Source organism: Xiphophorus maculatus, chromosome 6 (assembly GCF_002775205.1).
Source record: "Xiphophorus maculatus strain JP 163 A chromosome 6, X_maculatus-5.0-male, whole genome shotgun sequence".
Classification (NCBI taxonomy): domain Eukaryota; kingdom Metazoa; phylum Chordata; class Actinopteri; order Cyprinodontiformes; family Poeciliidae; genus Xiphophorus; species Xiphophorus maculatus.
In genome coordinates, this window is record NC_036448.1 from 2588392 (window position 1) to 2655592 (window position 67201).

The following is a 67201-nucleotide window of genomic DNA, read 5'->3' on the forward strand; positions in this document are numbered from 1 at the left end:
AACAAACAAACAAAAAAAACTTTTTGCTAGGAAAGAGATGTTACTGATGGTTTCTAATAACCAGCCAAATCAGAAATCAGCTATGTTTTATTTCTCAGGTCCACTGAACTGCAATTCTTGAGGAGATGGAAAATGTGCATCTCTTTTAATCTTATTTAAAAAGTTAGATTGTGCCTTTACCTTTGATTCTCTGTCCCTTAAAAAAGAAACATGGTGACTAAATTCATACGCTGTAATTTCTAAATTCTTTCTGATATTGATCTTTCTTCCATTGTCTAAATTTGAAGTAAAGGTCACTGCAATTTGATTTGGTTCATCAATCCTTCAAAAACAAAGTGGCCATCAAAGGCGCGCTTAAGGAGGATTTGTTATGAAGCAGTTGAGACCCGCTGTGTGTCTCTGGGGGCTTTTCATCTTGATCACCTCAATCCATCCTAATTTACTCGCCTCCCTTGTCTTTCCATGGCTTTCCCTTTTCTCAAAAGATCTAATTGCCGGAGACATTCCACAGTGTTACTAAAGCATGGCTTTCTTATGAACAAGGCTCAGTGTCACAGTGTGGATTTGCGTGTTCTGTTATTAACAAGATGAGTCATGAGCTACACGGCTCCCATTCTCAAATAATGAGACATTTTTCTGATGGAAAAACTCTTATGAGGTTTTATAACTAAGAGCTGAGTTCCATCAGCACACATCATCTCCACTTTACATAAAAATAGAATCTCAATGTCCAGGGGTGTTTTGAATTGTTTTTGAGGTTTGATTATTGTGTGTTCCTTATAGTCTCTTTCTTTGATTAGATCAGTTTTGTTTCTGTTTTACTTTAGTTCACTCCTTAGTTTATTATGTTTATTTATTATCTCTAGTTATTCCGTGTTACCATAATTTAATTATGTTTAGTAGATCCAGTTATTCTTTCCTAGTCTCTTGTGAGCTCTCCCTCACCTCCGGTGATATTTTCTCTCTCTCTTTCTCTTCAGTCGCCCCTCAAACCTGCAACCTGTTAGCTCATCAGCCCAGATCTTTTGTTCCAGCATTCACCCTCACAGTATTTAACTTCACAGGGAGCCATAGCAGGCCAAAAACCATAAATCCAAGTAAAAAGCCACCAGGGATCACAGAGAAGAAACAGGGAGAGTAGCAAGGTATAACAGGAGGAATCAGCAAGCAGTGTGAGTAAGAGAGGCGTTTACACATTCTTGCATCTGTCTAAACATAAAGTCTGAGCTACAGTGGTTTAGATCAAACATTAGACTGGCCTAGTCCAGGGGTTCAAAGTTATCTTCTGTCAAACCCTCGCTAGGGATTATAAAGTGTTTCATGGACATTTTGCATTCACAGTAAACTCAGAGGGTAATGTAGGGTTTGTCGTATTTCCTGTTTTCTTTCTGTGAGCAATAGTCACTGACTTACAATGATTAGGGCCAAATGAAGTGAGGGTATTTTATTACAAGACTATAGTCATAATACCAGAAAGTTTTATTACCAGAATAATATTGTAATTTTATAAGAACTACTACACAAAACTGTTAAAATGAGGAATATTGAGCATTATAAGTTGTATGTCACATCAGTTTTTTAAACAGGAATTTTTTAACACATCAGCATTAAATTATCAGTAGCAGGAGTTTGAAACTATTTTGCAAATGACTGAATCAATTTCAAAGATCATATTGCTCATATCGTGACTTTTCTTGTAATATTATGATTTTTTTTTTTTTACTAAAACTGAAAGTCTGTTAGTCTTGCTCTAATTCAATCAATAACATACTGTATATGCTATTTTATTCTTTGCTATTCTCTCATTACTTGCCTCTGCAGCCATTTTTCTTTTCACTGTCACAAACTTCTTCAGTTCTCCTCCGACAGCGGTGTATTCTTCCTCCCAGTGTAATACTTGTTCTACTAGATTTAACAGGCAGACTGTTCACTGCTGCCACCTAGTGACTGGAGAATTGTTTATGGTCAAGCATAAAAAGACAAAAAAGTCCACCTGCCTCTTGTGTACTTCACTGACACCTCACTACTGTACTAGGTAAGTACTGTACTGCAAGTACTGCCCAAGTCCGAACCTAATTTGAGATTTTTTTAGTGAGAAGAAGAATTTCTCTATATGTGTAAGACAAACCTCAAGACTAGCAGCTGGAATTGCAACAGAAAAGGGGAGCTGGGGGTCACAAATGTTTACCACACTGAAAACCATAAATCATGTTCTTTTCACTTTCATAATGATGTGTGATGCTTCAGTGTTGTACCAACATGTAAAATCCTAATAAAATCTATTAAAACTGGTAGTCATGTTACAAGGTAAAACTTCTACAAGACGCTGCATACAGTATGTGTCTATGATGTAGAACAAAGCAGTGGTTGATCATACATGACATGTCAGGTTTGTACTCTGGACTATTTGTAGTGTTTTCTTTGTATTGTTTTTTTTTATTGTTCTTTATTCTATTTTCTCACTGTATATCTGTTTTAATAATTTATCACAAAAAAATCCAGTGAACATTCCAATGTCAAAATATAGCCGATCTGTCTAATTGCTCCGCCTCTTTAAACGGACAGATCATTGACACAGTAAACGATGAATGTGTTCTCCACCTGAGATGCTCATTAATCATTAGGTGTATGTGATGGAGGGTGGATAAGAAAACCACTGAGTAGATTACAAATTGTTTGTGTTGTTCTGCCGGATTATTGCAAAGGTTACATGTTTACGAAGAGACTAATTTAGCTCTGTCACAGCATCATTACATTATTTACCTTGTGTTTTTATATTCAAAACACAAGGTAAATTGCTGCTTGTTAAATTACCTAATAGGATTACCTATCACTGTAAGAATTAACTATTGGTCTGCCAGAAATAAAATTCAAATTCAGCTAATCCAACACCAGTGTCTTGTTTGGCTGTTTTAAAAGCTGCACTTCCTTCATAAACAGTAAAGTGTCATGCTTCACCCTCTGGCCATCTCCTCCTCTCCAACAGGTTTCATAAATAATGACTACATGGATGATGCATAATCCTGCAGAAAAACAGGATGGAAAAACAAAAGAAATGACTACACGATGTCTAGGTCTTGCCTGGGGGAGAGATTATGTCTGCAGAACAATATATGCTTTTTACAATGCTCCATATAAAAAGACATGTTTATCTTGTGAGGCATTTTTATTTGGCTCCTAATGTGAGATCCAAATCTTTTCCATAAATCTGCGTTACGGGGATTGATGAGATACGCCGATTTTCATCAGTTGGTGGGTGTTAAAGGGCAGGCTGAAATTGCAAACAACGTTCTTTCATCTCTTATGAAAACTAGTCATAGCCGCAACATCCACCTTTAATGAAAATGGGCTTTAATGCGTCTAGCGCTGTTGAATAAAAGTTGTTCTGTGAGCTCCAAACGCACCTAAAAAGAACATGGTGAATGTATTACTTAAAGCTCTCAAATGAGCATATTTAATGCATATTAAACACATCACAGTTCCATCTGCTGCTTTAAAAGCAAGCAATGTTGCAGTTTGCTCAGCATTAAAACACAGAAAGCCATGTGATGTGTAGTAGCACAACACACTGTACTGTCTGTGGCTGGATCAGAGGCCAGGGTTTACTATAAATGTACCATCAGTACATCCAGCTCAAAAACTTCCACTCATCAGAGCCCCCACATCATTAAATGATAATGTTGACAAGGTCTGGTGCAGAACGGGTTAAATTTCATGGCCATCCTCATGAATAATCTAATAGAATAATGGATTTATCTGCATGCATAAAAAGCCACTCTTGTTCCAGTGAGCACATTCTGGATGCCCAAGAAATTTCACCGTTAAGACTTAAGATGTAAAATGAAATCCACTAATTAACATTTAGCCTGCGGTAAGGTCACAGCGGCTACATTTCAATTCATAGCAGACCGCTTGAGAATCGATCAACGGCTCTTCGGCTCAGGAGGTGCAGCAGGTGAGTCATTAGTGGATCAGTCTCTGACTTATGCAGGACCAGACTGTACGTCAAACTCTTAACTAATGCGTCGGTCACTTCCATGTAAATTTGGCAAAAATAAGACAACCATGTTGGATCAGGTTGTTTGTAGAAAACTGTGAATGAACACCTCAACAATTCAGAGATTATGAAGCAGGACTTTCCCTCCAACATCACAACATCTTAGATGTCTCTGGAGAACCATGTTTATTCATTCACGGTCTGTAATGGTGGCAGCATGTTGGAGTTGCTCTGTTACTTTCATTCTGATTTATTCTCTTTTAAAATTTGTATTTCTCCTCTTCTGGCTTAAAAATTTATCTTATTTGAGAATTACTCCCTCTGGTTTTCGATGCTGTGCAATTTTTGATTATACTTTTTGACTTACTGCAGAGAGAGAGTGAGAGAGAGACTTCAAAACGTACTTTATTTCGAACAAAGAATATTACAATTAAAGAGCTTGAACACAACACAAAAAGTCCTGCAACTTTTAGATGTGCCTCTGCTGCACCACCTGAATAGAATAATTAGGTCATTAAGACTCTGGAGAACTGATCTACACAAGGAGGAGGTCATTAAGCCATTTCATTCCAGTGTTTTGTACCTGTGGCACATCTAAAAACTGTAGGTCTGTGGCCCTCGAGGACTGGAGTTTGAGACCCCTGCATGTTACTCTTGATCACCATCTGGGCCTCCAAATAATTAGTCCAGGTCCCACTAGTCTGCCATTTATCAGGTTAGAGTGTAGTGGAAACTTTTATAATGTGCTCCTCACCCCTTTTGTCCTTTAGATTGTGTCTGATGATGAGATCATGTGTCTGCATGATCTTACCATGAGATTGATCAAGCTGCTCTCCTATAGTCTTCCACAGTGCCATATAACAGGAGATGTCCTTGATCCTGGAGACTATCTAGTGTTTCTTCCCCAACCCAGGACTTATCTGCCCCCTTTAGCATCAAAGAACAATCCCCTATCCTTAACAATAGACAAATGGCCAGACCATCTGTATTGGACTCCACAGAATTCCTGGTACATCACAATCAGGGATTCACACCTATTGTCCAATCAAGTCTCTCTTCTCTGACCAGAACCTATAAAAGGAAGCCAGATCCACTGTTAGAAGGGGCAGACTCCTTTGACTCTGTATTTCTGAAGCAGAGTTTTAATACATTTCTTAATTCTTCTCATCCAGACTCTTGCTAAAGTAATTTCTTTCATGACAAGAATGAATGTTTCAGACGGTTATATTTGCACAGAGGGACCCATTCATATTACCATTACTCAAGAGTCTTGCAATTTACAAAGTAAAATGAAAAAGTAAAACGAAAGTGAAATGAAGTCATACACAAATAAGTAAAATAAAAATAATAATAAGCATCTTTTTTTAGTTCCATACAAAATATTTTTGTCTTAAATGTACTGCCGTGCAGGATTACATTCAAGTAGATGTTACAAAGCAGCTCCACCGTTACAGCTAAAAAAATAAAATAAAACCAAAAGACGTTCTTTATTATTTTTTTGTTATTTTGCTGGTTGTTGTTGTTGTTGTTGTTCTTCTTCTTCTTCTTCTTCTTATTATTATTATTATTATTATTATTATTATTATTATTATTATTATTATTATTATTATTATTATTATATTTTATTTTTATATATTTTTTATTTATTATTTCCGGGTTCCCATTTCCGTTTAACAAAGAAAAATATTTGGTCTGTTATACACTTAATGAATGCTAATTGTTGCATGTTAAACTACAGACAATTCTGTGCAAAATATCAATTCTTTCCCCCAACAGCTGAATTTACTAGATTATATAATGCTTTGCCAAAACAATTTATTAATCAGATTAAAAATATAACAACATATCATCCGATGACCCCACAATTACGCAATTTATCTATTAATGGAATAACATTCACTGACCAAAAATTCAATGACCACACAATTAGAGGCTGTCTAAATGAAACTTTATTCATTTACAAAGAATACATAAAAATAGCATTCTTTGCAAATTTGAAAAAAGAAAATATTGAAAGGTTAAGAACTCTTTATTTAAAACTCCCCTTTTGGGGAGTTTTAAAGTTTTAAATGCAATTTACCCCTCAAAAGAGCTACTAAGAAATCGCTTTAATATTGATGACAATAAATGCTCATTCTGTGAAAGCGATATAGAAATGATAAATCATGTCTTCTACAAATGCAATCAAACCAAAATATTTTGGAATTGCTTAGAAAGGTGGATCAAATCGACAATTGCACTTCCTGAATTTATTTCTAGAGATATGGTAACCTTTGAAGTGTTATTGAAAAACAAACCATTGGAACTCTGTTGTAACCTAATATTTTATTTGGCAAAATTCTTTATTCATAAACAAGGAGTGCTGAGAAAATCCCCAGTATTTTAACATTTTATCTGAATTCCAGTTATATTTGAAATCTCTGAAATGTATTGAATCATATGAACACCTGACTGAATTATTAATGGAATTGCCCACCGATGTATGTTAGTCCTAACATATAAATCCCCTTGTTGCTATTTTAGTTATTATTTTATTATTTATTTTTTCTTTATCAATATTACTTTGTATTTTCATTTCTAAATCTGCTTCTACTATGCCCTCTACAGAGTTGTACTGTTGTAATTGCCTTACTTGTTTGTACGTACTTTGTTTAAATAAAGGTTTTTTGTTTTTTTTTAAATCCGTCTAACAAACGTCACTGCTCACACAGCCAGTAATTGGTCGTTTCTGCAATAGGGGGCGTGTCATCTCGTCTCTCATTGGTTGGAGTTTTAAACCTCCCTGACATGGTTGGTCGGAGAGGTCGGCGTGTGATTGGTTGATTTCACTGCCTTCAATTTCAAAAATGTGTTGCTGCTGATCGCTGGTCTGAACAGCTGCTCCACCGTGGCAGAAACACAAAGGTCAGAAGATCTTTTTTAAACCAAAGAGAAGAGCTCACTTAAAGCGCTTTCACTTCATCGTCTAATCACGTTTAGGTTTTAGGAAATATAACTTGATTTTACGGAATTCTGCTACGCTGCAGTGAAGTTTCACTGTGCAAGATCTCAGTTTCGCTCACTTCAGCAGCGCCGCCTTGTTCAAGACCCATCAGGAGCTAATGTGAGCTGGTTTTTGTCAGCCTGTTTCTGCGATGCTAGCCGGAGAGGATGGCGCTCAGCTGCAGTGCTGTGTAGCGGTGGAGAAGCTGAACAGCTGCGGCCAGGCCACCCGGAGACAGCTCATCCGCAAAGCCTCCGTTATCCTGGGCCGCAACGAGTTCCAGGAGCTCATCCTGCGTGTGCACGACGGGAAACTATCCCACAGTTACCTCCTGAAAGAGTTCAGGCTCTTCACCAAGTTCGCCAGCGATGGGAAATGCACCGTGAAACTGCTCCCCGAAAACACCCAGGTGCTTCTCTCCAACTGCCCTCCCGACCGCCTGAAGCTGTTCCTGAAAACACTCGGAGTCAAGCACCAGGTCTGGCAGAGCGGCAAGCCTCTGACCGACCGAGAAAAGCTGCAGGCCGGCCTGCCCCGCAGCTTCGAGGCCATCAGCCCTCTGCAGCAGAAAGACATCCAGAAGGTGAATGAGCTGCGGAGCAGAGCGGCTCCCTCCGGCCTGACAGACCGCATCAACAAGGGGCCAGCTGCGGGTACAGGTCAGCAGGTCAAACGGTCCCGAAGTGATGCCAGCTGCAGCCCGGTGAGTCACTGGACACCACGCGCTGGTAAACTTATCCAAAATGTACTTTAATGTACTTTAAAATGTACATTACTGGAATATCCTTTTATAAAAGTAGAAGTTAATAGTTTTCCATTAAATGACTGTAGTAAAGGTAGAAAGGCAACTGAAGTGTTGTTTGACCATCATAACACCTGACTGAATTTATGAAAAAGGAAAAAAAACTAAAACTATGTGCCAATTCTGGTATTTTAAAGAAAAAAAAAGGGTTAGTAATATAAATTAAAATGTACAAATTCAGAAAGAAATCCTATTAGAGATTGGCAAACTCTTGAATGGGATGTAGATCACTCTCCAGCAGCACATTAACATATAAGAGTTAAAATGAAGTGTAGCTTGACACCGGGCTGCAGTGTGACATTTTAACAGGTTTTTATCCACCTGTTTAAATGGCCCAGTCAAAGTCCAGAACTAAATCCATACTAGAGTCTGTGGAAAGACTTGAATTTCTTGACAGAAGCTTTCTGCCCCGTTTGATTTGGGACTAAAATCTTCAGAACAATTCAGCATTTATTAATGAAAAGCCCATTTATTACAGGAACCTTTTTAGTTTTTAAAACATACTACACACCGATAGATGCCTGAAAGCTGTTATGTATGTAAATTATGGTTTTCTGCTTGTAGTTAATGAAATCGTGACATTTAAAATTTGAATATTACATCAGATCAATAAAAAAACATGTTTTAATACAAAAATGTAGCCTTAATGAAAATTGTTTAACACTTGCTTGAAGGCTGTCAATTTTCAAAAGCTCCATTTTAATCTGACAAATTAACCTCATTGGAAGGCATATTTAGTGAATAACTGCACTTTTATTTCAGAAACTTTTCTTTTCTCCCTGCTGATCACATTAAATCCTAATTAAATACATAAGTTTGTAGCTGACAAACTGTCATAAATTCAGACTATAAATTCTTTTTTATTATTATTTTTATTTCCCTTCAGGGAAGAATTAGCAAAAGCTCTTGCATTATTAAAGTTCACTTACTCTGCTTCTTAAGTCGATCTCCAGATGGTTTCTGTAAAGCCATCTGGGCTTCAGAAACTCATCAGATGTTTTGGTGGCGGTTACAGGTGAAGGGAAACCCCAGTAAGAGATCCATCTTGTCTCTCCCGATACGGAAGCTCAGCAAAGAGCAGGCTGCTGTTCTCAATGCGGTGCTGAGCGGCAAGAACGTCTTCTTCACTGGAAGTGCTGGTAAAATGTACAATCTTCCCTGAATGTCTTCTCCATCGCTCTGCTGAATCGCTCTTTGACACCTTAAGATCTATGTTTGAGGTATTGGGTTTTCTCTCCAGGTACGGGGAAATCCTTCCTGCTGAAGAGAATCCTGGGATCTCTCCCACCGAAGAGCACCTTTGCTACGGCCAGCACAGGAGTGGCTGCGTGTCACATTGGAGGAACAACACTGCACAGCTTCGCTGGTCAGAGGAAGCAATTTTCATCTTTAAATGAAATTATGGCTAACGGCTCGGGCTGTGCACACATTTTGTTACAACGATGCATTCAGGATCTTGTTGGAAAGTGATAGTAATAGAACAATTTTCACATTTTTAGTAGAGACACTGCTCTGTTAAAATGAGATTTCTCCATGATTTCTCTTCTTTTTGGTCTAACAAACTGTCAGAATGCATCCTCTTCCTGCCTAATTCTAACTGGGTTTTGTCACTTCAGAGTGTCCATGCTGACATTTACTCTGACCCAGTAGAAGAAGTAATCTGGGTTTCACCTAAGACCCACTTTATTTATCATTAACTGATCTTTGCTCATCTGCTTGCTTTATTCCAGGTATTGGCTCAGGCTCCGCCCCCTTGGAGCAGTGTGTGGAGCTGGCCCAGCGGCCCGCTGTGCTGCAGCACTGGACCAGCTGTCGCCACCTCATCATTGATGAGGTCTCCATGGTGGAGGCCCAGTTCTTTGACAAGCTGGAGTCCATAGCCAGGTGGGATCAGGAATGTGACAATATCATTACATTTTTAGAGTAATATTGAATTTGATCTGGGAATGTCATTTATGTTGATGCAACTCCCAAGCCAATTCCTCATTAAAATGATAGAAATCAATGCTGTGTAAATAGCATTGTAGATTAAAGTGCTGTGTTACATGGTCTAAACAAAGTCTAAGTGCTACATCAAGTTCTTGGCCAAACTTGGTGTGCTTTGTTTAAATGGGCTAGTTTTTTGTTTAAAATATATTTTTAGTAGTTTATTAGTCTAGAGCCATTTTGCCTTCAGCCCAACTATTGATTTACAGGCCTTTTTTTCCCTTCTTCAGACATTAGGAAAGGGTTAGGATTATGACCCACTAAGTAATTTTTCTTTCCCAGAATAGCACACACTTTTTGATGAATATTAGTCTCATTTTGCTTAAAATGTATTCAACAGACTTTGTTTAAAGTGACACTGGTGAATGTAGGGTTTTGTTGGACCTTTAGTAGCTTTTGACACCTTTTGGTCTTAACTAGCAGACAAGTGTTCATATAAACCTCAGCGTGCCAGATCCTACTGAGCTAATATGTGGAGTACTCTTTACGTATTGGATCAAAAGTATTCAAAGCAAAGAGTTTTTTAACACAGTTTTTAGCTACATATTTTTCACACACTTGGACAGAGCATTAGTACATTTCATAATATCTTTGCCATTTCTTCCACATTTTCTGAATCAAATGCTTTATTCTTCTAATATCTAACTGGTGAAGACAATAATACCTCACTTTTATGCAGACGATGTACTGTACAGCTGTGCTGTTTAAGAATTAGGAGTTCTCCGAACAGTCTAAATTACTGCACAGTCACAAACAAAGTTTCCTGGATTCAAATCCCATTAGGTTTAGGATAGGTGTGTGTACTGCAAACGGTACATGGAGAACCTAAAGTAAATTTACTGGTTTAAAATATAACTTTTATTTATTTTTTTTAACCAAACTCTGAGAAAGTCCATGTTTAATTATTGACCCAGAGAGCATGGTTCCTCTGACCAGGCAACAAATTGGACTTTTGAACTCAGCTGTCAAGTCAAATTTAAGGAATTTGTGGTATGTTTTTGACTAACCAGTGGAATCTTTTTATTTTATCACTATAAGCTGTGCTTTGTGGCTCAATAGAAGGACAGGCAAAGCACATGCTGAGGTTACTGTCCTCAATGCTGCTGTTCTGGGTTTGTTTTTTCTACCCTACTTCCTGTCCAGCTACTCTTTAATACAGGCCAGTAACAGAAACCTTTTCAAAGTTTACGTACTCCAAGCCAAGCCCAAATGGGATTTGAATCCAAAATCTACTTGCACCCAGAAGCAGGTGTGAACAATATTTACTAAAGAGGAAGGCTAGCACCACAGCATGCTAATGCGTTAGTTTGTTTTCATTTCTCTTGTGTCATGTTTTAGAGATGTTTAGGAAGCAGGAAGTAGAAAAAAAATATCTATTTTTTTATCAGAATTTATGACTTCTTTGACAGTTTTAAAACTGAACTGTTAGTGTTTCAGCTAGTCTCTGCAGCTCTGCTCCCACACAGTTTTCTGAAATTGGTGTACAGGGAAAGTCTCATGACGGGTAGAGCTGCAGCAACCTGTACAGTCCTGCTTGTGGGGGAAACCTGAATGAATTAAACTTAGTGGAGAACTCAGTTTTAAAAGACATCTTTTTTTTCCTTCAATAGTTTAACTGATGTCCTTGAAATTAACTTCAACTGTTATCAAAACCTGAATGGTGAAGCTTGAAATTACAACGGAACAATCACTCCTCCTGAGTGATGGGGGTGCCTTTCTGTAATCACATGATTTATTATTCTCATGTCAGATTAGTTAAGGTAGTGAGAGACTGGGTCTGACCCAGTACTGTAGAACTGAACCTCGCTGTGTCTCTTGTCAGGTCGGTGAGAAGATCCACACAGCCGTTTGGAGGCATCCAGCTCATCGTTTGTGGGGATTTCCTCCAGCTACCTCCAGTTCCTAAAGGAAAGGAAAAGGCCAGCTTCTGCTTCCAGGTTGGCCTTCTGCAGCATTTCTTTAGTGAACTGCTGAAGCTCTGCAGTAGTGCTGCAGCCCTACGCTGGATCTTATTTTCGTTACTGGAGATAAAACTACTTGTTAAATAGATTAGGACCCTCAGTATTGGTTTTTCCTGGTATACGGATGCATATGCTAAGGCTGGTCTGAGTGCACGTGAGTCACTGCTGCTGTCTGTGTTTATTCATAATACAAACAATGTTCTTTAATGAGCATCTTCCTTCTCCCTGCACATTTTCTGGGAATCATTATGGAAATTCATGGAAAACCTTCTGATATGTGAACTTTCAGGCCAGGAGTTGGAGGAAGGTCATCCAGGTCAACATGGAGCTAACAGAAGTGAGGAGGCAAACCGACCAGAACTTCATCTCCCTCCTGCAGGCAGTGAGGGTGGGCAGGTAAAGCAACCCAATGGTTGATTGTGATGCTGCTGCTTTACATAATGCATGTTAATACTACTCCGATTGCACCTGCAATAAACCATCCATGATCTGAGTCCCACTGAAACAAGGTTCTCTGTGTGAAGAGCTTCAAATGATCACACGTTTGATTTAACTGTACCGATTGCTTTGACTGCTCTCACTGGGACTAGAAATCCTTGAGGTGTGTGAACCTCAATGAGCTGAGGCGATGTAGGAAAAAGTGAGCCAAATTTTCTCCACATCATTCAGGGCTAGTCATCTTAAACTTGTGTATCTAAAATTAAGGCCTTAAAGTGTCTTGAATTTATTTTAAAGTGGCAGTGTTATGCAAAATTGACCTTTTTGACCAGGAGTGTTGCTTTGATTCTTTCATGGCTTTTTGAGAAATTCTTTAATCTCCCATGGCAACCATTCAGCTGTGAACAATGCCTGGTGGGACTTAGCCCCGCCTTTGAGGCGCAGCTCCTCCTCTGAGCTGCAGTTTCCAAGCTTCCACCTCACAGGAGTTTTTAAAAGAGACAGAGGCCCAATTTCAAGTCAAATTTCATTTGTCATGTTTGTGATAGTGGTGTTTTATCCATCCATCCATCTATGTGCCTAGAAAATACATAGTACTGCCCCTTTAAAGTCTTAAATTTGCATATCTAAAATTAAGATCTTAAAAAGGCTTGAATTCTTTTTTTCTTAAGTAAGTTGGCCTTAAATACTTTAATCAAAGTTCTTAAATTCTACATGTGTTTTTTTTTTTTTGTTTCTCATGGGAATTTTTACTTCAGGCAACTCTTTGAATCGTGTTCAAACATGTTCATTGCGTTCTGTGACTCTAAGCAGTTGAGGCTATTAGTAATTAGCTGCTAATATACCCTTGCTAACTAGTTTTGGGGTTGTTTTTTTTGCTTGTTTTTTTTTTTTTTTGCACCAATCATGGCAAATTCATCTGCAGTTGGCTGGAGGATGTTTGTCTTTGCCATGGGTGCATTTCTGTTGCCAACCCATAAGAGGCTTTTTCTGTTCCAAAAAACTTGACACTTTGGGGGTTAAGGCTGTAGAGAGCATGACATAATATGCAATTTACTTCTGTAAATTTCTGTATTGGTACAGGTCTTAAATTTCCTTTATACATTTAAGTTGGTGAAATGTGCAGAAGCCTTGTCAATGAGTGACAAAGTCCCACAGTTTTTGTTGCCAAATGGAGATTGAAAAGCTGTGACAGGATGAGGTGTGATATGTCTCTTAGCTTTGGATGTCATGTTCCCTTTAACCGGTAACGACTGGAATGTTTTCTTCATTTCTTGTACGTTTCATGTTGGATTTATACAGTTTCAAAATGTGAGGCAGCACAGATCTCGCTTCTCCTGTTAGAATTAGAAAGGGTGAATGTATTTTAGTTTCTTCTTTTTTTTTCCTCCCCTCCAAGTTATAAATGTTACACCCAGAGCAGCTCCATCTCCGGTATGAGTTTGAGCTTTTCCTGAAGGAAATGTTCTGCGTCACAATAACTCAGGGTGTCGGAGGAAGTCACAGCCACGCTGCTGAAGAGCGCCTACCATCAGATAGAGCGGGACGGGATTCTGGCCACCAGGCTGTGTACGCACAAGGACGACGTGGAGCTCACCAATCAGAACAAACTCCAGCAGCTGCCAGGTCTGAATGCTAACGGCCCGCTCCTCTATTAACACCTTAAACAACGTCTTGCCCAGCGTTGCACTGAGAAATGGCTCTGATGTGCCGTTCCTCCAGGTGTTTGCTAATTGGTGGGGAACAAATCCGATAATTATTGGAAATTTTCTCCACTGTTTGTGCCACGAGAGTATCAATCAGAAAATTAAAAAAAACATAATTAAATGCAGTTGCTATGTGCTATGATGCAAATCACTTCTTGAAGCAGCATCCTGAAGAGGCCCATTTCAAATGATAATCTTTTGCAATAACAGTATTTGTGCTTATGACGCTATGAATGCTGTGCAGTCACAGCCATGTGATTAGCTAAAATAGTGATATGGGGTGTTGTAACCCATATTACTACCACAGAATAATGTGATACAAATTTAAGATTGTATCCCCCACTCCCAGTTCTGGAGTCTTTTTAATTTTGTAAGACGATTTCATCAAAAACCCTTTTAATAAGATAGCAGGGGCAGAGGGTGGTTTCAGGTTTGGGTTTTTTTGTTGTTTTTTTTCTGTCAGTGACCTACACTGAAGCGTTTCTCCTCCTAACTGAAGCGTTTCTCCTCGTCCTGCAGGGTCGTCGCGGGCGTTTGAAGCTCTAGACAGCGACCCAGAGATGGTGAGGACCATAGATGCTCACAGCCCAGTCAGCAGGCTGATCCAGCTAAAAGTGGGAGCCCAGGTAGACGTCAACTCAGTGTCTCCTGCTGAGCTCGACTCTGTTTGAATAAAGTCACTTTTTAAAACCTTTTTGCATCCCAAAAGGTCATGCTGACCAAAAACCTGGATGTAGCTCGAGGTCTGGTGAACGGCGCCAGGGGAGTGGTGGTCTCATTCGACTCAGGAAAACAAGGTTTGGATCACTTTTCTTTTTTTATTTTTCTTCTGTTGGCACAATACTTGAACAGGAACACAATGTTTGATTAAAAGTCAAGTTTGTTATGTTTTTTTTTTCCCACTTGTCAGGGTGTGACAGAAAAGCTCCTCATATTTTAATTGAATTAAAACCAAATGAAAATGAGGTTTTGTTCTTTCAGTGGGAGAACAAAAGTGTGCAGAATGCCACAGTGAGTAGGCGCATCACTACGTGACAGTAGTGGCTCCATTCAACAGCTTTTCAGCTCCAGGTGATCAGCTGAACCTGCTTAATTTAGAACCAAATAAACTTCAGATTTTACATTTCTTGCCAGCTTTTATAATTGTGCTGACCTTTTGTTTCTTCAGACAGGAGAGGCAGAGATTTCAATTTAATTATTAAACCAATTATCTTTATTCTTGTTCCTAAACTTTGTACCCGACTATTAAAAACAGAATCCATGTTGTGAGATTTGGAAATGGAGGGACATGTAGAGTTGTTGTTGTTTTTCTACCAAACACATTTTCTTGTGCGCCATCAAACTCATATTGATTATTGCTGTTGCAGTTGTCTCACTCAACAATAGAGCTGTGTCCTAAGCGGGAGCAGAAAACCACAAGCCTGTTTCTATGCGGATTTATGGAACAGTTCTGGGTAAACTGCCACAGACACATTTAAACAATTTTCATTTTTATGTGGAAATAAATGAAGCTGTGCTGGCAGTACCTGGTCCCAGGAATACTGTCGGGTTAAAAACCTAAATAATGGATCAAAAGTGGTTTGACGGTGTGAAAAAAGTGAAGATTCTGACTGAGATGGTTTTTACTTTAATGAACATGAAAAATAATTCTACATCAGTTCATCAGTTTTTTTCGTTTGCCTTCTGTTCTTTCTTCTCGAGCCTCCAGTTGGTCGTTACTGTCGGCAGCTCATACTGAGTCTGGTTCTGGTTCTGCTGGAGGATTCTTCCTGTTAAAAGGGGAGTTTTTCCTCCCCACTGTTGCTTCATGCATGCTCTGTATGAGGGATTGTGGTAAAAATCTGTACAAGAAGCAAACAGCTGCCTGTCAACAACTCCATGTTGTGCCAATAGAGAAGACTTTTTCCTGATCCACTGATCTACTCCCTCGTCTGTTGTCAGGATTCCCATGCGTGCGCTTCCTGTGTGGGATCACGGAGGTGCTGAAGCCGGAGCGCTGGGTGTTTAAATCCGCCGGTGGGATCCATTTGAGCCGACAGCAGCTGCCGCTGAAACTGGCCTGGGCCATTTCCATCCACAAGAGCCAGGTGAGTCCAAGATCTGCACTGCAAAAACACAAGTCTGACCAAGTAGTTATCTAGTTCTACTGCATATATCTTAGTTTTGTCTTCACTTCCGGTAAGTAACTTTTCATCAATCTATAAGAGCTTTTTATTTTTAAGTAAATAATTCTTTAATATTGATAAAGTACTAGTTCCACTGGCTGATTATTTTCACTTATGGGAAAAATGTCTTGTAATACAATCTGCAAGTTGGACTAGTACTTTTTAAAAATCAATATAAAGGAATTGACTTAAAACAAGCTCCTGTAGCTTGATTAAATGTTACCTGTAAGTTAGTTTTCAGTGTACTGAGTGGAAAATGAACAAAACGTTCATGGTAAAATTTTGTTTTTGTAGTGACAGATGGGCCGTGACTTCCACACTGATGCTGGAGTGCAACTTTCTCTAGGAGTGCAGGGAATTTGGATTTGACTTGAATTCAGTGATATTTTTTGATCTGTAGTTCAGCAGGAGACTCAACATCTGACAGAGAGAGAATAAGTTTTTCTTAGAACTCGACAGGTGAGCTTATAACTGCTTCCTCTTTGTTCCCATCTTCATCAACAGAGAAGGACGACTGAAAATAATTCTCTGAATCTTTTGACTCTTGTGGATGGAGGGCATGTTTATCACACCACTCTACCCCAGCTCAATGCTGTGTCTTTACTCCAGCTATTGTTAACTAGTTTCAGGGGATGCAGGTTGGTTCCTGACTGGTTTCCATTAAACCACCTTTTTGATTTTTCAGAGCACACTACTGGAGACATGACCATGTTCCTTTTTCTCTTGATTTCCTGTTGCTCTTCAGTAAATGCAACCCAACTGTGCTCCTGCCAAGTGTTTCTATATCCTGTTGCTGGTTGGGAGAAGGGGATGAGATTAGTGGCAACAAATCTATTTGGAAAGGAAATGACTGTTTCACCCTGCAGCCGCTTTTGCTACTACATCCTGACCCCAGACTCAGTAATTGGCTGGAGAATGGAGGAAGAGGCCCTCTGGATAATTGGGATCACTGGTTGGGAGCACTGGGAGCAGGGGAGGTCTACAGTGCAGGTGTCTGCAGATATAACACAATTCGTTAGCAGAATTTAAATGACCTTTTTTGTTTTCTACTCTGTATTTAAGATGGGTTCTAGAGTAGAAATCCAATAGTTGCAGTGAAACTGAGCATGAGGGGAGAGTGATGGCAGCTTCTGCACCAGGAGACTTGGCCTGTATTCCAGTTGTAGCCGGAACAGGGAAATTCTAATTTCGCAATCAGAAAAATCTGATTTCCTACAGGGAACAACTCCAACTACCCCCAGTTAGGTAGTAAGGACGACTTTAGGTCTCAATAAGCTGCTCCTCACATCAACAGTAGCCTGTGGTGGAAATGTATTTATTGGCACTGCTTCCATGTTGGCCTTCTGCACTTTTGTGAGACACACATGTGTGTCTGTTAACTGTAAACTGAACAAATTAAGTGGTGTTAGCTTATGGAATGTAGTGCTTAAAGGGGCAGTGTTATGTAAAACCGACCTTTTGAGCTTTACATCATGTTATTTTATTCTGTCAATGGGGGAAAAAAAACCTGGAGTGTTGCTTTGATTCTTTCATGCATGTTTGAGAAACCCTTTAATCTCCATGGCAACTATTCAACTGTACAAAATGCCTGGTTGGACTCAACCCAGTGCAAATTAGAGGAAAGCTGGAGAAAACCTTGTTAAAGAGTAAATAGAGGAGATGACATCCTGAAGGTGGAGTTTCAGAAAACGTTTTAAAATTTCAAGCTGTTAAGTTATAAAGTAAAAGTTCTTTTGTCCTATTTGACGTAGCATTTTTGTAACAACTGACGTGAACATACTTACTTGATAGTCCAATAAAATGGAACTATATCCCTTGAAAATATGTAATACTGCCCCTTTAATCTCCTAGCATCCTGCTGTGTTATGGAAAAACTGGTCATGGCTTATTAATTACAAGTTCACAAATGATGCTTCAGTTGCAATCATTTAATCGAGGAATTTAGAGTAACTGTGCCGCTAGGTTGTTATATTAAAACAACCTAGCGACGTCTTAACCTGCTGAGTAACGGCACCAGTCAAATGCTGGATTGTTTTTTTTTTCTTTTAGTCTGATATGCTGCTGCTCGAGTTGCAAACCTTCACTGGAAATGTGGCTGGTAGTTTACATAAAAAAGTGTGGAGTGCTAGTTGATGCCTGTGAATTTTGAATGTCTCATCATCTTCTGATGCATTTTCAAAATGGGGAAGTTGTGGAGACAAAGCATAATAATCCACTTTGATAAAAACTTGTTGTTTTTTTTGTTTTTTAATCCTGATTTGAATCTCAACTAGAAACTGCTTCAGATTCATCAGATATCGAAGTGCTGCTCTCTCTGAGTGTGTTGCTCATGTTGAACAGCCAGTTTACCCCTGGTCTGTGTTTCTTGTAAAGGGAATGACTCTGGACTGCGTGGAGATCTCCCTGGCTCGGGTGTTTGAGAGCGGCCAGGCCTACGTGGCTCTGTCTCGAGCTCGAAGCCTTGAGGGCCTCAGGGTCATGGACTTTGACCCCCACGTTGTCCGGGCGGATCCAGAAGTTCTCCTCTTCTACAAGAAGCTGAGGAAGGAGCGGCTGCTCATGCAGGTGAGTGTGGAGCTCTCCCCGTCTCCCAAGGTTTGGTCTTGACTAAAAGATTTCATCTTCAGTGTCACCAAGTCACAAAGTGAGAATTGTGATGTTTTTGCGTTCAGAACTGATTGAGTGGGTTTTCCCTGCAGGCCTCCATGGATGATTTCTACAATAAAGAAAATGCTTGACGAGCATCTGCATCTCCTGAGCCACTATGCACCATGTGCATGACTTATGCTTTTAATACAATCTGAATTTTACTTAACTCACTGGCTGAGTTCCACTGCCACCTGCAGTTCATTTCTGCAACTTGCAGTTTTTGTTGTTTTTTTTAATCATGGCATGATTTGTAATTTATTGTGGTTTGTATTGAAATAAACTTTTAGCCTTACTATCCAAGTCTTATCGTCATGTAGTTTGTATGATCAAGAAATAATTGAGTATGCAAGAGTTTATGAAAATGCTGAGTCATCTGTATGGCAGCAAAAATAACTGGATTTACCACTTTGGCTTATGGTGATTATTTGAGTAACCAATAAGCTTAAAATTTCAACTAAAGCAACTCAACAGCTTCAGAGGCTTTACATCAAAAATCTAAGGCAATTCGGGAAAAGTAAAAGTTCAACAATTCTGGGGGGGGGGGGGAACTTTATGAATCAAAGATGATGTGAACAGCAAATTCACTGAATCCAGTGTCACTTTTGCCACATTTGGTTAGCCTTTTACCACACAACGGCTGACATTTTCTCTGAAGACAATTTTTATATTGACAAAAATTGTAAACAAGTCTTCAGACTTTGCCATGAAGTGTATCATGTTTCCACTAATCGTCTTTAACATTTCTGCAGCTTGGTTGGGTTGACCTTTCAGTAAATTCAGTTGATTGGCAGGACTGCCTCAGACACACACCTCTGAAAACGTTCCATGTGTTTGGATTGATTGGTGACACCATAACCAGCCGGCCTTTTATCAAGGGCTGGCCAACCTGGAGTTAGCCAAAAGATAAATATACTTTTAATATGTAGAAGCATATAAGTAACTTCATGTTGCATAGAGAAAAATTAAGGTGTAAAGGTAATTTTATTTATATAGCACATTTTCAGCAACAAGGCAATACGAAGTGCTTAGACCACATGTAACAGAAAATCTGGAAAAATGAATAAATTCTTATGAGTTTGGGCCTTTCATCCACATGAAAACTGTTTAATATCACTAAAAATAATTAGAAAAACTAACCAAAGTGGAGTCTTGCGCATTATAGGCACCAATATATCCAGATACTTTCTTTGACAACTGACATTGTCTTGTTTTATTAACTTTGTATTATAATACTCTAAAAGTATGTCTACACAAATGAACCTCCTGGCATCATATTTAATTCCTAACAGGAAGTTGTGGTTGTTTTGAAGCAAGTTGATTGGTTCATAGGTTTTAGCTTTGTGCTACACTGCCCCCTATGGGTTTAGTATGTTTGAGATCACTCCAACGGGCGGATTTGTTCGAGTTAATGTGGAAGAACTTCTCTGAAACTGATCCAAAACGATGTGATGCAGATGTTGGTTTTTGCATGTTGGCCTCAGACTCTTATGACTTAACATGAAGCATGATCTGTAGCGTGATTAGGCTGTTTTCCCTTTGCAAAAATCCTCAAATTGGAATTAAATATTTAAGGGGGTTGATTTCTAGCATCATTAGAAGTTCTTTGAAATGAAAAATCTAATTTCTTATGAACTTATTCATTGCCAGGAATAACAAAGAATGACACATTCAGACAGACTGACGAGGAACCAGGAATAAGAGCAAAATATTTATTTCTACAGTGATTCCAAGGCCAAACCCTGAGGTAAACGTTTCATTCCTGGAGCGCCATCTTAACTCTGGACTGATTTCTAACACTGCTGCACCAGGGATGGGAGCAGCAGTGTTGATGAATAACAATGGTATTAAGAGCACATGATTACAGAGGACATGCATTAAGTCTAACATGATTATGGGAAGCAGGCATCATGGCAGCTGCTTGTTAGTCGATCAGGATCCTACAGCTACACTGGGTGGGGGACGGGACGGTCATTTCACATTGTGGAACAGCTTGTGTGCAACCTGAAAGCAGAGAAACAAAATTAGATTCTTTACTGAAACACAATCAATCAAAATCAGCTTCAGCATCTACAGCATGTTCAGAGAGGATTAGAGACCAGAGCGTCGGCTTCTGTTCTCAACCAATAAACGCATTGAAGGACTTCAAGTTTGTTTTTTTTGTTTTGTTTGCTTTGTGTTGTTTTTTTTCCTGGCTGCTGGTGAGCTAGAAAAAAAAAGAATCTGTTTTTCAGCTGCTGAATCCTTACTGTGAGTTTTACATGCAGACTTTATAATTATATTTTCTTCCTCCTGTTTTATTTGTGTGTATAATGTGAGTTTAATTTTAACCAAAGTTATTTAATTCTACTCAAACATTCGTCTGTTCATAGTCCCATCTAGCAGTGTTTGCCTTTAACTAAAAGGAGGAATAGAAATAATGTTCCTTTGGACTTGAACTCTGGCTGAACTGAGATCAGTTTTATTTAGTTTCCAATTCAAAAGTAGAAGTAAGAGCTTTATTTTTGTTATGTGGCACTTTACTCTGCATTAATAAAGTGAACTTTTGCTCACACTCTGGTGTCTCAAAAGTTCATATTTCAATTTGTTGAATGTAAAAATTAAAACCGTAAAAAAGTAGAATAAAATATTATTTTCTATTGATGGATTTGAACAATAAACAGATGTGAGTATTAGCTCTGCTAGTAAAGCTCAGTCTCTCCAAACTTCTCTGTAGTTCAAACTGCTGTAACACTTACACAGTGGTCCCGTGCGTGCAGGAAGTCGAAGAGCTCTTCTGTGCACTCCTCTGTAGTGCTGGACCTGGAGCTGACCCTGGTTTCACACACCTCCAGACGCTCCTTCAGGTGCACACAGTGCTCAGTCTGCTCACATTTGGATCGTATCGTTTCCAAGGGGTCCTGGAAGGCACCAGAGACGGAATGGCAGCAGCAAATCAGAATAATTTCCCCTCTGACAGTGCCTCATTACAGCTGCACTAAGCGATTATTTTAGTTATCGATTACTCAGATTTAAGCCTTTATTATAAAATATTTGAAATGCATTAAAAGATGCAAATAAATATAATTAAATTGCTTTTTTAAAATAACAGCATTCCTTTAGCATTCTTTAAAATTTGTAGCAAAGGATGCATCTGCATTTGCGTTTGTGTGGTGATATAAAATATTATGTAATTTTAGGCTGAACATGTGTTTAGCTTTTAGGCAGCTGAACACACGTGGAATCCTCTATAAACTAGAGAATTGTGATAAGGAACAAAGAGTTTCTAGAAAATGTGAATGTAATGAATTGAAGAGAACAAATGTTGAAGTTTAGCGTGAAAGCATACATGAATGGAAAAACACTCCATCTCCCTGCTGCTTGTGTGTTTCTGTCCCTGTTCTTGAGCAGCCACTCATCTGCTTCATTCTCTAGCTTTACATTTGCTTCCGTCCAAATGAGACGGGCAGAATTTAAAGCCACTTACCACCATTTCTTCCTCCTCTTCTTCCTCCTCTTCTTCCTCAGCAGGAGCATCCTCCTATTCAACGGCAAGAACAATTCCAGTCAGCTTAAACTGAAATAAAAGCCTATTCAAGAACTCAAGGTGAACTTACACCGACATTTAAAAACTCAATGGTAGCCATCTTTTATTAATTATTCATGGATAAATCTCTAATATCTAAATTCGGATATCTTCGCCCTGACTTCGCTTAACCACAGTCGATATTAACATGCCTTTCTATGTTATAGTGGTCCCAGTTTAAGGGCTGACCCTTCGCTCATACGGTCCACCGCTGAGCTATTAGGTTACACAATCCGGTACACTATTTTCATTTGGCTCCTGTTTACATATACTTGTCTATTTACTCTACCTCTTCATCGGGGTCTCCGGACGTGAGCATTTTTCTCTCGAAAACCATTTCAGCGAGTTAGAAACTAGCCAACAAGTCAGCTACCTGAAGTGAAAGCCTGAACTGATGTCCCTGTTCGAGGACGCGAGGTCGGTCACACGCCGGAAACGAGTAGAACGCTCTCTCCGTCTACAGTTTCCTATTGGCTGAAATGTTTTATCGACGTCTATTTTGTCTAATCACATACAGAGTTTTCCTAAGTCCCGCCTTAGTGAAAACAGGAAGCGCGGAACTGTTTTAGAAGGGTGCAAAGGATCCGTCGGATGAAAAACGTTGTAGCACATCGTGATGGGGCTGTTCCTGGATACTTCCAGAGTGATACTGAGCAGAGTGAAAGACCTGAGACCCCTGACTTCTAAGCGACACCGAGTGAAAGGAAAATGGGTAGGTCACCAAAAGACAGGCAAACAAAATAGCTTTTTGTGTCTGAGAACATTTTTATTTTTAAGGGGTTCGAGTCAGTGGGTTTGCAAAAATTATCACCCGGCGACGCGGTGTTAAGGGTGGGCGGAGTTTGGACAGCGAGAAGTCCTCCGTTCCGATCCACCAGTTCTAACATGTGACTGGCATAATAACCATAACAGATTTTTGGAGAAAAGATAATAACATTTCTTGAATAGTATGTACAAAATGTGTGTATTAAAACAAATCAGGTGATTTTTTAAATTTTTATTATTTTGTCAGCTATTGTGCCAGTTGACAGCGCTCGAGATAGTGCGGGTGGATCAGTATACGAAAATTCATATTTAACATATTTGAAAGAAGCTACTGGAAATGATTTAGTTTTTAATACTTTACCACAAAGCATAGAGTTCTCTTCTGACTGTTATAATGCGCCAAGTTCAGTTTGTCTGAAAAAAATTCAAGACAGCCTTTTATATTTCAATAAAAATTATGAAATTATCATATTATCATGTTTTTACGAAATTATCAAGTCACATTAGAACCTCATATATCTATGAACTTGTCTTTTTGTAATTCAAAAAGATCTGTCAGTTGATAAGTAATGAAGAAAATTATATTTTCCTATTTAAAACCATTTCAATTTACAAATATTTTTTGCTTCTATTTTGTATTTTTGCTTTTATTTTGTATCTCTGTGTGTATTGCAGCAGCACATCGTTGTCATCTATTTATGGAGTAATTTTACTTAATATTGATGAGGAAATATGAGAACCACAAACATTTTTCAGTTGGTCATGAAGTTAACTTAGAATTATTGCTAAATGTGTTTCTTATTTTCTCTCCTATAAGGCTGCCACACATCCCAAGCAGCCTCCCACCAGAATGGCTCTGCAGCACTTCGATGCCACCTACAGCGCCCAGCTGGGGGCGCTCTGGCCCTCAATCCGAGTAGCCCTGCTGTCAGAGAGGAAGTACGGAGCCCTGCTCAATCATTTCTCCCATAATCTAGATGTGGAAGAACTCCAAGCTCAGGGATGCAAAGACTTCATCAGCAATGGAGAGGGTAAGTGTACATTTCAGTCCAGTGTTCACTGCGACATCCGATGATGTAGTACACACAGCTTCAAAACGCAAGCTCCATGATAATCTCCTACTGAGAAGTGTTGTAGAGAACCATGCAGGCTCTGGTACAGAGCTTACTCCAGCACTGGCAGCAGGTGACTGTGGGAACATCTTCATGCACAGTGAAAACAGCCATGTGGCATGAAGTGAAGAAGACACTTCTGTCCAAGAAAACATGGAGGACAGAGTTTAATTCAACATTAAGTGTGACTTTTGTTCTCCAATGAATTCTCCTTCTGATTGTTGTGGAAATCTGTGCTGCGTTATCAGGTGTGATAAAAGCCTTTAAAGTGTTTCTGACACAGAACCTAACAGGAGTGTCTCTGTTAGATCTTTTGGTCGTCTTGTCTACAGCTAATTCCCCTTTTTGTGTTTCCTGCAGCCTTCATGTTTCCGGCCTCTGCCGATCACCGCTCTGAGTTTAGACCTGAAGAAGACTCCAGCAGTGTGTCTACAGTGACTCACGGTGGTGGTAGTCGGCAGCCTTCTCTACGGCTCAGTCCCAATATCAGGTGCTTGGTTTTTCCGAGAGGAGACATCACACGGTTCAGGCCTGCAAGGTGAGCGAAGCTCTCGTACAGTCCGATTTATCGGCACGCAAATAAAATCAGGTCGACCTCTAAAAGTTGTTCCAATGAAGTGTTGTTTGAATCTCACTTCTTTCCTGTTATCTAAAGACCTGACAAGTTTGGTTTGTTGAGTTACTACCTGCTGGATGCGGCGTCCATATTGCCTTGTCTGGCGCTGGATGTTCAGGAGAGTCACACAGTTCTGGATCTGTGCGCTGCTCCAGGTGGAAAGGCCCTGGCTTTACTTCAGACACAGTCTGTCAGTGAGTGTCCTGCTCTTAGCCGGTCTTCATCAAACTCTATCCAGTCTGGCTAGTCTCTTGGCTCCTCCGACAATTATCCATCGTGTCGTTTTTATGCCCCAGGGTTTTTATGTGCCAACGACTTGTCCGTGTCTCGAACGTCTCGATTGAAACGGGTTCTGCAGAGCTATGTTCCGAAAGCGCTGCTGACCGACGACAAACTGCGCATCACATCGTTTGACGGCACCATTTGGGGGGAGATCGAAAGGAACTCCTTCGACAGAGTAAGCTCAGGTCATCCAATCATCTTCATCCTGTTGCTCTGGCGACACACTGATCTGATACAAGCTTTGCTTCAGGTCCTTGTTGACGTCCCCTGCACCACAGACAGACATTCCCTCATGGAGGACGACAACAATATATTCAGCAGGAGCAGAGTCGGAGAAAGACGCTGCCTACCACAGCTGCAGGCGGAGCTTCTGCTGTAAGAATGGTGGAAATACAGAAACAGACCAAACATTTAATCATCAACCACTGATGATTAAATGCCAATATTGTCACATGTCCCAGTGATTCCTTAACCCCGTTAGCTTCACATGGTAATAATCATCAGGAACGCTTCTGCAGCTGTCTTGTCACAGTGTCTACCTGGACAGTGATCAAACTCACTGTAATGTAATCATATCGTCTGGTAAAGAAGTGTAACCATGTTTGTATAAAAAAAGAAAAAAAATCAACCTATTAATGAATTGATTAGTTGATCATACACATACAGTTCATTTGGTCATCAGAACTATAGGACTACTGTTAGTCAGGTGCAACTGTAATCTAAGTGTGTACTTCCTGTGTAGAGCGGGAATCCTAGCTGCTTGTCCTGGAGGCGATGTTCTGTATTCCACCTGCACCCTCTCTGCCAACCAGAACCAGGCTGTGGTGCAACAAGCTGTCCAGCTGGCTGAGGAGCAGCATGGCATCCAGCTTCAGGTCCGTGGAACAACCACACAAGCAGAGGAAATGATGGAAGACTGCCGCATAGACTGATTAAATACACTAAATATTAAGGCACTAATGTTTGTTTTTGTCTCCCTTTCCCCTCTCAGGTCATCAGTCTCTGCCCTCTGGCTCAGATGTTTAGCAACACATTTCACTTTGCTCCTAACCTCCACCTGGGTGAGATGGTCATCCCGCACTTAGCTGCTAACTTTGGACCCATTTACCTGTGCAAGCTGAGGAGACTCACCTAAACTCTGCTTTGTGGACACAAAACACAACAAACATCTTCCCACTATCATCCCAGATGCTTTTCATCTGGGATTCACCTGCAGTGTTATTTTTCTCCTGTAGATGTCCACAGTAGCTAAGCAGTAAAGGTGCTTGATGTACACTGCGGCCACCAGGGGGCGGTAAACTGTCCACCCGGGTGTGCAGCTCTTCTGCAGCACTGTTCTGTGGTTATTCATCAGGTTTGATGGCTTTGCCTCATAATGCTGCGTGTTTCTCCACAGAAGCAGAAGATAATGAAAAGGCAGCTCAGAACTTCTTTGACCATTTGGCTTCTCACATCTGAATCTGTGCAACTTCCATTACTGTAGCAGGGCTGATTCCATTTGGCATCAGCATCAGTCAGAGGTGAGGCGCTTCCTCTCATCACCGCCTAATGGGAGGCGTTCGGGGGCCGTCTGCCATCACACCGCCGATGACCCTGTGTGCTGTCCTGGGTAGGCAATGTAGCGTAAAAAAAGGTGTGCGCGTGTGAGAGAATATATATATCTAGTACTGTATATTTGATGAGATCAGATGAATCCACATCCCATCGTCATTAAGCAGCTCGGCGCTGCGGGGACGGGACGCCAGCCATGCGGCTCCCAGATGAACATTAAAGAGGCAGCAGAGAGCTAAAATGGGCCGGCTCGCCCTCTCTCCTGCCCCGCCGCTGTTTTATTCCACAGATGAGTGCAGATAATTTCCTGTGCGATTGTGAGTGATTACTGTATTACTGTGGCAAAAAGGGGGGATGTATCTGGGAATGCAGAGGGAATTAATGACACATAAAAACTATATATATATTTTTTGTACCGGCTGCGTTGGTCCCTCGGATGGCTCTTGTGATTACCTAAACGTATTGTAAATATGTGTTTCCGATGGGCTCCTCCATAAATTTCCATGTTTTAGCACTCAGGAGATGGCAGACGGTTAGAGATGACTTACTCTCTGCAGACTCCACCGGCTGCCTGCTTTATTATTGAATTAGCCAATGAGGCGCTGTGCACTTGTGTCCGTGTGTGTAAGCCTGCGTTATGCTGTGTATTAAAAAGATGAATATTATGGATTTAACTACGCAGCCTTGCTTCTGTTGTGTTTTCAAATATAATGCTTTTAATAAACATGTAAAGCGCTCTAATAGTCTTCAACACGCGCCGCTGTGTGACAGACACACAGCCATAAAAATCACACATTATGACCTAACTTTATACGCAGTATAACTGTGCTCCCAGTGCAGTCTGATGAACACTTTAATGATTTGAATCCGTCAGTGTGATCAGGGAGGAGGTGTTACGTGTGTGTGTGGAGTTTCACGCCTGCAGGTGAAGCGCTGGCAGCTGGAGAGAGGATTCCAGCTGCTGGGGGTTAACAGTTACCGTCGCTGCGCCCAGCAGGAACTACGGTCATGGCAAACTAAACCATAACAATGCTGCAAAAACAAAATGGAGAAAAATTCACCGTTCTACCCTGTATGACAGCTACCTAATTAACCAGTCATCAGAAAGTGGGACCACCAATACAGAAGCAGTAGCCTAGCATTACCTTATGCAATTCTGCTCAATTCTCATCTCCCTTCATGCTCTGTGTGGGATTTCTCACGTTGGAGTCAGTTTCTCTGGTTGGATTTAAACTGGGAGATGAGAATGGCCTGGAAGGCATTACTCAGACTAGGTTCCATCTGTTTGGTTTTCTCCAAACATGGAGCGGCTCATTAGGAGATGAGAAAGTGAAAACCTAATACAGCAATACTGAACAGCTGAGGTTTTTTCAGATGTAACTTTGTAAACTCAAATCATGTTAAGAGGAAATAATCTTTCTCCTACGACCCTTTTAAACAACTCATACTAGTCTGATCTTTAATATGCTGAGCTACAGTATTTAGCATGCTGGAGAATCAAGGCCTTTAAAAATGGCCTGAATGTTTTCCTCTTTAAAATAATTATCAGAATATCTAGAAATAGTCTTTTAACCCTTCCCAGATTAATGAGGAGCAACAATTCCTGAAAAGGAAGATGGGTTCCTTCCATGAGCTTCAAAAGGAAAAATGTGCTTTAAGTTTTCCTTATGACTAAAAATGATTTTCTTTATAGCTGTAGGAGTTCAAAGACTTCTCCTGTTAAGATCTTCCTAAAAAAAACTTCTCTAAACACATACCTGATGTTGGGAAGATGCTGTGCTTTGTAAGATATATTCTCTTACCATACTGTGGCAACTCACAATGCTTCCAATTAGACATAAAACCTCAAGCTAACTAGAACTGAACAGTCTTACTATTGACCAGCAACGCCGTTGTTGCGCTCCGTTTTGGTTCTGATCAGGCCCACTTTGGGATCGCCACATTAGCTTCAAGCTGCCACCAGATTAAGAAGAGAGAAAATTTTGTGTGTGTTTTTTTTTTTTATCCTCTCTTAAGAAGATTACCCAGGGAGGGGTGAGATGGCAGTCAGGGTGTTAGAGAGAAGACAAGAGGAGAATGGAAGATGAAGCGGAACTAAAGGAGGGCGGCCCTGGATGCACAGTTTGCCACCTGTTGTCACTCGTCTTCTTCTACTGTCCCTGTGCTTTCGAACACAGTACAGAGTGGTGGTTTCCTGCCACAGTAACACTTTTTAAAATATACAGCAAAAAAAATAAACTGAGTGGAGTGTTTAGTCATGAGTAAACCCTCCACTTCATTAGCGTGTGTGTGTGCAGCTGTGAGGCTGATGGTGCTCGTGCTTCCCTCTCCTCTGAGTTTCCTGCTGGTGGTTTCCAGGAGAGCTTTGATGTGTATCTGAGCAATGCGCTATTAGAGGGATTTCCCCGGGCCTGACAGCTCAGAGAATATGCTGTGAAATGGCAATGCTGCCGGGCTAAAAGAATGCTGGAAACAGGATTAGGATCATATTCTGGCAGACCCTGTCACTTCCTCAATGGGCCGAGGTTTCCAACGCTGGCACTTTTCCATTCTCGCTCTGGTTAAAACCTTTAAGAGAACCATGGAGAGGAGGGAGGAAAAGCACTGATTGAATGGTACACTGTGATTTTTGTGTGGAGCTCTTGATCCGAAAGATGTGTGTGTGTGTCTGAGTATTTGAGGAAGAGAAAGTCAAATGCAGCAAGAACATGGCAACCTGTTGGTCATGTGCAAAACACTCTAGCTTACTGCTTACTCTGCTGCGCAAAAATATTTATACATACTTTGCTTTGTGAAAGTATGAAAGAGTTTGACTGCCAGAACCTGGAAATAAATTCAGGCGCAGCGCCTCTTTTAAAGAGAAAAGTTTATTTTTATAACGAGATGCAAAAGCCCTAAAAATGAAATAAAAATTAAAAACCTCATAATGAGATTTATATCTCATTAAAACCAAAATATTTTCTCTTTTATAATAAAGTCTAAAACAGTAAAGCAGCAACACTTCCTGGATTTTTAGGTGTCAAGAAACTTTATCACTTTAACAAAATAAACTCAACTCTCTAAAAGAGCATTTTACATTAAGACGAGAAAGTTTTTTGCTATAACAAGACATAAAACTTGTCTTTGTACCGTGAAACTTTCTGGGCTTAGCGAGTTTTGGATTCCAGGTTTTCTCAATTTAATGAGAAACCTTCTCATTTTCATGAGAAATCGATTCATTTTTAAGCTCTAGAGTTAAACACTCCCATACGAAAGTATTCACAATCCTGAAACATTTTCACATTTTGTGAAGTCACAACCACAAACCTTATTGTGCTTTATTAGGATTTAATGTAATAAATTCACAAAGTAGTGCAATCATTTGGACTGATGGCATTTCAAGATTTTTGCAAAAATCTTGCAGCCAATTGCATTCAGAACTTCTCCAACGTACCTGAATCAAATGACTGAATAACCTCATCAGCTTGTTACCATGTTCTGCAGAGATCTGGTAATGATGCATTCATTAGACTCAGGTGAGTTGCAATAGGGATGCATCTAATACAGTCGTTGGAGGAAACTGAAAACTGAAGTTGGAAAAATCTTGAGACTGTTGGATAGAGGTTCGCTTTCCTTCAGGACCAAACCATCCATCCAGAGCTACAGTGGAACTTTAGGGAAAGCTATGTTTGTGTGCGAATGGCACAGTCAAAGTCCAGACTTAAATAAAATATATATTTTGTCAGAAGACTTTAACAGCAGATTCACAAACAGTTTCCATGCATTCTGACCAAGATTGGGCAAAGAAGAAAAGGTAAAAGAAAACAGGTGAGTCTGTAGATATGTGAAACTTTAGAAGACTTGTTTTGCAAACTGTTTCTACAAAGTACTAACTTTAGAAGGTTGAATGCAAATGCACAAGTTTTATAGGTTTTTATTAGGAGACCATTTAACACATAGGAATTTAGACTGGCAATCCAACCGTGTACAAACAAATTAGTTCAGGGGATAGTAAACATTTTTGCAATACAGTTGCTGCATTTCTATTGACCATATAGTTGCACTATTTGACATTTTGAAAATAAATTTGCTTAATGAAAGCCCAGCAATTTCAGAAAAAAAGTGCTATGATGAAAACGTTTTGACGAAGGGTTTATAGTCGTATTTAAATTGGTTTATTTTGCAAAACTGGAAACTTTGTTTTCACATCACACGAGTCACATGATCAACAACCGGATGTTAATTCCAGTGCAAACCATGAAGAACACAGGAAGTAGTTTCAGGATGATGCTTTTTACTGACTTTTTCTTTTTTTGCATGAACAAGCTTATTTGCAAGGGATTTAAATTGTATTTCTTATTGAATGGAAACACCACAATTGCAAAATTGTGTTTTTTTTTTTTTTGTCATAATCAGAATATTAACATTTTGCACATATTTGTAACGGAAACACATCTACTGTAATGCTCTTGTCTGTCTAGGTTTTACCAGCATGCAAACCAGTTTATGTCCTCTTCATATTTCTTTCCCCAGTATTTAGTGTCACTGGATCAAAGTAGATGGAGATGCATGTGCTTCTGTACACACTGTACATGGTGGAGATGATGGAGGTTCATTCAGAGGCCTGAGTATTAGAGACTGAAGCACCTGATCCAGCAGTGAGGCTCAACACACTTGACCCTGCAGCGGTACAATCAAGCAATCCCTGTTCAACCCCTGGGGTGTGTGTGGGTGTGTGTGTGTGCGTGTTTGGGGGATGGGTGTTAAGAATAGAGGGAACATTGTTATGTTCTCTGCTCCAGACCCCCATGGGAGAAAATCCTGCCATGTACCTGAACAGATTCCTCCTCTGGATAACAAGGACACACGCTTCAGATATATATCCACACTGCGGTCCTATCAGTCACACAATCCGGACGCCCTTGGCTGAGGACACACACACCCGCACACCTGCTTGTGGTGTAATAAAACACAACAAGGTGAGGGTGAGATGTTACACCAATGTTAATGCTGCTAATCTGGTGAGATCATTATCCTCTTCTATCCGATCTTTTTGGGAAGGACTCGTTCATAACCGTCGCTAGAAGTAACCCAGCTCAGCCGCAGAGGTAAATTACTCATTTACACACACACTGAAGGGAAGCAATGTGCTTAAGGCTGATTAAATTAGCAGCACAACAATGTCCCACTGCTGCAATAAGGCGCTAATATGGAAAGTTTACTGTCAGAGGAGCAAGGTTACAGTTTTAGGTGCTGTAAGGTGCATAGTTGGGTGGGCATGTGTGTGTGTGTGTGTGTATGTGATGTGGTGGGCGGTGGTCTGTTTTGACAAACCATGCTGTTAAAGATATAATAGCAGCATAATCACCGCCCCAGGCTGTCATTCTTCAGGATAATGGCCTTCCTATTCATTGGGGACGCATTACATCTCAACCCCCACTTTTTTTTTTTTTTTTTTACATTTTCAAATATTTTAAATCTGAATCCTATTTCTTTTTTGCACATGCTGTGTTTTGCTGAAAATGTTTCATATCATTTTCTGCTCTTTCTTACAAAATTTTTTCAGGCAATTAACAGTCTGTGGTTCTGTTAGTTTGCTTTGACCTGCTGATATATATTTAAAAACATTCAGAAATATTTTCAGGCTTTGCTGCCTTAGAGGTTTAATTATTTAAGAAAAGTCAAAATGATCATGAAACTGACCTGTAAAGCTGAATGTTACATTTCTTACTAGTCGTCAGCTTGTTTAGTATTACTGACAATAAAAAAAGTATCTGTCTGTATTCTATAAAGAATGTAGATGCTTTACCTCTAAAAGGTAGAAAAACCTGCCAATATTTCCAAATCCAGCATGTTCCACAAACAGACTGAGGTTGAAGCTAAAAAACATAAAACTGGGCAACTTTGCTGTTTTCTTCCTGTTATTGAAGTTTTAATTTCTGCTTAAAAGTGGCAATAAACACAGTTTCATCTTCTTAAAATTGAACTTTTAACCCGTGTGTGCTGATTTTATTCATAAGGAACCTTAGTGATGATGAAAATGACTAACTTTGAATTCTTCCTCCCTCAGTAACAACTTCCCATCTAGCCAACTACTGATCAGGTAGTTATGGAATATCATCTTCGAGATGTTAGCATGTCATGACAGTCATGAGGCTGTCGTACAGCAACAGTCTTCAGTCAGAAGCTTCTTCAGATTCGTTGTAAAACTGACTGCTACACCACACACAGCGACTCTTTACACATCCTTGGATGATACATTTAATTTCCCTTTGAAAATAAGTATTTTTGAATTGAAATGAACAATCTCAACATTTTTAATTGAGTGATTGATCAATATTGAGATATAATATTGACTATAAAGTCACAAAGCAAGATATTAAAGGACAACTACGTTTTAAACTGATTCAGTTAGAGTACAGCTGTGAGCGCCCCCATGTGGTGTAAATGTTCTGTACAAAACACGGCCACTACAGATCTCCAAGCAAAGCTTTTATTTGCAGTTACTTTACAACAACACTAGTTCAAGTCTACATAATGGGGAGAAGCAATAGAAACATCTATGCAGATGATCGTGTCCTTCTCTTCTCCTCCATCGGAAATCTATGCATCACTTAAACCAGCAGGATGGACAGAACGGTGAGAGGTCAGCATAAAAACGACAACAGAACCCAGACAGAGTCCATAAAGGGCGACACAACGGGGCATGGCTTATTTATGCTATGAAATCTTATTCATAATTATGTTTTTTTGTTGTTTTTTTTTTGCTACTTTTCAGTCCAGACCCATTGCACATGAACATTGTATTTGTTTATGTTTTTATTGATTCCCAGAAGTAAAGATGTGTATAGTTTATGAATGACTTTCAGCAAATATCACCTTGAAAGCTGGCGGCCAAAGTTCACCATCAATTATACATCATAATTAGGAGCTTTACATTACCTTACAAGTAAACATTAATAGATAGACCTTTTATGTATATCATATTTAAAAAATAATGTGTTTTTTTTTTACATTTGAAGAAAAAATCTTGCAGCACACATGAACTGAAAGTGGAAGAAAGCCATGAGAGCCCTAATCAAGTACTTACAGTCAGTGTGGCTTCAACACAATATGAGGGGGAGGAGAGTTTTTCCTTCTTTCTCTTTACACAGGATATCGCTGAAGTCATGGCAAAAATCATGTTTGAGGTTTCCAGAGTGTGAGCTGCTTAGAATGGTATGCATGCTTATAATTGCATTTGCCCCAACTCCCTCAGCCCTGGGCCAAGTGTAATTAAAATCTCTTAAAATTTGACTGAAATAATTTTCTCATTATCAGGCCAGCGTCTGCAGAAAGCAGCACATCACCGCCCATTTAACTGGCAGATGAGTCACTTTGAACAGTGCTGCTGGGTTTAGATGTCATCATTGTGTTGATGACATCTAACACGATGTCATCAACACTTGTGCACAGCCACTTTGCAGATAATTTTTGTCACTATTGATTTACTGTATCTTCCAAAGTGCTTTTACTTATTCTCAGTATTCTTCTAAACATCGTCACAGAAACAGAGAGCATTCACCATCAGTTGTTTACATCCTTTTCAGAATTGTTCAGGATGTACACATTTCACATCATGAGTCAGTACAAAATGTGTTTCTTGTCACTTGGACTGTTGCCCCTTAGTGCAACATGCTTAGTATTATACAAGTTGTATTATTGTTGGTATTTTTACAGACAATTTACTTTTGGACGGCAGGCTGCAGCAGAAGGTGCGAGGACATGAACATCTCACAAAAGGGGACAGTTTGGGATTTTGAAGTGAGGTTCTGCTGCGAGGTTAGAAGCAGTTAATATCTTACCTGTAGTTTACTGAGTTTAAATTCCGTAAATGAGGTGACATTTAATGTGAATTTGTGCAACATAGATAATCTGAATTTAGCAAAAATCCAGATTAGTTGGTACTGGAGGTTGAAGCTAACAGCTAGTCTGTCAGGAGGCGCGGTCAAAGCAGAGCTCTGCAGCCTAAAGACAACTCTGATCACGAAAAGTATTACATAAGAATCCTTTGTATTTCGTTGGAATAGCTAACTATGTTGCAAATTGGAGACTGTGACATTTAATGGGATTTCTGTGTTTCATGAAATCTGAAATGTTTTGCAATAAAAAAAATCTAGATCTAACGCTCTGCTTTATCAAAGTATTTAAGCTTCTCGTTAAAACGAGAAACTTTCTCAGTACAATCAGTTGCAAAAGTTTTTTGTTACAACAAGACAAGTTTTATATCTTGCTAAAACTAGGATGTTATAGGACAGTTTACACCTTGTTAGAAGTCATAAAGGAGCTCACTATGACTCTCCGTCTTCTCACCGTTTCTTCTAGATAACATCTTAAAATCCCGAGGTGTTGCTGTTCTACTAATACAACATTTCTATAGCCATATTTTAGTTATAATAAGATGTAGATCTTATTATAATGAATGTTTAAAATCTTATTTAAATGTTAATTTCATTCCAAGCTCAGTTAAGTTCACTAAAGTTGAAGAAAAAAACAAAACACCTATACAATTATTGTTCTATTTTATTTCATTGCTTAATTACTTTAAAAGAATCATTTAAAATGCAACTATTCAATGAAACATAACACAATTTTTCAGATAGTAAGAAAGAATCTCTTTAACCTTCAAGCCGTCATCCAGTCTGCTTTGTGCAGTTGTTTACATTAAAGCCAATCATGATTTTCGCTGGAGGACGAGGCTGGAGGCGGTGCGCCACCAATAATGCTCCTCTGAGTCATACGCAATGAAACTGGAACATGTAAAGTGTTTCTGCTCAGAGTGGCCATCTAAAACAAAAGAAAAGCAGCTTCAAAAACAAAAAATAATTGTATAATTAAGGGAAATTTATTTAATGGATTTTACAAGTTCTGTCTTACTTTCCTGTTGGGTGGCTATTCTGCATTAAATCTTCTGTTCTCACTATGAGTTTCACACACAACTTCCTCCCTCCACTTCCCATGTAAATAATCAAGCTATAATTAATTCATCATTAATTGATTATTTACATGGGATTATTATTCTGTATGAATAACAGTTTAAAACATATGTGAGAATTGTTTAAAGGTTCAAATGTGTGTTTTGATGAAAGACTGCTTTAAGATGCTAGGGCTCTGCTTGAGTAGCTGTTGGCTTCAGCTATTCTGGATTTGTACTAAAGAGAGCAGAGATGCAGAGCAAAGCCTCTTTCTGACTAGAAAGAGGTTTTGGGACAGAGACTGGTGGTTTTCTTTTAAGTCTGACATGCAAGTTCTGATTTCGACTGATTCCAAATTTTTCTCCTAAAAACTACTTTTAAACCAGTGCATCAAAGTACATGTTGCGCATTCATGCAGTTAAAGGCCAAAACAATTCTTAGTTTTCATATTTTTATTGAATAAAAAGTATGTGTATCAAACACTGATCAGAGCTAGTCAAGGGAAAATTAGCCGATTCCCAACTGACCGACTGATTGGTGCATGTCTACTAGAGATTTATCCTCTGCCAGAAGGATATTAACTGCTTATGTCATTTTAACAAAAGCTCAGTTCTAAAAATCCCAAATGATCCGTTTTAAGTTTGATCTTCCTCGGTCCGAACCCTCCTGGCAGGCTTACTGGAGCTCTGCATGGATGCTAGAAATCTATAACGGTCACACAGACATAAGCGGGATGTGTAGGTGTGGTACAGGTGGAGCTTCTCGCCTTATACACACCGCCCTCCAAAGCATCAGTTGGACAGCGTGTCCAGTCCCAGCGAGGCGGCGTGCTGCTTGGCCCTCAGACGCAGGTTCTCGATGCTGGTGGTTTTGCTGTTGTGGCTGCTGAGTCCGCCTGCGGCTGAGGCCTGCAGCAGGGGGCTGCTCCACACCTGCTGGGCGTGATGGGACAGAGACTGGTAGTAAGACTGGCAGGGCAGGGAGCCCAGCGGCGCAGGGGGCATGTTCACGTTCACTCCCAGGTAAGGGAGTGATGACGGGGCTGTGAGGTCAAAAGCCGCCGGGTAGGGCACCAGGTTGTTGGTGGCGGCCATGTGCTGGCGAAACTGCTCCTGTAGGCGAAACAGGCTGAGGGGGGAGGACGAGTAAGAGTGGCTCTGAGAGAGAGGAGCTGCGCTGACCAGGCCGCCGGAGGACGAGGAGGGCGTTATGGACGGAGAGACCAGTGGGGAATCTGCACAGAGAAACAAGTTCTCATCAGTTTAACAGTCACTTCCTGCTGAACACTGGCTGTGTTTCTATTAAACATAGAACTGCGCAAATTGAAGTTACAAAAATAAATGTGCTTAATGGAAACACATTTATTAGAAAACCTACGTTTTTTGATAAACAGATTTTGTGCTATGACAAGGTGGTTTTTCAGCTGTATCGACATACATGTAATTTGAAAAACTGCAATAGAAACATTTTTTGCATCACACAAGTCATATGATCGACAGCTGGATGTTACTACTGGCGAAAACGACAAAGATGACAGAAAGTAGTAGGAGGATGATGGTGGCATGTTTTTAAATGATTTATTGCAGTAAATAACTTATTTATGAGTGATTTTCATTGCGTTTCTTTAATTCACTTTCAGCTCCATGCAGTTGTAAAATTATGTTTTCTTGACATTTGCGGAATATCGACAAAGTTTTTCTCACATTTGTAATGGAAACGCAGCTACTGATTAACCTAATTAAAGAGAGCTTTACAACTTATTGAATCTACTGCTTTTCTGTAAAATCTCTAAAATCACAGATTACAGTTACCACAAAACGTAGCTGGTCCCAGTATAAGAGGCTTGAATAAGACAACCGTCTATCTGATGACTGAATTATAAATACATTTAATGTAACTGTTTTCATCTGTCACTGCCATGATTTTTATTGACTTATCGCATGAACAAACTTAATTACGTGATTTTAATTTCTTTTTTTTTTATTGGAAACACCTCAATTGCGAAATTGTATTTTTACGACATTAGCAGAATATTGAGAAAGATTTGCGCACCTTTGTAACGGAAACGTAACTAACATGGTTTCTCTCTGTAAAACATACCCGGTTTGGGGCTGAGACTTTTGCAACCTGGGGAGGGATCACCCAGGGTCTCGCACTTCGTCTCCTCTCTGACAGATTTAGTCTCGTCCTCCTTATCAGTGGCGTTGTCCTCCGTTGCCGAGTCGCTGCCCGAATGCTCTGCCGAGGTCACGTTCAGCTCCATGTCCAGAGGAACGTGGCGGACCAGAGGAAGGTCTGTTTCCAGGGAGGAGGAGGACGGAGAGGAGGATGATGGAGGGAGCTGGGTGTCAGGAAGGATGGTGGCAGGAGGAGGAGCTTCCTCCTTCTCGCTTCCTCCTTCCCCGGACACATCCTTCTGCTTCTGAAGCTGCTCCTTCTGCAGGCTGCGCTGCTTCTTCCGGAACTTTGCTCTGCGGTTTTTGAACCAAACCTGAAAGTTAGGACAGGAGAAGATTTGACACAAGAACGACCCAGAGCATCCTCTTCATGAGACCGACTTAGAAAGACACCGTGTCTTCAGTCAGAGGCTTCTTCAAATTCGCTGTAATACAGACCGCTACAGGAGATCTTTCCTGCCCACAGCCAACACTATTTGCAGTAACTCTGAAGAATATTGAACTAATATGATTTACAACAACATTTAATTTCCCTTTGGGATCAATAAAGCATTTTTGAATTGAATTTGAATCATGTGAAATGACAGTTTCATAGATCTTAACAGAGATTATTCTATTTGACAAACATTTTTCAACGTAAGTGAAATTTATGATGAATATATTTTTATCTTTTAATTTTCAAAGATTTTTTTCCCCCATTTCAACCATCCTGAAGAGATTTTATTTAGTTTTCTATCACAAGAATCCATCTTTGAGACAGTTGAATTTTGAGCCAGTATTCACCTAAAAATTCTTATTTAAAATTCCATCACATAAACAAGCTCAGTAAGATCCCTTAAATTCTTAAATATTTACTATAAGCTCTAAACCTGGGGTGTCCCAACTTTTTGTCTGCTGGGCCAAAATTGTCAAGTGAAAAGAACTTATATTTTTTAATAAAAACTTATACTGTAGTATGTTCCAACTTGATAATGTACTAAACAAATGAACAGATTTGTTTGTTTGGAAAGAGATGTGTAAACTATTGTAGAGCCAAAACTTAAGAGTTTTGCAGATTTTCCACATTAAGGGAAAGATTTGTCAGGTCCTGAAAAAATAGAAAAAATTTTGTCAGTTCAGAACAAGGCAGGATTTAGGTCAATCTGGATTAGAACTGGATCGATTTTGCCCTTGCAAACAGTGTGTTTGTGTAAAATAGAATACTTTGTATTTTAATAAGATCTCATATTTGTCTGTAATCTCTCTGAAGATAGAAACTTTTAGAAATAAAAGTTTCTATCTTCATGAAGTATCTGTGCTGAATGTTGTAAACACTAAATAGCTGAGGTCATTTTTTGCCTACCTGCACCCGTGCCTCTGGCAGGTTGGTGCACATGGCAAGGCGCTCCCTCATCACCACGTCTGGGTAGTGGGTTTTCTGGAACGTCTTCTCCAGAGCCTCCAGCTGCTGAGCGGTGAAAGCTGTGCGGCTCCGACGCTGTTTGCGGTGCTGTGAGCCGTAGCGAGCCTCCAAGATGATGTCTTGAAACGTGCAGCCGTTGGAAGAAAAAACAAAAAAGGGGGCAAGTTTTATTTCACTGTGCACAGATGACAGATGGTGTAGTTTGTCCAGAGCTTGGAGAAAGTTTGATTTCTTGGTGCAAAGTAGCACAAGAACCATGAGCTAATTCCATTAATTATTTACGAATGTGTTTTTTCTCATAGAATGAATTACATTTTTAAATCAGGAATTTCACATTGAGTTAGAGGTACGTGATAATGCATATTTTGGTATTGATCTGATACCAAATAAATATCACTGATAAGCATTGACTTTTTAAATTTAAGTTTGACTTCTGACCTTTCATTTTCTTTTTTGTTGAATTATTCTGTTAAAATCTGGGACATAATTTGAAGAAAGTTTATAGCTATCTATACAATACTTATACAACATGATAGAGATAAACAATATCAAAATCAAACAAATTTGTAATTTTTTTTCTAAGCAAAGTGCACAATAATTATCATTTCAGTGAAACAAAACAAAAACTTTTTTTAAGGTAGACTTGAGAAACTACAATATATAAATAAAAAATCAGGAGAGCATCTGAAACTAAAATATCAATCTTACCATGCTGGTATCAATCCGATACTGATATTTTGCATCGATATGTCTACCTCTATATGTAATACTTTAATTACATATCTATTCAATAACAGTAAGTTTGCATTTATGTCTTTTTCTAGTATACTCAATTTAAATTTTATATCCATCAAGATGATTAATTACTTACTGTTTATTTATTTTGGCCCTTTTGGCTCTCCATACAGACCACATTTAAAACAACTATGTTTAAACACTGACTGTCACACACTCTGTGTGTGAGGTGACGGCGTGGGTGTGAGTGAGTGTGTGAGCACGCGCTCAATTACCAGCTAGTCTTTCGGCCAGTGTGAGCGCGTGCACGGAGGGCCGGTAGTCGGGCGCGTGCTGCGCCTGTTGAGCGGCCTGCTGGTGCAGGTTGTACATGGCGCTCAGGGAGTTCATGGCGTGCAGAGAGTAGCCGTTCACCCCGTAGTGCTGCATGATGACAGGTCGGCACCTGCGGAGAGTAGAAGAGGAGACAAGAGGAGAAGAGAGGGCGACTGTGAGTTTTCCTGAAGAGGCAAATGGTAGCAGAGAGAAGCTGCGCTTTGGACGCGCTGCGGTTGTTCCACAGAGGAGGGGATCACGGGCTTTAACTGCGCGAGCTTTTTATTATAGCTAAATGACAGCAGGGGCTCGGGGGGCCAACACATTTGATCGTGCGCACTCAGACTAAAATGTTATCCATTAACATCCAATTATCGCTCTGTTCAATTCATTAATTATACAAAAGACTTTTAATTGGGGTAATTATAGCTCGTTCCAGTAATGAACCGTGACGGATGCTTTATTCATGAACGTATTCAGCCGTTCTCCAAGAGGACTAAATCCTCACTGAAAGCGGTACACTGACAGATCAAGGCAGTGATGAAATGTGTTGGGAAATAATATAAGGTGATTGGTTCCGCGTCTCGGCTGTAGGACCCGCTAACCAAACCATTTCATATCAGACTGAGATCAGATGTCAGATTTCTAAATTCTAACTAAAAAATAACTCAATTTATTGGCCAATGTTATTCTTGAAATAAAATATTAATGGAGAGGCCACATGAAGAATATATTAATGTTTCCCGGTGTATGACTTCTTTTTTTTTTTTTTTTGGAAAGTTCAACCAGCGTTTACTTGATCTTGAAGCTTTAACCTTATTCAAAACTACAAGTCGTTTAGGTGCAAATCAAAAATATATAATCAGGTACTTTTATTAAAATTTGCCATTTCAAGTGAATTTTGTTTTTTACTTGACATGCCACCAACTACAATGACAATTTCTAAATTATTCATTGATTTGTTGGTGAATTTAAACCAAAAATAGTCACGATTTCCGCTTCTTAACTGGTGCTCGTGTTGAGGAAATTCTTCTGTGATACGCTTGTTTAGATCTATCAGTTTGCAGTTAATTCGAGCAAATGTATTACAGAAGATTTTTCATCTGTTCTCAACACACTTAATGGTTTATTGTAACTGAGCTGAACATTAAAGAAATGTTTTCTTTATCGGGATTGGAATCAATTTTTTTGCGGAGTAAAAAAATAAATAAACTGAAGATTATAATTATTATAATAATAATAATAATAATAATAATAATAATAATAATAATAATAATAATAATAATAATAATAATAATAATAATAATAAAGTCAAGTTAAATCTAAAATGTAATATTAGACATTGGTTTTCCAGGAGTTTCTTAAGTTTTAGTAGCTCTGTTCACGTGTGCGCGCCTGTGTGCGTGTGCACGTGTTGCCTGCAGTGCCCATTCCCAGCCTATTAAGTGGCTGCGGCGGCTGATGAATGTGATCAGAGGGCAGTGGGGAATAGTTTAATTCGCCGGGACAGAAGGTGCTTCGCTAAACATTTACTTTGCTCCCTGAAGTATTCCAGTTGAATGCCCGCACCCCCTCCCTGCCTCCGCCGTCCCCTCCCGCCGCTCTCTGGCGGCCTCTTATCCCACCGCCCTGGGGCAACGTTTTGGCTGAGATGTATGGCTTCTCCGCGGGTAAAAAAAAAAAATATGCATGTTGATCCCCATTTGGCTCCCCGTCTAATGGAAGTGCAAATAGGTTTCGACTGCGAGGCCCTCCATTTATCATCAACGCTGACGCGGACGGACGCGCGGCCGGGCCGTCAGCGACCGATTGCTGAAGAGCGCGCGTGCGTTCCTCGTGCAGGGTGATGGGCATGCACTTCCTCTCAGTTGCTTTTATCTCCTTATCTTAAAAACCCGCTTCTTGAAATGGAGCAATTATAAATGCGAAAAGATTCTGTTTTCACCTGCAAGGCCCGCTCAAAGAAAATCGTAATTCAGCTAAAATAATTACTTTAACTGTTTTGGAGCCTATAAACTGTCCCATAATGACTGGCAGCTTCGCTCGTCCAAAATAAATTCTGCACAATAGCTGTCAGGGTCGTTATTGTCATTCATAAGCCGCTCCGAGCTTCAGGCTCTGACTTGGGCCCTGCTCCCGGCTGGCTCCCATTATCAAACAGTCATTATGGAAATTTGCCTCGTACAGTGATACTCTTTGATCGGACCAAATTAGGAAAAATGTTATTTGCTATATCCTCTCTCGGGGGCACGAGGCGACCCGACGATCTGTTGTTTGGGTTTTTGGGGGGGGTTTTCTACGTCATGCAGCGTAAACTGTCAGCGCGAGGGATTCCTCTTTAATTTGCACAGTGCAGCTGGAATGGCTACGAGCATTGTTATTATGATGCTTTTTACGCAGAGCCAAAATGTCTATTTGAAATTGTTGTGATGTCAGTGTCAAACTAAAGTAAGAGAGAGTTTCTTTAACCTGTAGAGAGTTGAATATAAATGACCCGATCGACTTTACAGACTGGGCGGTAATCAGCACGCTGTAGAGCTGAAATATCGATGCATGCCTGCAGAAATTTTGCATTGACTCTTAACCTTATTATAGGAAATATGGTCATGAAAAACAGTTGACATTTTGAATTACTGACACCGCAGTTTTTGCTGTTAGTTTTCAGGTCTAGGCCGGGGTAATGGCTCAGTTTTAATTTGTTCCTCCAAAATAAAAATGAAGAATAAATATTTTTTATTAAAATCTGTCTTTTGACGGAGTAGTCTCCCAGTAAGCTGTAACTTAAGTGAGAGCATGCACCAATAAAAAATAAATTCATTAAAAAAAGGTTTAATTTATTTATGAAACGCGAATTCAACAATATATGTGACTTAAAGGGAAATTTCAAGCCAAACAGGCTCAATTCATATAAAATTATAGTCAGACAATTATACTCAAATCACAAAGGTATGTTGCAGGTTCAGTTATACGCAGCACAATCCGACCATAATTAGCATGAATAAACCACAGATTAGTTCGCTTAATCATGTTGGTAGTTGGTGAAAAGTCTTCTAAGGACTCTGTATCTGTAGCCTAATAGTACTTCCAGGTTTTTCTTATCCATGCAATAACTTTCTTTAGTTTTTTTATGAAAAAGTCTCAATGGATATTATTTATTTTTTCTTTTTTAAATTGGCACATTAAGGACAAGAAAAACAAAAAGTGTCACAGTATAAGTGTCATACTTCTTCAGACTACATCGACAACTTTAAGAATCCGAGGCTACCGAGTAAAAGGTCAAATAATAAACGATGACGGATATAATAAATAAATACGGTAAATAAATGAAACTCAGCTACCTTCAATTCAAACGGCTCCTTCTTTTCTGCCCCCTTCCCCTCGGACAGAGTCACTCCAGCCTCCAGAACTCGGTGTTTCTCCGGTTTCCGTTTTTTTTTTTTTAATTTACCGCCTATATCGTGTTCGGTTCCCACAACCGGGTCAGACTCCGTTCGGTTCCGTTCGGAGCTGCTTCACGTCAAGTCCAACTCGCTCGCGCTCGCTCCGCGGCACCCTTGTGATCTCTAGTTGCTGTGGGAAACCGCCATCTGCTGGTGCTCGAGACATCCCTGCGGAGGCATTTTTAAGGAGAGCAGCACGGGGGTCGTCCAGGCTTTTGATTGGCTCCGCGTTCTGTCAGTTGCGTGAAGTTGACGTCCCGGAGTTATTTTCAAACGTGATAAGTTTTGGCACATTATCTTTACTAAGATCCTCCTCCTCCACTTTAACTGTTATGTCATGTTTTTTTTTCTTCCTAAGTTGATAAACTACTATCAAAATGTTGTAGACTACCTTAATTTATTTGGCCACTAAATCTGAATAAAACGGATTATTTATTTAAGCTAAAATATAAATAATTGGTGAATGGGTATAAAGAAAATAAAAAATCTCAAGTTTACCCCGATAAGCTATTCCCATGAATATGAAGAGGCCTCCCTCTATTTCGGAGGAGAAAAACAAGCACCTTATAGTCTGTTTGCTTTTCGGCTTTTCCCTGCCTGCCTCTGGAGGACAGAGACGGAGATGGCCTATAGATGCCAGGCCGCTGCCTTTACACTCTTTGCCGGGACTGGAAGGATTTTGGGATGGGATAGGAAAGACAAGACGCCATCTCAGCCTCCAAAAAAAGGAAAAGAAAAACCCTGTCTTGAAATGACTGCGGGTAAGAGGATTAAGGCAATAATGCCCTTCTCTTCTTGAAGGGTTTTTTAGAGAGGATTTCTTCTCCCGGAGCAAAACCGTTTAGGTAGGGAATTAAGGGCAGCGCAGTAGCCTTTCAATGTAAAGCTTGCATATTTTGTTGAGAGCTTCCCTGAGAACGTGCATGGCCTATAGCTACTTTAATTTTTTTTTAGCAGCAGTAGCTGAAATGTTTATTTGAAATTATGTTAATATTTAAGCAAAGATGTCGATGAGATTTGTCTTTTCTTGTGCTACAATAAAACGGGGCTGAAATAGGGAATATATTATTTTTAAAAATTTTGAAAAAACCTAATCTGGTTAGTAAGTTTAACACGTTTTATTTATATTCTCTCATTTTTCAGTTTATCAAGTTTAAATGATAAATATTTTTAATAAATATTGTTTTACATAAATATTTAAATTGGGAGAATTTTAAACTTAATTCGTTTAAAATGTCTGGTACAAAGTAGAGTAAAATCTAAAATAGCAATTCACAGTCGAGTTTGTAAATGATAACAAGTGACGCCTAATACAGAAACTTTCTTTAATTTGGTTTAATTTGAAATTATTTACAATTTTTGTATGTGCGCTTCAAAGTCTGTGGGGGGGGCGGGGGGGCAGGAAAAAAAAACTCGTGCGCCTCTCTGGTTCTGTCGCTTCGGTATTGGGCTCCTATCACTCGGGTTTTCTCCGAGCTCTGAGAGAGAAAGAGGATTAACTTGTGAACCAATGGAAATAAGAACTTAAACGGGAGGTAAATCTGGCCACTGTCTCTTTGTGAGCACCGTCTCTAAAGCAATTAAAGCGAGAAAGAGTTTCTTCTCAGCGCCTCTCCACCTAAAGCTCCTTAGAGCGACCAGAGCTGTCCAGCGCATCTGATGGGCTTATGGGACGCCATCGCCCCCCACCCTCTCCCCAACCCCACCAACCCCTTTCACTGCCTAACGCAATGTGGACACACAACACTTTTATAATAACAACAAAAAAACTAATGCCTAGAAATGCCCAAATTACACATCAGCTAATGAGCAGTGAAGGCCTCACAGGCAGACTATGATCAATAAAAACAAGCAGTGATCTGAGCTTTAATGCAAAAAACGTATATACTGTATATATATATATATATTTGTACTTTTTTATGTGCCAATATGTAACAAGCCCACTTGTTTAGAATATTTCTTACCATTGCATTCTGCACCTCCAATACCTAATTAATGCTGCTAATGACGCTTTCTGCTACTTCATTAATATATCAGGCGGCAGGCCGCAGCCTCCCCTGCTCCATTCAAGGGTATTCCGGCATCTGTTCATCCCACAGCAATTAATCATTTTGATTTGTGCTTTAAAATGGACTTCTTGCAGGGAGGACCTTTTTGACAAGAATAACAAAGCAATTTTGCCAGCAGGCACCTCTCAGACACCTTATTAGCAGCACACCTCCACAGTAAGACCTGCTCCCCTTGTTCTTTTTTCCCCCTCAAATCCAGCCTATTATAGAAATGAATTTTTAAGACACAGCAGCAATGTTATGGTTTTATTGTCAGCAGCGTGCCTCTGAGTCCTCCTGAAATCCCTTTTTATTGGTGACAAGATCTCGGAATCTCGTCAGCAAATCCCTCCTCTAAAAGTTTTCAACCTGTCAGTTTCCTGGAAAAGCTGGATAATTCCCCCCCTCTTTTTTCCCCGTCTCCCCTCATCCCCTTCTCTCTTTCTCTCTGCCCTCTTTTCTCCCTTGTCTCAATCCCTCTGTCTCGTTTCTTTTTCCTTGCCTTCCCTGCTCTCGGTCTTTTTCTCTCTCTGGCCCGGATCCCTCTGCACAAGGGCCCCCATTGTATAGTCTTAATCCAGAGGCAACACAGCTTTAGGGACATGCAGGGATAAAAGGCCCATCAAGCCCACAACTTTATGGGGGCAAATCTCTCCCTAATCCTTCGCTTTATCTAAACAAAAGCCCCTCTGCCCTAATCCACCTATATGCGTTTGAAAAAAAAAGAGAGGAAAAAGCAACGAGAGTGGCACAGAAAGGAGAGGAGGAAAGAGAGAAAACAAGAGATTGTCAGAAGGGGAAAAAAATCTCACACTCTCGGGTCAAACCGGGAGAGATCATCATGGGAAGGTCAGGATGTTTTGGAAGAGGGAAGCTCCGCTGACGGGCTCTCACCTGCAGACGTTTGAAGTGTGCTGACCTCTGACTTGAAAGCAGATTTTAATTGAACCCTCGATTCATGAACACATTGGCAGTCGTTGCAATACCAGCATCCTGCAGGTCGCCTGATTCTGAGATCAAAACCGAGTTTCAAATTATCGGTAATGGCTAATTCAGCATTCAGTCATTACCGAAAAAGAATATTTCTTTTCTTTTTCATGAGAAGAAAAAGAAAAGAAATATGTCATTTACTGTCCCACAGCGGGGAAAGTTAAGCATACATATTCAAACTAAGGAACAAACAAATAAGAATAGGAGACTGTACATTAAGGGCAAATTTATGTAAATAGGAAATCAGCACTGTCCATGCTTGTTAAAGATGACTCTATCACCAAAAGAAAAGTACAGAAAATGTAATTTTTCTTGTTGTCACAGTTCAAATAAAGATTTGATTTATATGAAACATTGTTTTTACAATCTCTTTACAGTGTGGACAATATTTTTTACACAGACAGGACAGATTTTTGATCAGATAATGTTTTGATTGAGGTTGTACTTTATTACAGCGTTCACACTGTTTTCATTGCCTCGACATGCGGATAAGAAACTTATTCCCAAGTTGTGGGATAAAACCCTGGTCATCTACATGGAACATTAATATCCTCCATGTTTGTGGTGCCTGTTCTTTCACTGACAGAAACATTTTTATCCCAGTGCTCATGCTGTCCCCAGACTCCCTGTGCAAAAATAGCTATCACCAAATCAAAAATGCACCTCTGCTAAAATGCATATTTATACCACATGCTAAAATATGGAAAATATTATTTGAAATATGTTTAAATGGACGATGACAGGTGCATTTGTTTTAGCATGGTGCTGAAAAAGGCTTTTATTTATAAAACCAAACAAATCAAAACTTCCCTGAGAATTTGTCCAAGTGCAGAATTGTTAAAAGCAAAAATAATTAAGACACTTCAAATTTCTCCTCTGAATTTGTTCATATACAAATAAAAACACTTTAAAGAATAATTGTTGTAAACTCTGTTGACTAAGAAATTGTAACCAAACTCACTGATCTCTGATGTTTTGCAGAGAACAGTGAGACATGATCAATCAGGAAGGGTTGATACTTTCATATTTAAATAAAGACCAGAAAGGTTTTTTATTTAGGTATATGCACACAATAAATAATTTTCTTTTGTCTGTTGTTAGTAAATAGCAAAAAGAGAATTGTAGCAAAGTTTGAGTTCTAATTGCTCTGTTTGAATTAGACATTGGGCAGTTTTCCAAGCACACATAGCATATTCAATAAATTAGAATATGTAATCTGAGGAAGCTTGTTTGTCAGATTAAAAGTGCCTTTTTAAAATAACTTTTAAGCAGGTATTACAAATACTATTTAATAATCCCACATTTTTGTATTAAACATGTTTTTTATTGGTCTGATGTAATATTTTAACGATTTTGTGTCTTCATACTGTCAGCAGAAAATGAATTTTAGAGCACATATCAGCAACAAGGCAGTTCAAAGTTCTTTATGCCATAAAACATAATATAGTAACCAATTATAAAACAAGCAATGAATATTACATTTTGTCTAAAATCTATTCTCTCAGTGGAAGGACTTTAGAACCGGTCCCTGGTTTTAGTCAGAACACCAGCAGCAGCGTTCTGGATCAGCTGCAGCTGGAGGATTGATTTGTTAGCCAGATCTGTGAAGACACTGCTACAGTAATCAATGTGACCAAAGAGAAATGCCTGAATGGGTTTGTGTAGATCTTGCTCCCACATTCGCTTTTTAAGCTTGTAAATGTTCTTCAGGTGATGGAAGGCTGATTTTGTAACTGTCTTTATGTGACTCTGAACGTTCAGGTCAGAGTCCATCGCTACGCTCTAATCCTGTCATCTGCATACACATCACATCCATCTACAGTCTGGGTTCCCAAACTTATCAGCATCCGATCGCCAAAATAACAGCAGAGACTGATGACCCCTAAAAATACATATAATAACTTCCTACTAATTATTTAAAAATAAATACATAGGGTTAAGTTATATGTATTTTAAATGAATTTCTATTAAAAAATGACTTAAAGGTATATTACTGTATATTTTATAATGATACATTTAATAGTAAATTTTTTGCATTTCATGACATATTTATTTATTGTTTGTCTAACCCTACACCTCAGGAATTGCATGATTTTGACAATAATTTAGCTTTGGGAACCCCTGATCTACAGTAATGCCATTGAGTGAATGTCTTTATACTTACATGAAATGATTGTCGCTGCATTAAAGAATCTCCCACCCAGCGGCGACTTTCCTTACAGAGATAGTTTCATGGAAGACTCTTCTGGACTCATGCAGTCTATAACGCCATTGGACGTGGTCTCCCTTTCCCTGGATTTTCCTCTAATTAAGGAAATGCGTGTGTGAGGCCAACTCTTAGCAGCAATGACAAAGCTAAAGCTTCTCAGAATAACCAGAATCCCTTTGCTTTCCCTCAAACATCTGTCTTTATGGCAGAAATTCCAGCCGTATCAGCTCTGTGCCAGACAATCAGACTCTGATCTAGAGCTGGATTTAGAAGATCGAGAGCCGAGGAAAAGACAGATGTAAAGTTCACGGAGCTAGTTAAAAACCTGCAACATTACAGGTGAATATTTAAACAACATAACTATTTAATGTATTTTTTTTAACGCTTTTTTCTTTTACTCCTTAAAACATCATTTACTGAAGGTTTTTCTCAATCACAATGCCACACTGTGAGTTTTTCCTCGACTCTGTGACACTTTCGATGAGTTGCCTTCATTAACACCCTCAATTACCTTCGCCTCTTTGGCTGCATTCCCAGCTAATAGAGCTAACCCAGAGCTAATGAAGCAAATAGTTGGGACAATTTAGTCATTAGAGATAATTAAGACAATCCAATGCAATCCAACCCAGAGCAGGACAGGAGAGAGAGGGAGAGAAGCCACCAAACGAAACATCATTCTCAGCAGAATCAGCCAGAGCAAGCACAATTCGTCAGCCTGGATTGTGTGAATCGTTCCCCCCGGTGGTATTGTTCATAATACTTGAATTATTATAAGGCTGATCAGCAGCTGGCTGCAGGCAGCTCCGGTTCCCCCATGCAGGGATTACACCTGGCCTCAGGAGGGGGAAAATGTTTCCTAAAGAGGCACACAGACAGAGGAGACGCGATGCATTCCACCACAATAAAGCAGAAATCCTCTTCTTCACAGCGTATTACAGGAATGAACATAAGGGATTGTGTCATTGTTGGCTCATAATCTGGCTTTAAACTCCTTGTTTTACAAATGGGTCTCTTTAAAAAGCTTTTTTTTTTCTTTTTTTGTCCAGATCTTTTTCCCCCTCTTGTTCATCATCCTGTGTTTACCTGCTGTTTCCTCATCAGCAGTTTTTACCGTTTCTTTGTCTGCTCAGATGGCATTATTTTTTTGAGAAGTCTTTTATCATGTTTAACACACACACACAAAAAAATCAATCTGTAGGGTTTTATCTTTGTATGTAAAGTGCATCTCTTTCTTATTAGCTTGTAAAGATAGTGTCACAGAAATAGAAGATAGCTGTTGAGGTGTATTGATTTTGGAAATACCATCCCAGATGAGGGTAAAACTCTAACATGGCTGCCTTTCTTTCTTTTATCTTTCATTTAACAGAACAAGCAGCCTGTGAGAAGCAAGTCCTGACAGAAAAACCCAAGTTCCCATGATCTCTTGTATCTTCTGTCATTACAGAGGAATATTTTATTGATATTCATGGTAGAATTAAGAAATTCTAGGATGGATCTAAACTTCTTTCCTTTTCATTGGAAGAACTAATCTAATCTGGAGACTTAAACGAAAAGGGCAGTATTATGTATTTTCCAGACACATAGTGGCATTGGAGGCTACAATCAAGTAGCTGTGTTAGCTTCAGTTATTATAAAATTCTGACTTCAAAATTCTGACTTCAGGGGGGCATTTAAATTTTTTTTTTCTGTTTTGGAACTTTGAAATTCCGACATACAGTATATAGCTCAGCTGAAGGAAGCAGGATGTAATTTTTAAGTCACTCAGTCATGATGCAGCTGATTCAACAAAAGATGCTCAGAGAGTCGGAATGTAAAAGATGCTCTGGCAGGATTGGCCAGGAAGAATTTTCAGGCCACAGACAGTTTGACACAAAGGAGGGATATGTGATGTGACATGTTGTTTTGAATAGGAATTTTGATTTCAACAACCTTACAGAATTTTGCAACAGTTTCATAAATTAAACTGACTTTTGGGTGCCCCCTTTCTGCAGGAATGAGGAGAAAACCTTAGCAGGTGAATCTCACATATTGGAAGGCAGGAGGTGTTTGTGGTTTAGCTGAATACCTGCTGACTTTAGTTTAAAACTGTAATTTTATTTCTTTTACCGCTTGCCCATGCTTCCTGTTGGCTTTAGTTATTAAAAGCTACAGAATTTTGTTTAGAAACACATCATGGCACAAAGACTGCTCACAAATCTTATTTCTTGCTTATGCTGTTGAAAAGTTCTGCCCCCTCTGCAAAAGATCCAGAATGTGGTGCAGACATAAAAATATATTACTAATGACAAAAAAAGAACAGCACAATTCAACATTAAAAATATTTTTTCTTCTTTTTGTGATAGTTTGGTTTTGCCATGAATCCGGTCTGTGTATAGGGATTAGCAACAGTATTCATACAGTTGAAGTTTTGCTCATTACCACCAGATACTACACTGCAGTTTTAATGACTTTCTTCGCCATAACTGTAAAGAAAGTTAAACTTGGTTTTGAAAGTGTCTTAATACTGGAAAACTAACAATGTGCAATGCATTTGTATCCAGTTCCGAAAGTCAATACTCGCATTTTTCAGACTATAAGTTGTTCTGGAGTTTAACTCACAAAAAATGCAGATTGGAGTCGCATTGATTTAGACCTTGTTGAATATGAGGGGAAGCTATTCTATGTTGATGATATGATTTGGTGACACATTGTGTTCAGTTGCTTTTCAACAAACTAACGGAAACTGTAGAGTTTGTCTCCGAAATCTGCTGGAAAAGCTCCACTCCACCAGTGAAGTGCACAGTGCAGCGGAGCGAAGCGGAGACGCATGCAGGGAGGCAGTTTCATGGCATGAACAGTAATATCACAAAGGCCCGCCTGAATTCAGATATTCTGAGTGGAAGGGTGGGGGCAGAGCAGCAGCGTGTGGAGTGAATGTCTAATGTCCAGTCAACTGTTTCCCCCACCTGAGCCATGGGTTTCTGCAGCTCCTCCAGAGTTACCACAAGACTTTTGGCTCCTTTGCTGATTAATGCTATTTTTCCATTTCTGGGTCATTTGAGAGATTTTTACTTGCCAAAATCTGAAGCTCTGTATAATTTTCTTTCTACCTCACAATGATGCTCTATTTTGAGTTTTGAAATGTATTGTTGAATTTAAATCAAAATTTTGTTTTAAATGTGAAAACTTGTTTATTCAGACTGTTATTTATTTAAAGCTTCACCTTTCTCTCTGGCTAACAAGCAGTAATGAAGTCATTCTGACAACCAGTGGAACCGCAGGAGCTCTCCATCGGGTTTTTGTTAGGACTGATTCATTTGGGTGATTGAGACTCATGACAGATTCGTTAGCAGAGGCTCTGCGGCTGATGGATACGGCTTACTTCGGGTGGACCGAAATGATTTATGGGATATCAATGTTTTGGAGTGCTTAACTGACTCAAACTGATATGAATGAGAAGTCTGATGGAGTCTTTAAATCAAACAGTAATTTTGGATTATTAGGAGTTATACCCAGGCACGTGCAGAGGGGGCGGGCGAAGGGGGCTTGAGCCCCTGCCCCTTTTATCCTTGATGCCCCTACTGCCCTTTTTGAATTTTTTTTTTTTTTCAAAAAAAAATTTTTTTTAATTTTTTATTTTGTTAATCTGTATGTCAGAAGGCCTGCTTGTGCCCCTCAACAATAATATTTAGCTAAATATAATAATTTAGCAAAATAAACTAGTCTGGCTGCCCTCAGTCTAATAATGATTCTCAGTTTCTCTGCCTCCATGTTGTTCAGACACCGGGTCCACGGTGAGGGGGGCGGATCGAGTTCCCCCTCAAAAAGTCATAGCACCCCCAGAAAATATTAAATTACATTTTTTTTAAATCTGATTTAACATTATTTATATGTAGCTGTTGCAGCATTTTCATCAAAAGACACAAAATAAAAATAAATTATTATATACTGAGTTAAAAAAAACAACAAAAAAAAACATCCCACAAGAGGATTTGAACTTTGTCTATACGTATTATCACTTCCAGGAAACAATTGAAATGATGCTGGCTCCGCCCCCATGCAGACGTGGAGCAATCCTCCCCCAATCATTCCAGGGTATTTGTCAGCAACTGACCAATCGGCGGTCGCAATTTGTCAGAAAGTGTACATACCTTATCTAGATGAACTGACTTTGACAATATTGACAGTGTTTATCATAGCAAACTACCATATGTTAGTCAGCACAAAGGTAACCGGTAGTAAGCATAACATGTTTTTATCATAATAGTGATAGTCAGATGAAGCCCTGTAGCGCTTCATTAGGCAATTAAATAAACACAAGTTAATTAAAAATAAATAAATAAAAAACAAATATGACAATATGACCCTTTGCACTTGATGTCACTGTCTCCACCACGATGGATGTTCCACACCTATGCTCTCTTGGAAAGTCTGTCAAAATGCGTACATGTGGTAGCCTAATATCACTTTTATTTAGTTAATTTCGCAGTAAAATGCCCACAAGGTGCTGCACGGTCGGTTGCACAAACAGACAACGGTCAAAACCAAGCTTGGCAATTTTTCTTAACGAGGAAAGATGCGGCGATGGACGCAGCCGTCAATCATAATGACTGGCAGCGTTTGGTGTAATCACGGATTTACAGCGAACACTTTACACAAGGTAAGAAGGTTAACGTTCATATACTTTATAAGTAAGTAAGATTAGAAAAATATCAAATATCGCATTATGGAGAAGATAGTGTCTAACCATCAGTAACCATGGAAACAGTGCCACGCCGTCATGTAGGCTAGTATGTATGGAAAAAAATTACTAGTGTCTCGTTTTCGGTACGCTTTTAAGTTGCTCCGGATCAAGGGGAAACTCTGTTTATGACACAGTGACATAAAGCATGTGGTGTGAATTCAGGCAAAGTTGGTAATTTCATCAGGGCCGGCCCAAGCCTCCATGGGGCCCTAAGCAAAATTTGGTTTTGGGGCCCTCTAGTTCTGCTAACAATGTGGACTGGCTGCAATCAGCAGTCCGATCATTAGATCATTCACACACCTGCTATAAACTTATTGCATCACTGGCAGTGCTGTTTACACTATGTAAACGGCACTGCCAGAGACAGACACATCAACTGGTCGATATATAATGTATTGACCAGTTGATTTCTGGGTGCCGATTTTCTTTATTTTGGGGGATCGTGATCAGCCGATACTTACATGTGAAGCCCATCTTATCCCCTAATCTCATCTTCGTCAGTAAAGGTTTAAAAATCAGCCTCTGTCCTCTCCTGCTCTGCAGTGAGAGATTTGACTGACAGACCGACCCACCAGGTCAGATCTGCAAGTTTACAGTTAACAATATTCACCCCACTGATGCCAACTCAATGACTTTCTTGCTATATTTAGCAACAAGACAACAAAATTCATAACAGCCAAAATCAAAATCAGCTGGTCAGGCTTTTTAAAAGATCTGTAATCAGGAATCGGCCAGAAAACTGCAATTGTTGCAGCTCTACACACATATTCATGACATTCTTTGATTAAATACATTTCTCTTAAGCGTTACTGCAATAGCTAAAAATTTTATTTATACCAGGTGTGTCTTTCTCCCCTGAGGATGTGGACCGGTTCCAGTACTGGACTGATTCTGAGTCTTCAAATGATTTTAACAGAAGTTTCACATAACATAGAAGTTGATGTAAAAATAATGTTTGTTTTAGCCACAAAATGATTTTGCTCAGCAGCAAACAACATGTCCCCAACTACAGCATAGAGCAGCTCATCGATGTAGCAGCTATATAGCCTGACATAAAAACATTTTGCTAGACAATGTCAAACATTGAGAAGTTTTAATTATTGCTATCAAACGTTATCAAACACGGCGTTTTGTCAGCTCCGGTTAAGATCAACTCAGACCTCCAGGACTGTCAGCAGCAAAAACTGCAACTTTGTACCTGTTGGGGAAAATATATTACATTTGCTTTGCATTGTTCCCGCATGATGGCAATGATATAGTAGGATCCAATTAAATTCTTGATTATTATGGGTTGTTGCTATGTTGTTGTACGGTGTTTCAAGATCTCGTTCAATATGCCTTTTTTTTTACTTTAAGCCCCTGCCCCTCCAAAGGTCTCTGCACAGCCCTGGTTATACCTCTGCTAAAACCTCTGATTCCAGTCAGCTGATTCCTCCTCAGCTCCTGCTTCAGTTCTTCCAGCCTGATCCTCCTGCTCCTCCTGCTCTGCTCCCTCTACTGCCTCTGAATGGAGTCTTGCTGGGCCCAACTGACTGTGTAACTAGTGGGCCGGCCCTTCACAGTGGGGTGTGGGATTGTTAGAGAGGCTGTGTTTACATTTGGTTGAACTGTATGTTTTTGCCACGAGCGCCATGGATTCATCCTGCGTCCTCAGATTTAAAACTGATTGCTGTCACCACCGTTTCTACACACACACACACACACACACACACACACACACACACACACACACACGCCTGCACGCCAACACACACACACACACACACACACACACACACACACACACATCCACGCCCACGCACGCATGCACACGCCAACCATCCTATCACCTCTCAGTGTTTCTCCACAGCAGGGAGTAGGAGGAGGAGGCTAATGGATATGTTTGTTTACCTATTTGTCCTTGACATGATCAATCGATCAACTTGCTAATTCACTGTCACTGTGGACTCATTACATTTCCATTTAAATAGATTTCTTTGACGCTTCATCTTGGACTTGTCTTTCCTTTGAATGCATGGATGTACAGTAAGGATGTTTGTAAGCCAGCTCATTATTATTTAAAGGGGCAATGTTATATAAAATCAACTTTTTTGAGCTTTTGTTATGTTGTAACATTATTCCCTCATCAAAACATACCTGGAATGTTGGCTTAATTCTTTAATGCATGTTTGAGAAATCCCTTAACCTCTCATAGCATCCATTCAGCAATGCAAAATGCCTGCATGGACCTAGCCCCGCCTTCCAGGATGAAGCTCCTCCTCTGAGCACTTAAACACCTGGTGGAGCTGTGCATCTGCTGAGCTCATTGTAGGTGCTTTTTCTCAGTATTATGCTGGTAAAAACATTGTTAAAGGATAAATAGAGGAGCCATGTTGTAAAAGAAATTTCTGACTCTGATTGGTTGTTTTTGACTGGGAGAGGTGCAATAGTAACTTTGGGAGGAGTTGGAGGAGAATAATCTTTTCACAGATTATTGGTCAACATATTACACAGTCACAACATGGAGATAATTTCAATAAATATGTAAAAAACATGTATTTTTTATAGATGTTACATACTGCAGCTATAATGGATGATTGGACTCAGAGATACAGGAGCCAATGCCCCCTTTTCTGTGACGTCTTCTGGGACTCAGTTTTTTCATTGGCTTGTTTGGCCATAATAGGCTTTATATGATGACTCTTCACCTCTGTCAGATCCTGCCATGATCCATACAGAAACACACATTCATCACTACCAACACACACCGGCGCACGGTTCCAATCAATAGCCATAAATTTGATCCTTGACAAGCTGACACCTGCACCCTGTTTCTCCTGACCACTCCTAAGGTAACCCGCACCCACAGACGAGCACTTTTCTTCCCCTTCTCTCTCCTTCCTTCCCCTGACACACTTGTCAAGGACCTCGTTGACCTCTGACCCTGCCCCACTTGACAAAGTTATTGATTTCTCTTTTTTTTTTCCTGACGACCCCCTGAATCCGGGATGAAAAAAGACGAGAGCCAGGGAATTAGTCTCCACAGTCAGGTAAAATGTTTGGGAAGCTGGGGATGACGAGGAAGGATCGATGCTCTGATGGCTGAGCTTGCAGAATTAGAAACAACAGTCAGCCATGGAGAAAATCATCAGCGCTGGAGGAAAGAACAGACTGGGAGAGGCTGAAAGAGGTGGAAAGATTTTGTTGTATTTTTTGTCAATTTAACTGTAAATTACTGTTAGTGTACCAAGCCTATGAAAACCTTTTCACCACTTTGGATGTTTCACCCTTTTTATTGTTATTCCAAATCAATCATGAACAACAAATTGTGACTGATTTCAATATGACAATTAAATAAAAATATTTAATATAACAAAAGTGAATGCATAACATTCAGCTTTGTTTTCATTCACCGTATAATTGCACAAATTGGAATTAAGAAAATAAATTTGTTTACATTGACTTTTTTTTTAAAATTACATTTTTTTTATATGTTTCCGCTCTAGGATGAGGTGGTTTTTCAGGGGTATCACAATTTGTGTATTTTGCAAAACTGTAATGGAAACAATTTTTTCGCTTCACACGAGTCACGTGATCAACAATCGGATGTTGCTGCTGGCCGAAAAAATGAAGATGTTGGGAAGTGGAATGAGGATGATGGTGCAGCATATTTTTTGATGATTTATCACGTGACAAACTTACTCACGTGTGACTTCATTTGCGTTTCTCATTTAATTGAAACACTGCAATTGCAAAATTGTGTTTTTTCGACATCAGTGGAATATCGACAACATTTTGTAAACGTTTGTAAAGGAACTGATTTAACATTTAAAACTCACATCTCTTATTTTGTGAGCCTTTGCTGGACCTTTAGGAGCTGTAGGAGAAATATTTCCATAAAGTGCTTTAAGCCGTCAGCTCCTCTGGGCTGACCGTCACCTTAGTCTGAGAACTTTGTTGGGTGTGATCTTTTGTTCTTGCTGATCTCAGCTAAATGTACATGCAAAGTTTTCTGGGAGTTTGCTTACAGCAGGAGCCTGAACAGCCTGCACACATTGAAACTGTTGGAGTATTTGCCCCCTGTTTGTGCTAATCCAAACTGCCCCAGTGGAAGGACATTATATCGCAGGGGGGTTTTACACCTGGCAGCCCTGATGTAATACTCAGCAGAACTAGTCCTAACTTCAATGAAATATACTGCTCAAAAAAATAAAGGGAACACTTTAAGTGTTAAACACCTGTTTAAGTGTTCCCTTTATTTTTTTGAGCAGTGTATATTGATGCAAATTAGGGATGCACTGATATGAAAATCTGGGCCGATGTCAATATGTTGGTATTGCTGTAATGGCTGATAACTGATATTTACCCAGATATACATATATGATATATATTTCCCTACTCTTTTGACACCTTGAAAATCACAACCACGTCACTGTTTCAGTTAAACTCCCCACAGTCCTGTTTCCTTGTCACATGACCAACCTTCGTCTTTCCGCTGCCAGAAACAAACGGCAACAAGATGCAAATTAACATCAGCTGTTGATGTCGACCAAATTTCATTTATCAAAGTTAGTGCCAATACATTGTGCACCCCTGATGAAAATGCATAATATGACATAATGAAGCAGCTAGCATGTTACACACATCGTCAGAATGTTAGCATCCTGATCTCAGGTTTATTTACATCTTCACAACCAAAAGTTGAACCCCTTCGCCCTGGTGTTGGATTATAATCAGAACTTCATGAGGGATACCTCAGAGTTCATCAGACAAATAATTAGACTTTATGCAGTAGAACAAGCGATCTTTAACTCCTTGAGCTTGTTTTCTTTTCAGTTGTTCCCACCAATGTGTTTGCATTTCTCTCTCAGAGTTGGGGGCAGAAAGCTTCCTCAGCAATCATGGCTCCCTTTTAAAAACACAGCTTGCAAAAATCCTTTCTCAGTCCTCCACTCCTCATGGATCAGGTTGGAGATTTCACAGTGGTGTTTGGAGGTGACACACTTCTACATAATCTCTTTTTCTTATTTAATTTCCCGCCATCCTCTCCTGTGATTCTACCCCTGTCACTTTAGACGCAGCTGAGAGACTGATTTGGCTTCCATAATCTGTTCTCCCATTGCCCCTCCTCTACTTGGAGGAACCTTGAAATATCATATAAGGAGATTATTTCATTCGTAATTGATTGAGTGACTCTTCAGCCCAGACCGAAATACTTCAAAGTGTATGAATTAAGACTCGGGATGGGATGACAGAGGCAGGGAGGGGCTGGAGGAGGCATCGTGGCTCCATTAGGCTACCGCTGAGGTCGAGCTGCTGAGCCTCTTTGGCTGGCAAATAGGAGCTGAGTCTGATCCTAAGATGGCAGCAAGTTGGCTAAACCAAGAAGTATTGGTCAGAGGATCCCCGTTTGCCGCAGAGGCTATTTGGCTACGTCTTTATTTCTGAGGCAGATTCAAACGATGTGGAAAAAGTTTGTAGAAACTTTGAGTCAACTTAGAACATCTTTTAGCACGCGGCTCTGTTTAGCTCCCCTTATGTGTTTTCTGAACATTTGGATGATATTAAAGGGGCACTATAATGTGAAATTGACTTTTTTGAGCTTTAGATCACATTGTAACATTATTCCCTCATCAAAAGCATACCTGGAGTGTTGTCTTGATTTTCATGGAAGTTTTAGAAATCCTTTAATCTGCCATGTCAACCATTCAGCTGGGTGGACCAAGGTGCAGCTCCTCCTCACAGCTGCAGTTTCCAAGCTTCCGAGCTTCTAGCTCACAGAACATCCCTCTCCTGCGACTCCCGCAGCTCCTTCAGACTAGCCAGCAGCAATTAGTAAACACCTGGTGGAACTGCGCATCTGCTGAGCTCATTGTTGGAGCTACTTCTCAGTGTAATGCTGGTAAAAACGTTGTTAAAGAATTAGTAGGGGAGCCATGTTGTGATGACTTTCTGAAGGTGGAGTTTCAGAAAGAGGAGGAGTTTTTAAAGAGACAGACATCTGATTTCAACTTAAATTACAAAGTGAAATTTCTTTTATAAATGCATAATTTTTTAGAACAACTGAAGGTAACACAGATACTTGATGGTGCTGTAAAAATGATAAAATGTGGCTGGAAAACATAACACTGCCACTTTAAGACTGCCAGGTTCATGAATCTTTTCAAAAATTTCACAAAAGAATAAATCTTTCTGCTTTCGTTTAAAACTCAAGTTTGCACAAGGTTGCTAAGACAACACGAGTATATAAATGGGGTTAAGCTGCTAACCTTTGTATGAATCTATAAAGCGATATGTTGATGCATAAGTAGTATTAGTCCATCTACGTCTCTGCAGGCAGGTCTAAAATTGTTCTTAGAAACATTATTTCTCTTAACAAGAATAAATAAATATGGATTAGATTTTTTAGATTATTGTCAAGAATGAACTTAAGTTGTGATATATACACTTGCCACAAAGGGGACACAGCAAACATCTGGAAAAGTTGATTCCATCAACTGAACTTTTTGGCCAACATACAAAATATTAATCAGACACAGCACAACTGAAGGCAACTTTATTTATATAGCACCTTTGAGCCAACGACAATCCAAAGTAATTCTACAAGGAAGTTAAAAAACAACATATAATAAGAAAAAACACATCGAACAGATTAAATTGAAACAGGTTTAAAAAAAATCTATCAATTTTTGAAAACAAGGCCACAGCAAATAGAAAGGTTTTTAATCTTGTTTTACATGAACTCAGGTTGGGCGCACTCTTACAGTGAGCAAGACATTTATTCCAGATATGCTGACTGTCAGGAATTGAGTTTTTCTGTGTATTTATTTTGAGTTTCTGTGTTTTCTGAGTCTCCGTCTTGTCCTGTCTGCCCTTGATTGTTCCTAGGCGTGTCTCGTTCCCTGATTACCTCCTGTGTATTTAATGTCACCTGTGTCTTTGTGTCTTTGTCGGATCCTCGTCTGATGTGTGCTCGTTCTGTCGTCGTGTCCATTCGTTTATCCTGTTTGCTACCAGTGTTGAGCCTTAGCTTCCTCTCAGCTGTGCTGCCAGGTTTTTGGACTTTGGATTTGTTTTTCATTATTAAATCATCATTTTCTCACATCTACCTGGATCCTCAGCGTCTGCCTCACCACCATCCATCACCACACTTCTTGACACTGACCTCTTGTTGTTTTTGTGACGACTCTCGCAGCAGCATTCTGGATAAGTTAACAATTATTAACTAAAAACAAAGGCATAAACAATTTTTTTTTGATGAATTGTCTAGTTCTCACAATATTTTTTAGGTGATAATATGCTATTGTTATTAAAAATTTGATGTGGTTGAGAAGGTTCGGATCAGGATCCATGATCACCTCCAGATTCCTGGCTTTGTCAGATCATTTTAAAATAACAGATTGAAGGCAGATGATCATTTTTAATGTATGCTCTTTTGGTCCAAAAACAAATTCTTGGGTTTTATGAGCACATCATCGCCAATGTAAAACATGGTGGTGGCAGAATCATGCTATGTGGATGCTCTCAGAGGCTTTAAACTGGTGGCAGGATGGAGCTGAAAACAGGACTGTCCTGGTTACAGGCTGCTCTAGAACAGAAACTGGAGCACATGTTTATTTTCCAGTAGGATTCTGGCAAGACTTGGAAAATTTGTGTTCACAGATTTTCTTCATCAAACCTGAACGGAGTGGTTCACCAAATAAAGAGAGTAGGGAAGAGAATTTAGTCTGTAGACGAAGACTTCCGGTTGTAGATACGCACACTCACAAGCCAGATTTTCAAGACAAACAAAAATTTGATGAAAGCCAACTAACCCGGGCTGGTGTAAATGTTCCTTTAGTATGCCACCATTCCACAGTCTGCCCCTCTGCCCCGGCTCCCAAAGAAAAAGATTCTAGATCCGCCCCTGTGCTCTCCATCAACCCAAGACCTGATGCTTAAATTCAGCTGGTACAACGTTGCCATGGCTGATTTAACTCAGGCACCATGTTAAAGCTCATCAGACTGCCTCCCATCGAGGTGTTGGTGAATAAAACTTCTGAGTCTCGGATAAAGTCCATATGAACACGGTTTCCCCAATCTTTTCTGATCTTTTTACCTTTTAACTCTCCATCTATGTCTTTCCCTCTGCCTCAGGTTTTTCCCCCTCTCTTCCTTTCTCTTTCTGACATCCTTTTGTCCTCCCGACACCCAGCATTTCCCTATCAGCCGGACCGAGTGCTGATCTTAATCCTCTTACTGCACGGCTCCATTACCCACTTCAGCCATTTTTGCATTTACACCAAAAAAAGAGGGGGATCCTCTGCTCGTTCTCCAGACCCCGAAAGCTCAGCCCTCCGGTTCCCCCCCACCCTTCCTCGCATGTAGACCCTCCAACCTCTCATGACTTCTCTCATTTCAAAAGACTGAATTTTCAGTAAAACATGAATATCTGGAAGTGGGATGATATTCAGAACGGACGGTGATGCTTTGGACAGAGGTTATGCAACTAACTTTTGTCCTTGTCAGGCCTCCTTCAAAGTGTTGACAGTGTAAATTCCCGGGTGGGTGTGGCCAAACGTTGGGATTATCTCCTGTTTTGAGTTGTTTTTAATCCTTAAAAGACACTCCTGGTCCTGATGCAGAGCCACACTGCTGCGTATCGGCAGAGGCATTTGCTGCTGCATTGTTGGAAACGCGCAGCAATCTTCTGCTAGCATATTTATTCATCGGAAATGCTTTTACATGTTTTTATTTCATTATGTAAGACCTTCGGTTTTCACTCATTTGCTTTATGATCTCTCCTTTTTCTCCCCTTTCTCTCCTCTAATTTACTGCTTCTCTCCAGGGAGAGATTAACCCTTAATCCCCCGACGTCCGCTGCTTTAATTGATATGATTTAACTACTACAAGGCCCTGGGAGGTTCCACACTGCTACCTCAGAGAGAATGTTCCCTCCCCTCGCCTCTCCCTTTTACCCTGCCGCTCTAGATCTACTCCCATCTATCTCTTTCATCTCCTCCTGTTCCATGAGCCCACCCCTTTTGTTTTTTCCCCCCATTTCTTTTCTCACTGCTTTACTCCCAAGGGATAGCATGTGGAAGCAGAGCACTGTGGGAGTTTCTCTGTACCATGAGACCAAATGTTCAGATGAAACATTAGAGGACTGTGTAGAACCTTAAAGAAGCAGTAATATGCGTTTTCCAGGCACATATTGACATTTCATAGCATAATCAAGTAACTATGTTACATTTAGTTAACATATCCAGCATATAAAAATGCTGGATATATCAAATATAATTTAAAAGAAATGTAAAACCTATAAATTGGGCCTCTGTCTCTTTAAAAACTCCTGGTCTTTCTGAAACTCAGCATTCAGGAAGTCATCACATCATGGCTCCTCTATTAAAACTTTTAACTACGTTTTTATGAGTGTTGCATTGAGAAGTAGTTAATATAATGAATGAGATGCACAACTTCAGCAGATGTTTGCTAATTGATGCTGGCTAGTCTGAAGGAGCTGAGTGAGGGCTGCTCTGTGAGGCAGAAGCTGGGAAACTGCAGACTCGAAGGCGGAGTTTGGTCCACCCAGGCGTTTTGCATATCTGAATGGTTGCCATGGAGATTAAAAGATTTCTAAAACATGCATGAATGAATCAAAGCAACACTCCATGTTTGTTTGTTTTTTTTATATATGGGAATGACATTACAACAAGATGCAAAGCTTTAAAAAATGTATGTAACATAACACTGCCCCTTTAAGTAGATTTGGATGGTGAATATTGTAAGATGGATATGTTCCTAAAAAAAAAAAACAGCTCAAGTTCTCAGAAAATCCAGTATTACTTGCCCAAAGCAGGAACTTAATAACCTTCACTGGAAGTGTTCCTGCTGGTCTTAATGCCAGACTTTTAACATCCGTGCTCCCAAGCTGTTGTAGTACATGATCTAATGTACCACATTTGATCATGTGCTACCATGAGTCAAGACTTGAGATGATTTAGGTCTGCAGAGGCCATATTTGTATCCACTGTGTGTCTCTCAGTGGATTTAAAGCTAAACCACAGAGGAAAATCCCAGGATTTTCAGGCATTTACCAGCAGAAATCCGGCGATTAGGCCGCATCTCCATTGCTGATAATCTTCAAATCTTGTTTGCGGAGGGGGAGGCGGGTTTGTGAAATCCTATTTTACAAATGATAAATGGTGGTTCCTTCCATAACCTTTTAATGTTTTACATGAAAAAGGAAAAGCAAAATCTGAAGAGTTGTAATCTACAATAAATTAGATTGATTTATCTGGGAATTACTTTGGAAAGCTTTTTTTCTATTGACTTAGTAAAATTGACAGAGTAAAATTTTTCTTGTGTGCAGCCAATACATCAGGTTCCCATTGATACTGACGTGTTTAGATCCACTCTATCTTGTGTCATCTTTATTGTGTACTTTTCAATGATGCAGTGATTGCTATGTTTTTTCCTCTATTTCTGCAGGTATAGAAACAGACTTCTTTCTCTCATCTACTCTTATCCCCTTATTTTTATTTGACCCTTTCCCAACCTTTCTCCATTCCTTTTGCATCTTCATGCCCATTGCATTTGCAATAAACCAAAAGCCTTTTCTAACAAAGTTTTAAATATCCATATTTATATCAAGTGGAGCATCACATTGAAAGCCGTAATGTTCCATTTGTGTCAGTAAATCTGTTAGGCCTCACCTACGTAACACATAACAATTCAGAGTACTCCGCAGCAGGTGTTCTGTTTATCTGTGCCACCCTTAAATCCGTCCTACCTTGTGGTAACGCGCATGTGCACATCCATGCTTCGTCATATACTGCTTACTCAGCAGATTTTTTATAAATACGTACTAAAAACGAAGTTTCGTTTCATGTGTTTTATTACATCGCAGATTATGTTAAGCTTTATTTAATTTATTTTATACATGGCTTTCATTAAGCTGCTGTATTACTTCATGGTTTTAATTTACATGGCAGGCAGCTTGTAAATATATTTATAAATGGCTATAGTTTGCCGTCTGCAATGTCGTTACTGTAAACAAGTTATTATTTGACGGTTAACCAGGACAAAATACATTGTTTTGTGGGGTTTATATAAATATGTATATATATATATATATATATATATATATATATATATATATATATATATATATACACATACATGAGTGAGAACCGAACTTCACTCAGTGATGGGGAAGTCTCACAAACAACCTTAAATATGCTTTGCTAAAATGCATGAGCAAAGGCCTTTTTCATGAATTGTTGCTGGGTGCAACAATGTTTGCAATCAACAACATGAGTAAGAACCGAGGGACCAGAAAATAGAAATGTTCTAAAAAATCAGAACATTGTCCATTATAATGGTAAATTGTTTCTCGCTAATAGCGCAGCATGCCCCCTAGTTGAATGACAGTGCTAAGACCCTCCTCCTGGCTCTGATTGGTTGCTTTTGACCAGGACCGGCGCATTTCTGTTAAATATTTAGCTTACTAGCAAAATATTAAGCTTCATGAATATTTATTTATATTTATCTTCAAAATAAATATTTAGCGCTAGGCTAGTTAAATGTTTACTTACATCTGAGCTAGCTAAAGGCATAACTAATTAACTAAATATTTAGCCTGCCAACTAAATAATTAACTTTAAACTAAAGATTTAGGTGTCAAGTTAAATATTTAGCTTGACACCGCCATAGATATTTAGTGAGCAAGGTATTTAGTCCCAAACTAAATGCTTAGCTCTGGGCTAGCTAAATATTTAGCTTAAATACTACAAATAGTTAGTCCACTAAATATTTAGCTTGCTAATAAAATAAAATGGAGCTAATTATTTAAATTAGCGATTGTTTCTTGCTAACTAAATATTTTGTTTTGAAACTGTGCATGGATGAATGAATAACATGGTGAAAATATGAAAAATTATTTTTTTCCCACTTATGATTGACTTTGTAACCCAAATTATTACAGATGACAAGCGTCTGATAGTGGCATGAAAACCGTTCAGTTTGTCCGTCTTAAATTCCTCTTATACATCCTTCTCCTCCTAAACGTGTCCAGAGTATGTTGACTCCATTATCAGTTCGGCGCTAAAATGTCACACCTCCTCCACAAATGATTTCAAAAAGTCTCTTTTTCGTTTCTTCCTTTCCTAAAATCACTAACCATATGCATGCCCGTCACCAAGGACATTACGCTGTGCTTTACATCCACATATGAGGTCTGGGGGTCCGTGTCGGTGGACTCTTCATCATATTTCTCAGGCTGATGGAACATTCTGCCCAGGCCTGGAACCATACTAAATAGAGGGCCACACTGTCTGCTCTGGGCTTTAGCATGCATTTGTAATGTGATCACTCTCAAACCCTCAAACCCTCAGATCACAGCATCCCTCATGGTGGGAAGCAGAATGAAGGAAACGGCTCTGAGCAGGAGCAAAATAACAGCCAAAAACATTTAAGGTGACAGAAGCTGCGTTTCCATTAGCTGTAGAATTGGGTAAATTTAGAAAGTAAATTTGCTTAGTGGAAACGCAGAAAATAAAAAAAATAAAAAACTCCCGTTTTTCAATGAAAAGTTTTTGCGCTAGGATGAGTTGGATTTTCGGACGTGTTGAAATAGATCTATTTCGCAAAACTGCAATGAAAAACTTTTTTTGCATCATGAGTCACATGATCAGAATGTTACTACTGGCGAAAATGACGAAGAAGACAACAGGAAGTAGTACCAGAATTTCTTTAAATGTAATTTCTTATTTAATGGAAACACTACAATGGCAAAATTGTGTTTTTAGACATTAGCCGAATATAGACAAAGATTTGTGCTCATTTGTAATGGAACCACAGATACTATAAAGTAGCTTTAATATTTTGCAGAAAAATGTTTAGCTTTGTTGACTCCTGAATACCTGAGTTAGCTGATAGTTAATGTCATAGGAAGCATCAGGCTGTGCTGCAGAGGTTAAGCTCTGTGAAAGTGCTGAATGAACATGTCATCAGACCAGCAGAGATTCTGGAGGTTTAGAAAGAAAAGAAAAAGGTTTAAAGCGTTACCACGGTCAGTGGAAGGAGGGTATCAGGTTGGGTGTGTTCACATTCTGCATTACTTTGGAGTTTACCTTTCAGCTTAGCTTAATGTCCGTGTCCCCTCCCACACATCCCCCCTGCCACAGCCCCTGTAAATCACTGTGGTATTTCCACAGCAGGGTGTCGGGTTAATATTTACTCTGATCTCATGGTTGGACAGCCCTGCACACACACCTAACACACCTCATCTGTTTACAGCAAAAAGCGACATCATGAAATCTGCAAAACTCCCGTTAGTCAAAATCAAACTTCAGAGTCAGAGGTCTGAGATCAAATTTGTGATCCTTAAAAAAGTCCATGAACAACCGAACATTTTCATTACAATATTTAGGTTTGAACTTTAAAAAAAAAAAAAAACAAGTAGCAAGATCTTCTGAAGCTAGTGAAACTACAGGTTTCTCACCATGTCTGACCTCAGCGTTCAATATGGCTGCCTTGTGTGGTAAAGTTTGATTAACATAATAAAAGCAATTTGATTTGAACTTTTGAAGATTTTTATTTTATTAAAACCTTCAAACAAATCATCCGCCATACATCCTCCTTTAGTGAACCTGCTGTTTAAGTGTTTGAAAGTAGGAGAAAACAGAAGAACTCA

The 67201-nt window shown here is 39.5% G+C and overlaps 4 protein-coding genes across 4 annotated transcripts; 2 read left to right on the forward strand and 2 right to left on the reverse strand.

Annotated features, from left to right (window-relative positions):
• Window positions 1-6859: 6859 nt before the first annotated feature.
• Window positions 6860-18941, forward strand: LOC102237263 (ATP-dependent DNA helicase PIF1). The gene is made up of 12 exons (XM_005802342.2): window positions 6860-7683; window positions 8798-8921; window positions 9023-9148; window positions 9513-9666; window positions 11591-11705; window positions 12019-12125; window positions 13654-13793; window positions 14393-14499; window positions 14583-14670; window positions 15815-15960; window positions 18412-18603; window positions 18738-18941. The coding sequence occupies exons 1-12, from the start codon at window positions 7132-7134 to the stop codon at window positions 18774-18776; spliced, it is 1890 nt and encodes a 629-aa protein (XP_005802399.1). The 5' UTR covers window positions 6860-7131; the 3' UTR covers window positions 18777-18941.
• Window positions 18942-20382: 1441 nt separating this feature from the next.
• LOC102237528 (cytochrome b-c1 complex subunit 6, mitochondrial-like) lies at window positions 20383-22694 on the reverse strand. The gene is made up of 4 exons (XM_005802343.2): window positions 22539-22694; window positions 22151-22204; window positions 21423-21584; window positions 20383-20688 (listed from the first exon to the last, which is right to left on the reverse strand). Exons 1-4 carry the CDS (start codon window positions 22584-22586, stop codon window positions 20656-20658), a joined length of 297 nt encoding a protein of 98 aa, XP_005802400.1. The 5' UTR covers window positions 22587-22694; the 3' UTR covers window positions 20383-20655.
• A 167-nt stretch (window positions 22695-22861) lies between these two features.
• Window positions 22862-27275, forward strand: nsun4 (NOP2/Sun RNA methyltransferase family member 4). The gene is made up of 8 exons (XM_023334806.1): window positions 22862-22961; window positions 23832-24045; window positions 24487-24664; window positions 24782-24936; window positions 25039-25199; window positions 25275-25399; window positions 25767-25899; window positions 26016-27275. The coding sequence occupies exons 1-8, from the start codon at window positions 22866-22868 to the stop codon at window positions 26157-26159; spliced, it is 1206 nt and encodes a 401-aa protein (XP_023190574.1). The 5' UTR covers window positions 22862-22865; the 3' UTR covers window positions 26160-27275.
• A 5758-nt stretch (window positions 27276-33033) lies between these two features.
• On the reverse strand, window positions 33034-43748 carry LOC102229234 (diencephalon/mesencephalon homeobox protein 1-A). Its single transcript, XM_005802397.2, has 5 exons — window positions 43476-43748; window positions 40098-40267; window positions 39028-39206; window positions 37609-37999; window positions 33034-36742 (listed from the first exon to the last, which is right to left on the reverse strand). Exons 2-5 carry the CDS (start codon window positions 40249-40251, stop codon window positions 36300-36302), a joined length of 1167 nt encoding a protein of 388 aa, XP_005802454.1. The 5' UTR covers window positions 40252-40267; window positions 43476-43748; the 3' UTR covers window positions 33034-36299.
• Window positions 43749-67201: the final 23453 nt, after the last annotated feature.

What these genes read in the sequence shown, in the direction of transcription:
- LOC102237263 (XM_005802342.2), top strand. Translation starts at nt 7,132, where the DNA reads ATGCTAGCCGGAGAGGATGGCGCTCAGCTGCAGTGCTGTGTAGCGGTG. An exon ending in AACACTGCACAGCTTCGCTG is followed by an intron (nt 9,149 to 9,512) that starts GTCAGAGGAAGC and finishes GCTTTATTCCAG; the next exon opens with GTATTGGCTCAGGCTCCGCC. An exon ending in AGGAGCGGCTGCTCATGCAG is followed by an intron (nt 18,604 to 18,737) that starts GTGAGTGTGGAG and finishes TTTTCCCTGCAG; the next exon opens with GCCTCCATGGATGATTTCTA.
- LOC102237528 (XM_005802343.2), bottom strand. Translation starts at nt 22,586, where the DNA reads ATGGTTTTCGAGAGAAAAATGCTCACGTCCGGAGACCCCGATGAAGAG. An exon ending in CCGGAGACCCCGATGAAGAG is followed by an intron (nt 22,205 to 22,538) that starts GTAGAGTAAATA and finishes GCCGTTGAATAG; the next exon opens with GAGGATGCTCCTGCTGAGGA. An exon ending in TGCACGCACGGGACCACTGT is followed by an intron (nt 20,689 to 21,422) that starts GTAAGTGTTACA and finishes CTCTGCTTTCAG; the next exon opens with GTTGCACACAAGCTGTTCCA.
- nsun4 (XM_023334806.1), top strand. Translation starts at nt 22,866, where the DNA reads ATGGGGCTGTTCCTGGATACTTCCAGAGTGATACTGAGCAGAGTGAAA. An exon ending in CTTCATCAGCAATGGAGAGG is followed by an intron (nt 24,046 to 24,486) that starts GTAAGTGTACAT and finishes TGTTTCCTGCAG; the next exon opens with CCTTCATGTTTCCGGCCTCT. An exon ending in ACTTCAGACACAGTCTGTCA is followed by an intron (nt 24,937 to 25,038) that starts GTGAGTGTCCTG and finishes TTTATGCCCCAG; the next exon opens with GGTTTTTATGTGCCAACGAC.
- LOC102229234 (XM_005802397.2), bottom strand. Translation starts at nt 40,251, where the DNA reads ATGCAGCACTACGGGGTGAACGGCTACTCTCTGCACGCCATGAACTCC. An exon ending in ACTGGCCGAAAGACTAGCTG is followed by an intron (nt 39,207 to 40,097) that starts GTAATTGAGCGC and finishes GCACGTTTCAAG; the next exon opens with ACATCATCTTGGAGGCTCGC. An exon ending in AAGTCTCAGCCCCAAACCGG is followed by an intron (nt 36,743 to 37,608) that starts GTATGTTTTACA and finishes TTCTCTGTGCAG; the next exon opens with ATTCCCCACTGGTCTCTCCG.